General features: G+C 38.8%; 9 protein-coding genes and 1 pseudogene across 11 annotated transcripts in view; 4 read left to right on the top strand and 6 right to left on the bottom strand.

Annotated features, from left to right (window-relative positions):
• The window catches only part of LOC306773963 (voltage-dependent L-type calcium channel subunit beta-4-like), a gene marked incomplete at both ends in the record, with an annotated part of 20,705 nt that extends 3,544 nt beyond the window's left edge, over positions 1-17,161 (top strand). The window contains 13 exons of one of the 2 annotated variants that reach the window (XM_079263915.1): positions 4,375-4,419; positions 6,422-6,592; positions 6,749-6,871; positions 7,039-7,166; positions 11,547-11,623; positions 12,090-12,109; positions 13,510-13,590; positions 14,734-14,792; positions 15,054-15,163; positions 15,305-15,456; positions 16,339-16,434; positions 16,575-16,760; positions 16,901-17,161. In XM_079263915.1, coding sequence (XP_079120041.1) covers positions 4,375-4,419; positions 6,422-6,592; positions 6,749-6,871; positions 7,039-7,166; positions 11,547-11,623; positions 12,090-12,109; positions 13,510-13,590; positions 14,734-14,792; positions 15,054-15,163; positions 15,305-15,456; positions 16,339-16,434; positions 16,575-16,760; positions 16,901-17,161 — 1,509 coding nt within the window. Of the gene's footprint in view, positions 1-4,374; positions 4,420-6,421; positions 6,593-6,748; positions 6,872-7,038; positions 7,167-11,546; positions 11,624-12,089; positions 12,110-13,509; positions 13,591-14,733; positions 14,793-15,053; positions 15,164-15,304; positions 15,457-16,338; positions 16,435-16,574; positions 16,761-16,900 lie in introns of those variants that run through there. The other variant, XM_079263914.1, reaches the window with a different exon arrangement.
• Positions 17,162-28,429: 11,268 nt separating this feature from the next.
• Positions 28,430-37,924, bottom strand: LOC306773706 (ETS translocation variant 5-like). The gene is made up of 13 exons (XM_079263599.1): positions 37,821-37,924; positions 36,067-36,132; positions 35,878-35,962; positions 35,665-35,712; positions 35,482-35,532; positions 31,684-31,792; positions 31,325-31,585; positions 30,970-31,247; positions 30,806-30,868; positions 30,420-30,488; positions 30,183-30,334; positions 29,958-30,059; positions 28,430-29,868 (listed from the first exon to the last, which is right to left on the bottom strand). The coding sequence occupies exons 2-13, from the start codon at positions 36,112-36,114 to the stop codon at positions 29,635-29,637; spliced, it is 1,500 nt and encodes a 499-aa protein (XP_079119725.1). The 5' UTR covers positions 36,115-36,132; positions 37,821-37,924; the 3' UTR covers positions 28,430-29,634.
• A 4,387-nt stretch (positions 37,925-42,311) lies between these two features.
• Positions 42,312-43,997, bottom strand: LOC306774138 (gamma-crystallin M2-like; the record flags this gene model as incomplete). The annotated part of the gene is made up of 3 exons (XM_079264120.1): positions 42,312-42,584; positions 42,706-42,948; positions 43,980-43,997. 3 exons carry the CDS (start codon positions 43,995-43,997, stop codon positions 42,312-42,314), a joined length of 534 nt encoding a protein of 177 aa, XP_079120246.1.
• Positions 43,998-44,524: 527 nt separating this feature from the next.
• Positions 44,525-46,735, bottom strand: LOC306774137 (gamma-crystallin S-1-like; the record flags this gene model as incomplete). The annotated part of the gene is made up of 4 exons (XM_079264119.1): positions 44,525-44,794; positions 45,089-45,331; positions 45,400-45,424; positions 46,668-46,735. The coding sequence occupies 4 exons, from the start codon at positions 46,733-46,735 to the stop codon at positions 44,525-44,527; spliced, it is 606 nt and encodes a 201-aa protein (XP_079120245.1).
• Positions 46,736-47,299: 564 nt separating this feature from the next.
• Positions 47,300-48,295, bottom strand: LOC306774135 (gamma-crystallin M2-like; the record flags this gene model as incomplete). Its single annotated transcript, XM_079264117.1, has 3 exons — positions 47,300-47,575; positions 47,962-48,204; positions 48,287-48,295. 3 exons carry the CDS (start codon positions 48,293-48,295, stop codon positions 47,300-47,302), a joined length of 528 nt encoding a protein of 175 aa, XP_079120243.1.
• A 1,376-nt stretch (positions 48,296-49,671) lies between these two features.
• LOC306773733 (gamma-crystallin M3-like) lies at positions 49,672-50,871 on the bottom strand (the record flags this gene model as incomplete). Its single annotated transcript, XM_079263631.1, is given in 5 exon segments — positions 49,672-49,950; positions 50,459-50,707; positions 50,794-50,820; positions 50,824-50,826; positions 50,830-50,871. Coding segments are annotated over 5 exon segments (600 nt in total).
• A 581-nt stretch (positions 50,872-51,452) lies between these two features.
• LOC306773734 (gamma-crystallin M3-like) lies at positions 51,453-52,267 on the top strand (the record flags this gene model as incomplete). Its single annotated transcript, XM_079263632.1, has 3 exons — positions 51,453-51,461; positions 51,584-51,850; positions 51,989-52,267. The coding sequence occupies 3 exons, from the start codon at positions 51,453-51,455 to the stop codon at positions 52,265-52,267; spliced, it is 555 nt and encodes a 184-aa protein (XP_079119758.1).
• Positions 52,268-53,842: 1,575 nt separating this feature from the next.
• Positions 53,843-54,731, top strand: LOC306774134 (gamma-crystallin M3-like; the record flags this gene model as incomplete). The annotated part of the gene is made up of 3 exons (XM_079264116.1): positions 53,843-53,854; positions 54,068-54,310; positions 54,459-54,731. 3 exons carry the CDS (start codon positions 53,843-53,845, stop codon positions 54,729-54,731), a joined length of 528 nt encoding a protein of 175 aa, XP_079120242.1.
• A 145-nt stretch (positions 54,732-54,876) lies between these two features.
• LOC306774133 (gamma-crystallin S-1-like) lies at positions 54,877-57,305 on the top strand (annotated as a pseudogene). Its single transcript has 4 exons — positions 54,877-54,881; positions 56,483-56,549; positions 56,708-56,950; positions 57,036-57,305. The product of its transcript is annotated as a gamma-crystallin S-1-like (transcript).
• A 299-nt stretch (positions 57,306-57,604) lies between these two features.
• On the bottom strand, positions 57,605-58,728 carry LOC306774132 (gamma-crystallin M2-like; the record flags this gene model as incomplete). Its single annotated transcript, XM_079264115.1, has 3 exons — positions 57,605-57,880; positions 58,392-58,667; positions 58,720-58,728. The coding sequence occupies 3 exons, from the start codon at positions 58,726-58,728 to the stop codon at positions 57,605-57,607; spliced, it is 561 nt and encodes a 186-aa protein (XP_079120241.1).
• Positions 58,729-59,900: the final 1,172 nt, after the last annotated feature.

Genomic DNA, 59,900 nt, shown 5'->3' with positions numbered 1-59,900 from the left:
CGTTGAGGTGGTTAAAAAGCTCCTTGGTGGCAAGGCCCCGGCAGTGGATGAGATCCGCCCGGAGTTTCTTAAAGCTCTGGACGCTGTGGGGCTGTCCTGGCTGACACGCCTCTGCAGCATCGCGTGAACATCGGGAACAATGCCTCTGGACTGGCAGACTGGGGTGGTGGTCTCCCTTTTAAAGAATGTGGACCTGAGGGTGTGTTCCAATTACAGGGGAATCACACTCCTCAGCCTCCCTGGTAAGGTCTATTCAGGGGTACTGGAGAGGAGGGTCCACCGGATAGTCGGATCTCGGATTGAGGAGGAGCAGTGTGGTTTTCGTCCTGGTCGCGGAACAGTGGACCAGCTCTATACCCTCTTTGGGGTCCTGGAGGGGGCATGGCAGTTTGCCCAACCAGTCTACATGTGCTTTGTGGATCTAGAGAATTCGACTGTGTTCCCCGGGGATTCCTGTGGGGGTGTACTCCGAGAGTATGGGGTACCCGACCCCCTTTTACAAGCTGTCCGGTCCCTGTGCGACAAGTGTCAGAGCTTGGTCCGCATTGCCGGCAGTAATTTGGATTCGTTTCCGGTGAGGGTTGAACTCTCCCAAGGCTGCCCTTTATCACCGTTCATAACTTATATGGACAGAATTTCTCGGTGCAGTCGAAGCGTTGAGGGGATCCGACTTGGTGGCCTCAGGATTGGGTCTCTAGTTTTTGCAGATGACGTGGTCCTGTTTGGCTTCATCTGGTCGTGATCTCCAGTTGTCACTTGAGCGATTCGCGGCCGAGTGTGAAGCGGCTGGGATGAGAATCAGCACCTCCAAATCTGAGACCATGGTCCTCGATAGGATGGATTGCCCTCTCCGGGTCGGGAGTGAGGTTCTGCCTCAAGTGGAGGAGTTTAAATATCTCGGGGTCTTGTTCACAAGTGAGGGAAGGATGGAGCGTGTGATCGACACACGGATCAGTGCAGCGTCTGCAGTGATGCGGACTCTGCGCTGGTCTGTTGTGGTGAAGAAGAAGCTGAGCCAGAAGGTGAAGCTCTCGATTTACCAGTTGATCTACGTTCCTACCCTCACCTATGGTCGTGACCGAAAGAACGAGATCTTGTATACAGGCAGCTGAAATGAATTTCCTCCGCAGGGTGGCCGGGCTCTCCCTAAGAGATAGGATGAGGAGCTAGGTCATCCGTAAAGGGCTCAGAGTAGAGCCGTTGCTCCTCAGCATCGAGAGGAACCAGTTGAGGTGGTTATGGCATCTGGTCAGGATGCCTCCTGGACACCTCCCTGGTGAGGTGTTCTGGGAGGAGACTCCGGGGGAGATCCAGGACATGCTGGAGGGATTATATCTCTTGGCTGGCCTGTGAACGCCTCGGGATCCCCCCCGCAGAGTTGGCAAATGTGGCTGGGGAGAGGGAAGTCTGGGTTTTCTTGCTTAGGCTGCTTCCCCCACGACCCGACCCCGGATAAGAGGTAGAAGATAGATGGATGGCATGTCGTGAAATTTCCACCTTCTTTCTCAAAACTCTAAACACAAATCCACAACTTCCAACTGTAATAACAAAATCCCAAACTTTGTAATCAAAATCAAACCATCGCCTTTAATAGCAAACAATATGTTTAGATCAACACACACAGACCCAAAATTAATTGTGGGTAATATGCTCAATATCAAGCAGCAACCTCCAGCACTTAAAAGTGAAACCTATGCAGAAGTGCCAAAAGTTGCAGTTCCCCCCTCAACCACTAGGGGCTTTAAAACAGAGTAAATCTCCATAGACTCCCATGTTAAAAAGGCCAACTTCACAGCAGAAATAAACATGTTTACAGTCTGGTACAAAAATCGGTTTCCGGTTTAATATGTCAGGTTTACCTTCATGAACTCCTCTGTTTAGAAGTAACTAAATATAAAAAATTCAGCATAATTAGGGGCGTGTCCTTTTGATTGACAGTTGACCTGATATCCCACTGCATGAAAGCAGAGTGTAGCACAACTGCGATTAGCCAGTTAACAGTATGATTTAGCTTTAGCTCACCCATCTCTACATGCTCCTGTTAGCTCCAGGTTAGCTTTTACCTACAGGCAGGTTGGAGTTTAATAGATGTCAATCATCCACAACACTTTTACAGCCCCACTCTCAGCTCTACCTCTTTGCCCTTTTTTGTATTTTCTGGGAGTGACGGCGCATGTGACGCTGCCAAGATTGCAACAGTAGGAACTGCCCAATGAGCTTCAATTCAGCTCTTCAGATACCTTCAAGTGATGTCACTGAGACTCTGTCCATCTTTTATACACAGTCCATGGCTTAGATGTGGACTTAGCTGAAGTGTGGACTGAGGGTGCAAAGGGGGCAGTGCCAACATCCACCACACACTTGAACCCTTTACCATGAAAATGTGTTCCAGGAGCACAAGGGTGATAGTGTTAGTATTGGGACAGGGCCGGTGCGTCAAGGTTACTTGCACAATATGTCATTTCTTTGACATATGAAAATGCTACAATGGTCTAAACAACACTGGTTCAAATGAACGTGGTTAAATGCATGACAAATTGATAGGTAAGCAGATATTAGAGCCTATCAGCTCTCTGGTGATCGGAACAAGAGTCATTTAACACAAGTAGCCATTGTTAGCTGTTTGCTAATATAGTCCAGCTGAAAAGTCAAGCATGTTTGCAGCTGCAGTCTGATGAGTGGGGATAGATTGAGACAGTTTAATAGTCACAGTTCAATTCAAGGACTAAATTAGAGTTACAGCAATGTTATTATAAGTTTGTGGCTCTCAGACTTTTTGAGCCCACCCCTGACAGCGCGATTGAGTGATGAATTGTGTGAATACTGGTTCATCCAGTAGGAAAAATTGGTTTTTGATGGATTATGTTGCTGGAACCCCAAATCAGTTTTTTTGCAGAGATAATGCCAAATTAGTATTTTTGTAATAGCACCAATTATAATGTTGTTTCTGGACACCTAATGATAAAAATAGTAAATGTAATGCTTGAAAAACATCTGAATCTTCATAAATAATGAAAAAAAAAAAAGGTTCATCACTGCGACAAAGCACCTGCATGACCAAAATCAGCTTCTGTCGCCGAGATAGTGCCCTATTCAAATAGCTAAAATTGCATACGTAATGTATTCCATTCAAAATTAACCTGTTAATTTCAGATTTATTTGTTTGTATTAAAGTAACTTATAATGACAGTTGTAATAAAAATCCCAAATTAATTTCATAAAGGTGTGCTCTTATTTATTAATTGATTTTTGAGCATCAGCACCCTCAGTTTAGAAAATGTTCTTTTAAGTAATAAAGAAACAATCAAGGTATCAGCAACCAGTACCAGATATTACACTTGGCCATTTTTTATATGTCTGGTATGTATTGATACTTGGGTACCAATTCGTTTTCAGCATATTAGCATTTCCAAAACCCCTAAACACTTTAACATGAAAAGATTATGAGGCTTTCTCACCGTAGGTGTTCTGCATATATGCATGAAAAATCCACATTTTAGGGTTTGTTTTCTTATCCTTGTGTCTTCCCTTCAGAAATTTTCAAAAACATTACTGAACCTTAATATCAAATATTAAAAAGTGTCCAAATATGAATCAAACCCTGTTTTGTGATCTTCGCAAACCTTTATGTTCTTTTAGTTTTATCGTTAATAGGAAATGAAATACTCTATTAATCATATTCACACATTCAATATGCCACTCGTATTAGTAGATCTAAATGTAATTTATTTTTCCCCTCCATGGGGAATAAATAAGCAGATTGAGGTTGAAAGGTAATGGAGATATGGAGGATGCTGCTCCCCTCTTTTACACCTTCATCTCCCCCTCCCCTCCTCTGATTTCTTCTACTTCACTGCACTGGGGGAGAGAAAAAAAAGCCCAGAGCGTTCATCCAGGCTGAGTGGACAGCCAGGCAGCCAATCAGCTGTCTGTACACTGGCTCTGTCATCAGGCTTGGATATTGAGGAAGGATCCGCTGCTCTTCTTCTGCTGCTGCCCCTGCTGCTCTCGCTGTGTCTGTGTGGGGTTTGTGCGTGTGGAAGCTGAATAAAAATGAAATGCCAGGATTGGGCTACCTCCAGGGAGAGCATCTCCATCCTATAATGTGAGGCAGCCAGCAGCACTCCGGGATCCGGGAGAAGCTGCATCCATCCAGCAACGCGCCTCCGGAGGACCAGGCGTGATCCAGCGGGACAGAGATAAATATTTTTTTAATTTTATTTTCTGCTGTGGAGAGAAAGGGTTGTCGTCATCCCCCCATCTGTCCTTTTTTTTTTTTTTTTTTTCCTCTGGTGCCCCCTCCTTTTTCCTCCGCCTCCACTCTTTTTACCCCCCTCATTCTTCTAGAGGCGCTCGTTGGAATATCAAACCTCCATGTATGACAATTTGTACCTGCATGGATTTGAAGACTCGGAGGCGGTGAGTGTGTGTGTGTGTGTGTGTGTGTGTGTGAGAACCTGCTTTTGTCCTCTTGCTATGTATTTATTGATAGAAGTAGCTCACGGCACACGCACACCAGACACACACACACACACACACATACGTAAGAGGCCTTTGATGGGTAAGCCAGTGGTACAGCGTAGCGTGATCCAGGGCTATGCTTGACTGGAAGGGGGTTGGGTGGGTTTGTAAAGCTGGGGAGGGGGGTGCACATTAGGCGGATGGCTTCCGATGTGTGACATTCACATGATTCTGAGTCATTTTTACCTCTGTTTGCATGTGTGATGTAAATGTGGCTGCGATCTGCCTGTAAGGCTGAAAGAACGGACGTCAGGAGCCCACCAGAGCCAGGAGGAGCCATTTAGTGTTGGTTGCACTCTGCACTTCAAAGAGATGAACCACGCTTTGATTCACGAAGGAAATTTAAAGATGAATAATAACCAACATCTCCCTGAAAGGTGTTGCTGAAACGACAAAGCGTGTGTCACATTTTCTTTTTTAGCACTTATCACTTTCTTGAAAATATCCAGCTGAGTATTTCTCATCCGGCCCTGCGACTGCGTGGTGTGCAGACTCTGACGAGGCTCGGAGAAACATGCAACGTGATGTCATGAAGTGGATTCTGATGCTGATGAGTCACATGCTGAAGCTACTCCATTGGATAATACTTCATGCTACAGATGCTACAATGTACCCTCAAATCGTCCAAACAGATTTATTTATGACTTCTAAATGTTGGGAATATGGTATTGTGGGAATATACATTTACACACATGATGCCTCTATTAAAGATGCAAAAAAAAGGCTGTATATTTATGACTGTCTGGAAAGTTGTTGAACCCATAAAAGACTGTTTATATAAGACAGCAAAAATGGAGGTAGAAGAAACCTCTCACTTATCTTTTTAGACCCTCCCATCTGGTTTCTTAAAAAAAGAAATTAAAAGAAGTCTCAAAGCTCAAGCTGAGATCTCCTCCAGAGCCACTTATTGATCACATTATAGTTTAATCCCACTTGTGACCAGTAAAGATAAGTCAAATCTGCAAGTCTTAATGATTTCAACACAAGTGGAAAATCTTGAACAGCCAGCAGAAACGTGTTCTTGGAAATCCTGCATATGCCCAGCAAGTCTGTGAGATGGGATGCACAGTCCAGATGAGCAGTGTGCTGAAGTCAGGCTTTGCTGCTGCTTGCTTGCTGTAAAAGACACGGAAAAGTGCTTAGCTGTGATGACTAACTTGATTGATCATCTCGTAACTAATGGCCCTTCTTAATTGAATCATCATTAGTGGCTGATTGTTTAGATTAAAACAGCAGAGGGAAGCACTTGATGCAGGCGTGTCCCAGCAAAAAAAAAAAAAGAAGTTGTGTTAAAGAGTTTCAGGAAAAGCAGCTCCAGACCAGTTTACCAGTATTCATATGGGATGATTACTTTAAATAAGTCAAAGAAGTCTGAAACTAAAGAAATAAACAAGCAGAAATCTGCCTTCTTTTTCCAGGAGCTGCCGCTGTCGTCTTCACTGTCCACAATATGTAATGAATAAGTGGATGGTCAGGCGAAATGCTGACAGCAGAGGGCTGAAAAGTCCTTTTTGTCTGGGATACTCCTGGCAGTCGGCTCTTTTCTCCATCACTTATTCACCTGTTCTGCATTCAGAGTGCCAAGCGACCGCTCCGGACTTGGCTCTCTGCAAATTGATGTAAACCCCAAAACTTGAGTAAATGATCCCATAAGGGATTTATAACCTTGTTATGTTACAGTATGCCCTTGTTTTCTGTTTTTAAATGGCTCATGTAAAACCATGTGACCGTGTAAAGCTCGGGGCCTTTGTCAGAAAGACAGCTTAGGTTATTCAGCTGCTTCTGTCCTCAGTTTTAGCAGCAACACTGACGGGTTTGTAGTTTAGACGTCGTTCACTTCGATGTTCACGTCTCCAACCTGGACTGTTTCAGTAACCCATGGTGATATTTTCGTTCTCAGGGCTCAGCTGATTCTTATACTAGCAGACCATCAGATTCAGATGTATCTCTGGAGGAGGAGCGGGAGGTGCAGGCCCAGGTCCAGAGCCAGAGCCCAAGCCAGAGCCAGGGACCGGGACAGAGCCGTCAGGAGAGGGAGCAACAGGCTGCCGTTCAACTGGAAAGAGCCAAGGTAACGAACCAACCACAGAGACATTAAAATGCTCAAATACTGCATGGTATGTTAATACTACACATTATGTTTAGAAGTTTTTGTCAAAAAGAACATAAAAACAGATGGTATTATATTGGTATTAGATAGAAGATACACTGAGTTTTTGCCCTCCAGACGAAACCGGTGGCCTTTGCTGTAAGGACCAATGTCAGCTATTGTGGTGCACTGGATGAGGACGTTCCAGTTCCAGCTACGGCCATCTCCTTTGATGCCAAGGACTTTCTCCACATAAAGGAGGTACATGTGTACTTTAACATGAAATATGATCAAATTATCCTACGTACACTGCATTTATTTCAGTATTTTTAGTGTTGGGAACAGGATTTTAAGTGTTAATACAAAACAGTCTCAGTATTTTGGTTGTTTTTTTTTCTTTTTTTTTTTTTTTTTATGTGCATGTTAAGAAATTCAACAATGACTGGTGGATCGGTCGCCTGGTGAAAGAGGGATGTGAGATCGGGTTCATCCCCAGTCCTCTGAAGCTTGAGAACATCCGGCTCCAACAGGAGCAAAAGAGAGGACGAGTCCAAGGGTAAGGAGCAAAAATGCTTTTTTTAAATTTTTTTATTTTTTTAGATAGTTTATTTACAAACTATATTTTAAAAGGTCACACAGCAATGTTTACTGGAAAAAAAGCACTCTGATTTCCATCCTTTCCTCAGATTTAGTTTGGCAGCTTTTTTGGAAAACAAAAAAACAGAATCAACAAAGCCAGAGAAACTTTGCTCAAACTGTGGGCGGTGTGTGAATTCTGTTATCCAGAAAATAATCATATTTACCAAACTCATGGTTTAATGAGGCATTTATTAGACACTTTATAGTTGCCATCCTTTATTGTGATCAAGGTTTTAAAAATGTTATTTGATTAGTTAATTTATTATGTTAAATATAAATAGTTCAATGAAAAGGACTCTTTTAATTTTGAGATGAATGATTAAACAGTCTTGTCGATTAAATTATTGACTTAAAAAAAAAAAAAAAAAATTTCACTTAAAATTTCCAAACAAAATGGAGATTTAAACTTTTTGGCTTTTATAGTTTGATTAAACAAAAAAAACATTTAGGATTTTTGGTATTCCATCAAATGAAACAAAAAATGGGAAAATGTTCTTGAATTCAAATGAAAAAATATCTATTTATTTCTTTAGGTGTGTGTATGTGTGTTTGGTCTTATTTAGTCGAAAGCAGGTTTTGTTAAATAACAATAATTTGAACCAAAGTTTAATTGATTGATGGTTTTATTAAGTAAAAGAGGGAGGTAGGAAAGCTTTTAAAACTTCCATCTGTCCTGAGCAGAACAATTAGAAAAAAATAAATCCAATAATTCCTCCTTAAATTGGTTATAATTCCTTTTACTATCATGTGTATTTCCATCATTTCTTTTGAAGCTTGCTTTGACCCAGGTGTTCCAGTGACTAATACCTATTTACTTTCTTCCTTTACTCACACTGACTGCAGCCAACGCTTTCAGTAGCTGTAATTAGCACACCTATCGGCCTGACTAGTTTTCTTTTGTGAATAATGGCTCTTGAATGTTCTGTCGTCTGGAGTTTATACTATTAATGTTCTCGCACCTCCTCAAGCCTTGCTGTGGAGGTTAATACTAATGTTACCAGACTGCTTCAGTGCCTCTGTGGCTTTTAGTCACCAAGCTTCACAGACAAGAAGAGACACGCTAAGACATGCAAACCTCATTAACCAGGAGACAAATTTCTTGTAATTTCTTTAAGTAGTCTTCAGGAATTGCTCTCCAGGCTTCTTTAAGGACATTTCAAGGCTTTTCTTCGGATGTTGTCTTCCAAAATGACCCCACACTGCTAGCCCTGTCGCAATAAGCAATAGGTCAATTGATCACATGATAAGAAAAAATGCGTTTGCAGGACGTAATAATTTTCATTTGTCTTTCTTTTCTCATGCCACATTTCTTTTAAGACAATATTAACTAAACATGACCATACAGAAAGCTTCCATCTGCACGTAAAACACAATCATCAACTGCAGTTTTTTCCAGCTGGGAAAAAGAGACCTTAACAAACAGGCTAGCTCCATCTTCCTGACAGTCCACGATCACTGCAGTGTTTAACCAACAGATAAATACAAACGGGACAATGCGACATGGTGTGCACTCAGACTGCATGGTTGGTAAAGCCATGCTGCCCTTTAATATCGCTAAAAGGCAACATTTTGAAAAATGCTGCAAACATTTCATAGCAAATATGAATTGCTTGGATGAACATTCATGTTACAAACGGCAGTTCCACAACTTTACATGAAAAATGACATTTTACGATTCCACCTCTGGTAAAGTCCAAACATGTCCCCTTATATGAGCTTCACCATAGACTAACTGTGTTACATGGTGTTTAGTAGGGCTGTGACAATATGCTTTTGTCCTGATTCGATTTGATTCCGATTTTTTGGATGCCGATTTGATTTAAATTGCGATTCTCACAATTCTTTGATATTTCTGATTTTTGTAGATTAAAAACATGTACAAAATGTACGAAACTTTTTTGCTCGTTATTTTTCTTGATTTCAATTCGGAAAAAGCCACCCAGTAGCCAGACCATCATACTGCTGCTATAATGCCCAAGAAGACAAGTAAAAAGACCAATAAAAACAATAAAAATGGCAAAAATTTTATCATGGAATATCTTTATTTATTTATTTAAAAAAAAAATTTTATTTAAAAAAAAAAAAAAAAAATCTATTTTAAAATTGTGAAGCAAAAAAATCCCAATACTCAATTTTTCAATTTGATTTTCCCACCCTTAGTGTTTAGAGACCATATGGTCCAGACAACCACACCAAACCCCAGGAGAAATCCTGATCTGTTTCAGCAGACTGGGGTCTGGATGAGTCTAGTCCGCACATCGAGTTAAATGTTCTGTAGAAATTAAAGTACTTTGAACTTCAAAGGGGTGTACTTGCATTATTATGGCATTATTGTTATTTTAGTTTAAAATGGTCTCAAAATGACAACAATAATCACTTGGCGCAATATTATCATCTATCGCAATAATTTCTAAGACAATTAATCACATGGCAAAAGTTGTTACCGTGACAGGCCTACACACTGCTTCAGTAATGTTGAGGTCTGCTCTCTGGGGAGAATGCATCACTGTCAGTCCTGTTGCTACTGATTCTCAGTCCAGTTCTTGTGTCATTTGGCATAGCTCAGCCTTTTCTCCTCGTCCCCCTTCCTTGAGAACAACTTATGACAGCCGTCATTCTACGGAGGCCATTTCTAATGAGGCTTCAGCAAGCAAGCCTGCCCTGCGTCAGTGTTTTTATTTTATTTTTTCTTTCTTTTGTGTTTTCTGAGCCAGTAGCTGTCTAATGCTGGTAATCTGTTGTAGTTTCTTATACTGCACACTTCCCCTTTTGCCCTCCAATTTCAGGTTTCCACATTATGCTGAAATGTGTCACGTTTTCTGATAACACCAAGGGGAATTTGTCTTGATAGTCCAACAAATATTCATATATGTCAAGCTGTTGTTTTACTTGTGTTTCATAAATGCAGCTAAATATATTTTAAAAAGTCTGTAAACATATATTTTCTTTTAGAAATGAGTTATTATTAAGTTTTCTGTAGGTCAGTGTTAAGTGGCTTAACAAAAAAATGTTTCTTTTGAAAATGCAGATACAAAGACTGGACTGACAATTAGCAAAAAAAAAAAAAAAAAAAAAAGCTGACAATGTCCAAAGAGAAACTTTTAAAGACCTTCAGAAAATCTGGTAAACAATACCTCAGGGCCATTTTATATTATTAAAAAAGTGTGACTGCTTAAATATATAAAATTCAAGAAATGAGGGATGGGTTTATACGTTTATATAATATTGTTATTTATGTTGTCAAAGTAATTTACTGACATTCTGTCACCAACATCAGTACTATTTGGTTTTTTTTCTCGTCCTTAAGTCACAGTTCTTGTCCTTTTTCTTGTCCTTAAGTTCACGGTTGATTTCTTCAGTTTTGAGTTAACTTGGACTAAACAACAATCTTCCTCCATTGAACAAACTTTAAATAATCACAATGAAACAATCTAATTTTCTGTGTTTTTTACATCTAGATTTGTTTTGTCAGAACTGATTACACTCAGATACCTTTTAAAATTTCATCCTGATTAAAAGCACAGGTATTATCTACATATATACAACAACCTTTATCCTTATAATGTTGAATCCTTTGTATCTTCAGCATGAGAGATGCTACCTTGGCTGTATTTCACCTCAGGTGTATAAATAGTTAAAACCTATAACTAATTTCTCAAAGACATAGCATCTGTCATCATGTCATATTAAAAAATATGTAGATATAAATGAGATGCGGTGTTAAATATTGTTCAAATATCATTTTAAAGTGTCTATCAAATATTAGCTCCATATATTTTGGTTCTAATCAGTTTCTGGTCTGACTCATCACCAGCAGTTTATTCCCGCCAGGTTCCTGCTAAATACATCTATTTAGATATAAGTTTTAAGTATATATGAGTGGTGTTGTTAAATGATAGTTACGTATATGATATGATGAGAAAGATATACAGTTGCTTCTGCCTCCAGCAGACTGAGATCATTATCTACCTGCTGATGACTCATTGGATCATATCTCTAATCAACTTTAGCAGTGTTGATTAAGCTCCAGGTTTTTTGTTAATACTTTTTAAAAATCTGTATTCTGGAGTAGTCTTCGTAAATGTTCTTAGATGGTGTTCTTGGACTTAAAAAAATTGCTGCTTTGTTATCGTGAAACCATTACTAGCTTAAAAAAAACAATAGAACTTTTAAATATTGTCAGCTTTGATCTGCACTTACTGCTCATTTTAGGGTTCAAGAATTTCTTTTTTCTGCATTAATGCCACTTTGTTTTCTGTCTGTTTTTCTTCTGTATATCCCCTCTTGTCTTTTCCAGTAAGTCTGGAGGCAACTCCTCTTCCAGTGTAGAGGATGAGGTATCTGCCTCTATCCGACCACTCATATCCTCAGCAGGTGAGGACTTTGGACAGGGGGAGAGGGCTGTTAGCGGCCTGCCTGCACAGCTTAGAGCCACACTTCCTGAACCGCAACAGCATAGATAATATAAGACTCTTAAAGCTTTCCCATGTCTCCGCATAAAGCATAAGTTCACTGCATAGAGTTGCTGGTACATTATCGCATGATCCTCCTCTTCCTCCAGTTGAGGACTGCAGGCGCTCTGAAACTGGGGCTAACTACAGTGTGAAGCCAACGTGAAGGCTATGACCCCCCCCCCCTCACTGAACTGCACTCATGTGACTTTGTGAATATGACTTTAGGACAATAGGATTCCTTTTTTTATATCCTTGTTAGGTTTCATTTGTTATGAATCATGATGAAAAGTAAAATAAATGAGGCATGTTTCTGAAATATTGTAGCAACGTCTCTCATAGCTGCAGCTACTGACGGCTCCTTCACTGTCTTCTCTCCCCTCCTACAGGAAAGCAGAAACAGAAAGTGGTAAGTTGGTGACAGTATAACCCACTCATCTACCATCCATTCGACTTGTTGGTACCATCACAAAATAACAGGAACTAGTAGGAATGACAGGAAGTTACAGCCTCATGATGCAATATACTTCAGCCTGGCTGTGTACTAACACACTAACACATTAAAATCCTGACATAACAAAGTACATGATGACATGGATTATCTTGGTTAAATTATTTGGAAAGGTAGATTTTAGTTAAGAGTTAGATGTATTTTTTTTACAGGTAATAAGCTAATGTTACAGTGGAGCTATAAAAAAAAAAAGACAATGGAGCTGTCTCTAATTATTAAACTTACAGGTGGAAGTTTGTTAACAAACAATTTATATTTAAAATCTGAAATAAAAAAGTAAAAAAATGTCTAATCTTAATGTGCATGTTTAGAAGTCTTACAAATATCAACATATTTAGCCTCTTATTAACTGATGGTTATTTTATATCTTTATAAATGAATGGTAAACTTAAACCAAATCTGATATTTAGTGTCATAACTTAAAGTACTTAGTACTTTGCTGACTCATCATTATGTTGAGTAAACTGCTTCTGAGACGGCTATCTCCATGGCAACTAGAAAAAAATTCCATTCATAAAGCACAAGTTAAATAAAGCAACATTTTCCATATAGATTATATGTAATTACACTTACAGTAAATACTAGAAACGTACAATCAGATTTGCTCCACATTTCCAAACTTATTAATAATAAAAAAAACAAAAAAAACAAAAAAAAAAAACACTATGATTTTCTACTCTGTAATGCTTATATTTAATAGTTAATCACTCAGTTAAACTCGCATTTCTTTTTGCTGCTGCTATGGCAACCTTTCTAATGTGTTAGTATCATCTTTTCCCATAAGTTTTTGGCATTTTTTATGTTAACTATGTGCATATTTACAAAAAAAGGAAAACGAGAGTATTATTTTATTATTAATATATTTCTAGGATTATTTTTACATTTCTACATTTCTACATTTCTACATTACTACATTATACCTAATTTTCCGCTTCAGTCTTGTTACTGTGTTCTGTTGCAGCTTTTTATTAGACTGTTCTACAATTTGTACAGTAATAAACCATTTCCATCTATATGTGTAGCAAATGATAACTCTTGATTGTTGGTCAGAATATAATAACCATGTAATAGCCTATTAATTATTCATTAAGAAATAAAAATGTTATATACAGGATGTTATTTTAACAAATCAACTTATCATTTGCTACATGCCTTAACATGGCAAAATGCTTCTCATTTAATACATTATTGAGTCAGTATGACACGACTGCAGCTTTGTTGTTTGTTCTGTGAAGCTATTTTGAGTCTGTGTCCATATTTGTGATGAGTCTGCTGCTGCTGCTGCTTTGTGTTAACAGACTGAGCACATCCCTCCATACGATGTGGTTCCCTCCATGAGGCCCGTGGTGCTGGTGGGACCCTCGCTCAAGGGTTATGAGGTGAGCTTGGTGCTCATATGAGGATGGTCTACGTCTGTCTCCAGTTGGAGAAAAAGACAGAAATAGCTCTGTGGTGGCTTTTAAAATCAAACATGAAATATTACATGAATGCAAAAAAAAAAGACAAGACTCCGGAAAGCAGATCAACCTTGGTGTCCTTATGTCCCCAAATACAGCTTGCTGTTTGTATGGTTCATTGTGAGTTTCATTGCTCACAGAACATCCCAGTTGTAGGCAGACTGAGAGGTCAGATGAAAACATGTAAAGTAACTAGCAGTTTGTTTGTTTGTCCTGTGATGATCATCCTTCTTATAACACCCTTGCTGCCTCCTTTATGATGTTCCGTACACAAAGACTGCACAGAATATAATAAACAAAAGCTTTGACAGCTTTTGTTTCTCAAAAAGAACTAAAACAACAATCTTTACAATAAATATAAATGAAAACAACTTAAGGCTGCTGAACCTGAATGAGGTGTCAAAGCTTTAAATGTTTTGCTACTATTAGTAAAAAATTAATTTAATAAAAGTTATCAATACATGACCTTAAAGTATGTGCAAAAAGCTGCAAAATGCATCCATATTTTCACATTACACAATATCCAAGTTTTAAAATGATGCATCAGCCATCTGTTTATCCCAGCATGCACTGGGAGGTAGGACAGGAAAACTCTTTGGACTGGTCACGTTAATCGTCCGTTGCACACCTACGGTATAATGCTTACATATTCCACATACTTATAGGTTAACCTGCGTTTCAGAGGGAGGCAGAGGGTAGAAACTGTAACTACAGCTTAAAGTATAAAGTTAATTTTTATTAGTTATAAGAAAGACAAATAAGTGTGTAAGAAAATGTAAACAGATGTAGTTACTATGGGATTACTATGAGACTCATACCTCCTTTCTAATCTTAAGGGTGTTACTTGCAGGTTTTGTCTGTAAAATGTTTAAAAAAAAAAAAAAAAAAAACTACCAGGATTTTCAAGCCCATTGTTCTCATTGCTTCAATATTTTGTGTAGGATTTTAATCCTTTTATTGTTTTGACAGAAGACCGTGGGAAAATACTTTCCTTTGTGACTGGTGACAAAAAATGTTTTTCACAACAACTTTTCCTTCTGCATACATGTTGTCCTTTTCACGTAGGTAACAGACATGATGCAGAAAGCACTATTTGACTTCCTCAAGCACAGATTTGATGGCAGGTAAGAAAAGGAGACGAGTTGAGTGTTTAAATGAATCTCCTGACTAGTTTTTAGCATGAGCAAAACAGACATAGATTATGTAAAGAAATTATTTTGGATCCATATCAGAATCAAAAGCTGCTCATCATTTCCCATCTCCAGTTAAAACCTTGATGTAAATATTTAACCAACAAGCAAACTGAACAAAGCAGATAGTCTTGATGGAGGTGATAGAACTTCTCGAAGCAAACATTTCAGCAACATGTCTCTTCTTTTTTTCAGGATAACTATAACACGAGTCACAGCAGATATATCATTGGCCAAGAGGTCCGTCCTCAACAACCCCAGTAAGCGGGCCATTATAGAAAGATCCAACACTCGCTCCAGTTTAGGTAAGAAAATCCCACAATTGCCACAAAAAGGAGGATGTTTCTTATATGTGAGCTGAAGCTGATTTAACCATCATCAGGAATTATGATATGATGATGCTTAAGAGCGTTGCTCTTTGTTGCAATTGTATCTTGTCACCACAGCTGAGGTACAAAGTGAGATTGAAAGGATCTTTGAGCTGGCTCGCTCGCTACAGCTGGTGGTACTGGACGCCGACACCATCAACCATCCAGCCCAGCTCCTGAAGACCTCGCTAGCCCCTATCATTGTCCACGTTAAAGTCTCCTCGCCAAAGGTATCGCGTGCTTGGAGAGCATTTCTCTGCAGCAGGATGAGTTTAAATCTGTTATATGGGTTTCATTGACAAAGCCTGGATAAAGCATCATGTAATATGATTTCCACAGCTATTTTCCAAAAGAAACGGCAACAGCACCTAAGTATTTTAAAGGTAACAGGTTGATATTTTGCCCTTGTTACTCCAGTAGCACATCACAGCCTCAAAGCTAGCATGAAGTGCTGGACTTGCAAGGATTTCTGGTTTAGCATCTTGAGTCAATGCAGGCTTCAAATCTGCACCATTAGCCTGCACTTGATCACATTTGCATGACAAAGCGGTCTGTTGCACAGAGGGTAGATTAATCTGACGTGTTTGCACAGTATTTCAGGTTTTTCTTCTTCAATAGAAGCAGTTCACTCCTTCACAAAATGGTTACATGCTAGCCAGGTGGCACACATTTTTACACCACACTGTCCCAATAGCATGCCAACTGTACAAGTAAAACAAAAAGCAGTCATGAATCGATTTTTTTTTTTTTCCAGATTATAGAGATTGTTAAAATTTCCAAATACCATAAAAAATGTTCCGACAGGATGGACACTATTACTGGTTGGATCAGCGAGACCAGACTGCAACAAAATAATACTTGATTGTTTGTTTTGATGTAAAAGTGTCTCTTTTCTCCCAAAAAAACACCATGATATTATGACGGACATGATTCATTCTGACAGATTTTTGACACAGTTCACACAGATTCCTGCAGAGTAACTTATATCATGTGTCTCATACTACTATAAACCACAGTTTCTGCACTTTTGCACACGTGTTGTGTTGATATGAGCCCAGTGCTCCTATAGGTTTGTGTTGAAAGGTTGTGTATTGTCTCATCCTGTCATCCAGGTCCTGCAGAGGTTAGTTAAGTCGAGAGGAAAGTCCCAGAGCAAACACCTGAATGTCCAACTTGTGGCAGCGGATAAATTAGCCCAGTGTCCACCAGTAAGTGGAGTACAGACTTTTTAACTGCTAATTATTCTTTTTTTTTTATGTCCAGAAATGTTTGCACTCAGAAATGAAAGCGGAAAATGTTTTTGTCAAAAACAGACTTAAATTTTCCCCTTGTTTGTCGCTGCAAACAGGAAATGTTTGACATCATCTTGGACGAGAACCAACTGGAAGATGCATGTGAACACCTCGCTGAATACCTCGAGGCCTATTGGAAAGCAACCCATACCTCGATGGCGACGCCTCTAAACCCTCTGCTGGGACGTAATCTGGGCCCCACCACGCTCACCCCGTACCCCACCAGCATCTCTGGTCTGCAGGTATGTGTCCACTGACCCCAGGCTGCTTTATAGGAAAGGATAGGTAGATTCACATGATATTGTCTTAATGGGATTAATTTGCAGTCCTCTCGTGCTGCTGCTCCTTCCTCACGTCCTCCATGTCCTCCTGTCATTAGCAGAGCCAAAGAATGCGACAGAGCAACCACACAGGAGACCATTCAACCCCTAACGAGCGACGCAACCTGATGACATCAGATGAAAATTACCACAACGATCGGGCACATAAGGGACACAACCGCATGTCTTCAGGCTCGCAGCACAGCCGGGAGCAGCAGGACCCCTACCAGGACTACCAGGACCCCTATCAGGATGCATACAAGCCACACCGTAATCGTACTTCACCGGGCAGCTACAGCCACGACTCCCGGCACCGGCTCTGAGCCCGTTCACCATCAGGAGCCCTAATGACCCAGATTCCACTGAAAATAAACGCTGCAACCGAGCCAAGATGGTCCCAAATTGTATCTTCTTTTCTTTTAGTCTACCTGACTATTTTTCTCTTTGAAGTCAAACAGAATAATCTTCAGGTATTTCTTGTTTTTTAGGTAAGATGTCAGGGCAACTCCTGTCAGTCAGCAGCATGAGGAATCAAGAGGTTCAGGATGCCAACATTAACTAATACTGTAAAATTAGTTCCTTTAAAGTTTCTGGGACCTTCTGGGATTGTACTAACACAACACTCAGCAGATGTGCAGCACAAATTGTGCTTGTTGCTTCTGTCAACAGAAAAATGTTTCAGTGGGTGATGATGTACGAGCTTCTGCGTGCCTGGAGTGCCGCGCCAGGTCAGAAGGAAGTACGCTGTACACAGACTGCTGAAGGCTGCTGCCTCGTCTCCGGGCCGTGTATAAATCCTCTCACCATTTAGCTTATTGCATGCTGATAGATGATCATGCTCCGCATCCACTTAAGTGATATTTTGTACTTAGCATTCTGGAGTGTCTGTGGTGAGGTGTAGACGAAGAGGTCCAATTTTTCTAAATGGCCCAGTTGTGGATCAGCGGTTGGTGGTTGGGTTTATGGGTCGGTTTTCAGATAGCTTTGAAAACTGGTGCTTCACATTGCCAAACTATTTTGAAAGTCACTTTGAGCAAGGCCAGCTTTTCTGTAGCATAGCTTTAGCATCTCATTCGGATGAAGAGCCTCACGTTTATAGATGCTGGAATCAGATCAGAGCTATTCTTGTTGGGAGGGCAATACTGCTAGTGAGTCCGTCTGATTACAATAGCGAAATATTACATGAGATGCATTTGATGTTGCTGATTTTAGGGCTGGTTTTAAAGCCAGCCAGTCAGGGGGGGATGTTCTGATGTTTTTGCCACATCTAGGGTAAAAAAAAAACAAAAAAAAAAACAGATTGGCAGCTGTTGTTTTGTTTGTTTGTTTGATAGATATAAAAGAGCATCTCCAAGTTATTTTGTATTTATTTGCGTTAAACTCAAAACTCATGTAGAGGTTTCTCAGAGATATAGATGTTGATTGGCAGAATATCATGCCTTTGGTTGACCATTGACAAACTTTGAGGTTGTTTTAGAAGATTTAAAACGGTAAAAACGCGACAGTTCATTCTGTGTAGCTGGCATGCTGTCCTGACTGCAGAGCATGCTCCCTCCAAACATAAAGTAGAACCCCGCTGTACTCGACTTGATGTTTGTAGAAATGTGGGGCTCCTCTTAAAAAAAAAAAAAAAAAAAAAAAAGGAAAACAAACAACAAAAAAAAGATGTTTAAAAGAGAAAAGGATAAAAAAAAAAAAAAAAAATCTCCCAAACTGCAGATGAATGATATTTCCACATCTCAGAGGTTTGAGGGTTTTTTCCCCAGGAATCGATCTGTGTTCGATCAGATGACACTGCATGATACGAGAGTTGAGCCACCGTACATCTGAGTTTCTATGAGTTCATAATTCTTTAGTAAGTGCACTGAAACATCGGATACAGGCCGAGTTTACCAAACCTTGTGGTGCTTTGTATGAAAATAGAAAGCTGCTGCAGCTGATGATGATGTTTGAAGTCTTGTTATGATTTACTGTACATATCTAACTGTTTTAAGGTCATTTGTCACCCAGTTATTATGATGTAATTGTTGCATTTTCTTAACAGGATTTGTCTGTTTTTTAATTCAGGCACGTTTTGCTGAGTTTATCTGAAATTAGTCGTCGCTGTCTGCGCCACAGAAACATTTCGCTGAAAGTCACTGAGAAGGGTTGATGGATAAACCTGAAGCCTCGCAAGACATCTTGGCAAGAGGCGGGATGAGGCGAAGCTTTATTGGCAATGCAAATAGCCGTGAAAGGGACCAAATACTGAGATCAATCCTGAAAAGCACTGAGAACTGATTCAGATTTGCATTGATTCTTCTGTTAAAATCAACCCTAATTAACTAATTGCATTTACTGAGTAAGAATTTTAAATTTTGCCAATGAAATTGTACATTGAATTTGTTTAAATGTTTGGAAATTACACTTGAATCGGCATCTGGTTACGTTTGGTCCTTCTCACTGCAGACTTCAAATTAAGTCTTTTTTTCAAGGGAAATAAGTGATGTCGCGAGTCTGCTGTATAAAACAGGACGTCTTTCAGCATTTTAAGACAAATGTGTCCCTTTTAATCAGATCCATACAAAGTGTTTTTTGGACTAATATGGTTTAAATTAGAAACTTCTTCAGCTGGAGTTGCTGCTTTCAGGGAGAAATTGAATTTTATCCACAAACCAGACAACATAATGCGAGCGGCAGCCGTGTTTGCTCCCATCAGTTCGTACATAAACTGTGCAAAGGTTAAAAAACAAATTCAAATGGGAAATAACCTAAATCTGACCAGAGAAACACTCTTTCTTAGACGATGTGCACTATCAAGTCAGGAACTTTAAGTTTTAATGTTGTGCCACGTGGAGTTCCCGGTTTGTCCAGCTGTGATGTCGCATCGCAGCTGCATGTAGCGACCTTTAGATGGCAACTTCCTGTATCAGCTCCTGTTTTCTAAAGCTGAGCTCACCATGACTTTATTGTTGAAGTAATGCTTCAAACAAGTAGAGCTAACAGAAAAACTCATCTTAGCTGTCTAATTTAAACTGAATTAAGTATAATAAAGCAGTAACTCACTAATTAAAGACAATATTTTGACCCCAAATACATGTTTTATTAGAGTGTTTTTAGCTTGAAAATGCTCATAAAAGTACTGAATTAATGTTGAATTAATGTCGACTTTTAATGTTGATTGAATCTGCTTTTGTTGGTCGGAAGTAGCTTTGTGAAAAGCAGGTCATCTTAGTGTAGTTTTAAAAAAAAAAACTCCTGGTTTAATCTTCACAAAGTTGACATAAATTCTGTCCTATATAAGGGATATTTGACTGTCTCTGAGAATTTTTCAGCCTGACACAGTTTTAAGACGCTGTGCTCATTTGCAAGCCCTAGTTAGATAAACTTTCATCAGACGTTCAGATGGCTGAACGCCCCGCTCCTCCATCTCCTTCCCTTGCATCTTGAAGCTTGACCTGACATTAAAAATGCGTAGTATTTCCCTGATTTATAGCAGCTCTCAACACAAATACTAACTAGTCAACGGATCACTTTTATAGATCTGGATAAAATCCTTTTTTTTTCATTGCACAAAAAGTGATTTTGAGCAAATGTTCCTACAATGTGAAGCTGGTAAAAGGGCACAGATTACTGACAGAATAAGTCGACTACTTTCCCCTTTTTGTCCTTTTTTATGTTTTTGTTTTTACACTGTCGGAAACTCCAAATGAAAACAACTCTACGGTTGATAGCAGCTTATGTCTCATCGTGCCCCCATAGCATCAAAATCCCATTGGTTGATCAGACAGGGAGCCATTTACCACTCGAAAATCCAAACCAACCAATGTTGAGCCAGGCTGCTTGAGACAATCAGAAGGGATTTCCAGGCCGTCATATCTGCAGATGTTCACTCAGAACAAAACGACACCAGAAAAACAATGTCCGGGCTTCACTTTACTTCATCTGTTTTGCTTCTATCTGTGGCCAAATTTTTTGTCTAACAAAGAGAATTAAGTTCATTTTTAATATATTTTGTTTATTTATTTTACAGATTAAATCTCGAGGTGATCACAAATTGCTGAACATGGAAGGAAAATTTTCTTTTGGTAAAATGTCAAACAGTGTTTGAAAAAAAAGAAATAAATGAACAAAAGATGCAAAAGAGCAAACATTTATTCCAGTAGAAAAGTAATAGATGAATATTTGCTGGTGATTATTTTTATAACTAATAAATGTACATAATGTCTCTGAGAGATGCTGTTTGCTGTATACATGTGCTGAGGTGAAACCAAGACCCATTTGGGACAACGTCAAGGTTCAGAACACAAACGTTTCAGTAATGTGCAATACAAAAGCGGCATGCTGTTTTAAAATGAGGAACTTCATGTACTGTACTATGCAACCGCAAACTGTGTACATCGCTTCATGCTATGGCTTCTCCAAACGCCCTTTTCCAAGCAGCTTCATCTGAACTTCTAAGGGATTGTTTTGTTGATCTTTCTTTTCTGTGGAAGATGAAAACTTATGCGGCTAATGCGGTATTGCATGCAAGACCTACCATTTTAATTTATTTAAAAACAAAACAAAACAAAAAAAGACTGAAAGAGAAAAAATACATGGAATTGGAGGTGATTGTGTTTCAGGCAAAGCTACAAGTGACTTAAAACGTTTCTTTTCCAAATAAACGAGTCGTTCTGAAGTTGTCTGCAGTGTTTTGTTTTACTCTGATGACCTTAGATTTTATAAAGATTTCATGACATTTTGTTGCAGTGATTCTCCTTTTGTACTGTTGAGTACAAAAGGAGACGTTAGACCATCCTGTAAAGAGCGCTCTCCCACTTCTTCTGTTTTACTGTCATTTTCACCAGCTTACATTTTGTGATGTTTAGTTAAAAATAGTCCAATCCAGAAGAGAAGAGAGGAAATAAGGAGAAAGAAGATGGCCCTAACAAAGAGTTCTGGAGGGTTAGAAATGGACTAAAACATGAGGAGTGTCAGGTATCCGGTATCAGGTTTTTGTTGTTTCCCTCTACCAACACAACAGATTCAAATCAAATGGATCCAGCAGCTTCTTCTCAACCTGTTCATGAATTTCAGTCAGGTGTGTTGGAGCATGGAGGCAACATAAATCTGCAGGACACCGGCCGTCGAGGACTGGAGTTTGACTCCTGTGACTCATGCTATACTGGGACATATTAAAACACAAGCTATGACACAATATTACGTTATGACATTATGAGACATGCTAAAATATGTCATGACTCATGCTGTACTATGACATTTTATGTCAATTATACCATAAAATAGTATAATATATACTATACTACGACATATAATGATGATAATAATAATAATAATACATTTTATTTGTTGGGCCCCTTTCTAGACACTTAAGTTCGTCTTACATCACACATGATAAAATTGCATTAAAACAAGCTGAAAACAAACATTAAAACAGACATTAATAGACAGTGCAATTCTGGGTGAAGTGAGTAGGCTTGTCTGAACGGATGAGTTATGAGTCTGGATTTGAAGTCTGTGAGTGAGTCGATGTTGCGGAGGTCAGGGGGGAGAGAGTTCCAGAGCTGGAGAGCAGAGCGGCTGAATGCCCTGCTCCCCATAGGGACGAGTCGGGCAGGAGGGACAGAGAGCTGGAGAGAGGAGGAAGAGCGGAGGGAGCGGGCAGGTGAGCTGATTTGAATGAGGTCAGTCAGGTATGGAGGGGCAAGGTTGTGGATGGCTTTGAATGTGAGGGAGAGGATTTTGTCGAGGATGTGGTGTGAGATGGGGAGCCAGTGGAGCTGTTGGAGGACCGGTGTGATGTGGTTTATGGAAGGTGTGTGTGTGATGCTGCAGGCAGCAGAGTTTTGGACCCGTTGTAGTTTATGGAGAGTTTTGTGACGGAGACCAAACAGAAGGAAGTTGCAGTAGTCAAGGCGAGAGGTAACCAGGCTATGGACAAGAACAGAATTGGACTGAGAGAGGGACGGAGGCGGTGGATGTTGTGGAGGTGAAAATAGGCAGAGCGGATGATGTTGCAGTTAAGGAGAGAGAACTGTTGAAGATGACACCCAGACTCTTTACCTGAGGGGAGGGGGAGATGGAGGCACCATCGATGGAAATGGAAAATGGTTTGATTTTGTTGAGGGTGGATTTGATGCCAATGAGTAAGGGTTCAGTTTTATTGCTGTTTAATTTTAGGAAGTTTGAGGTGAACCAGGTTTTTATTTCTGAGAGACAGTCAGTAAGGGGAGATGGTGGAAGTGTAGAGTTAGGTTTGCTAGAAATGTAGAGGTGGGTGTCATCCGCATAGCAGCGGAGGTGGATCGGATGTTTTCTGAAAATGTGACTGAGACAGAGTTGATAGATAATGAACAACAGGGGGCCAAGGACAGAACCCTGAGGAACACCAGAGGTGAAAGGGTTAGGGGTCTGAGGTGAAGGACTTGGATGAACTGAGTACGACCTGAGAGATATGAGTGGAACCAGGTCAGGGGTGTACCAGTGATACCAATTGAAACAAGACGGTCAAGGAGGCTGGAGTGTGAAATGGTGTCGAAGGCTGAACTGAGATCAAGCAGAAGGAGGATAGGGAACCGGAGTCAGCAGAAAGAAGGAGGTCATTGGTGATTTTCAGAAGGGCACTTTCTGTGCTATGGAGAGAGCGGAAGCCAGTTAGAACATTTTCGTAGAGGTTGCTGGAAGAAAGGTGAGTGTGGAGTTGAGAAGCAACAGATTTTTCATGAAGTTTTGAAATAAAAAGAAGATTAGAGATGGGGTGGAAATTATTGAGGTCAGCAGATTCACAATCAGGTTTTTTCAAGACAGGAGTGATAGCAGCAATATTGAGAGAAGATGGTACAGTTCCAGATGTAGGGACACATGAATTATGGTAGTGATGAGGGTGGACAGTGCAGGAAGAGAAGCTTTGACCAGGACAGTGGTCAGGACATTATGACACATAGAATTCTGTGACATCTTTATAACACATATTATAATATGATCTGTCATGACACATACTTTACTATGACATTTTATCATATTCTTTACTATAGTACATTAAGACACATGCTATACTATGACATATTATGACGCATACTATACTATAACACATTATGGCAATTACTATGCTATGACATTATAATACATGTTATACTATGACCTGTTATACTATTACACATTATGACACTAGCCATACTATGGCCTTTTCATGACACATACTATGACATGTTATGACAACCACTATACCCTGACATATAATACAGACTATACTGACATTATAATACATACTATGCTATGACATATGATGCAAATGCTAAACTATTACATGTTATGACACATGCTTTACTATTACACATTATGACACTAGCCATACTATGGCCTTTTCATGACACATACTATACTATAACATGTTATGACAACCACTATACCCTGACATATAATACAGACTATACTGACATTATAATACATACTATACTATGACATATGACGCATATGCTAAACTATTACATGTTATGACACTTACTATACTACGACATATTAGGACACATACTATACTATGACATACTATAAAATGATCTGTCATGACACATACTTTACATAAAATGTCATAGCTGCATTAAGATACATGCTATACTATGACATATTATGACACATTTTACCCTATGACACAATATGACACATACCAGTCCTCAAGTACGAGACTTTCACACCTGTGGTCTAGGAATTCGGTATACACCTAGTTTCACCTGCTTGCTTGTTAATGCAAATAATCAGTCATGTAGCACCAGCTCAGTGCATTTAGGATAAAGCCTTTCTCGTCATTTAGCAAAGGGACGATCCCAGGAAGGAAAAAAAACTAAAAAGTTGTATTGCCTTTAGCACTACTTGGCAACACCTGTGTCCAACTGGAGTCGCAGCAGTCTCACCAGCACTTATCTCTCCCGTCTCCTGCTGTTTGATTTCTTGCTTGTGTTGTTCTCACTATCAGTTGTAAGTCACTTTGGAGAAAAACCTTTGCTAAATGAAGTAGTAGTAGTGTAGTAGTAGTAGTAGTAGTAGTAGTAGTAGTAGTAGTAGTAGTAGTAGGCTTGTCAACATGGTCAAGATCACATGTGACTGAACATGGCATGGTTGTTGGCGCCAGGCTGGTCTGTTGATCTGGGATTTTTCCACACATATCTGTATGTAAAGTTTAGAGAATGGTCTGAAAATAAGAGAAAAAAAAAAATCGAGTGAGCAGCAACAGTGTCTGGATGAAAACGACTTCTTGATGTCAGAGGAGACTGGGCAGACCGGTTGGAAACAATAAAAAGGCAACAGTAACTCAAACAACTACTAATTACCACCATGATGTGCAGAATACCATCTCTGAACTCGCATCACGCCCAACCCTGAAGCAGACTGGCTACAGCAGCAGTAGACCATGCCAGGTAACAGAGGATAAAATGAACACAGACTCAACAAAACTGGAAAATAGAAGATGGAAAAAAAAGTCATCTGGTCTGATAAGTCTCTATTTCAGCTCCACATTAACATGGCAAGCTCAGAATTTGGTGTAAATAAAATGGAAATGAATCAATCCTGCTTCATATCAATGGTTCAGGTAGGTGGGGTCGGTGTGATACGAATATGTGGGATATTTACTTGCACATTTTGGCCCCTTAGTACCAACCGAGCTAAGTGGAACCACCACAGCCTACCTGCGTATTGCTGCTGACCATGTCCACGTCTTTGTGAGCACAGTGTGGGATACTTCCAGCAGGATAATGCACCACGTCACAAAGCTCAATTCATCTTCAACTGTTTTCTTCAACATGACATTGAGTTCACTGTATTTAAATGGCCTCCATAGTCAGCAGATTTACATCCAGTAGAGCATCTTTAGGATGTGGCGGTATGGGAGATTCTCATCATGGATATGCAGCCAACAAATCTGCAGCAACTATGTAATGCCATCCTGACATTAGGGAGCAAAATCTCAGAGAAATCATTCAAACACCTTTTTTAATCTGTTCCACTAAAATGAATGTAACAAGGGTGTTAAATAAACCAACTTACTAACAAACCATTTACACCTCTTCAAATTTGACCTTTTTCATCAAACATATGTAAACTGATATTTTTCCCATTCTCCAAGGTCTGAACAAACTAAATATATCAGTTATTTTGGTCCTGGACCTTGGCTATCCCTGCCTCATGAGCCATGTAGTTTTATTGTAGACGTTTTTAAAAAACAATGCAAAATTCAGGATATTATGTCCTTGTTTTCATTGTAGCTTCCCAGAGGCTTTCATGCTGAAAGTTGTACCAAATGAAAGCTATTCTACACCAGCCACTGTGTAACCATCACATCTGACACAGCTATCCATGACCTCCAGCTTATGAACCTCCTATTGAGGACCTCCTGTCCTCAACACAGCTACAGACCTGGTAGGCCCAGAGTCTCACTTTCTGTTTGATGCTCTTGGAGTGAAATGTGACTGGCTCACTACTCTTGCTGACATCTAAATAAAATTTGTTCAAATTTACACAGTTGTTAATGTGTTTATAACCATATGCAAGACCATTATTAGCTTTCATTTGGTACAACTTTCAGTGTTACAGCATCAGCCTCTGGGAAGCTATAATATAAACAAGGCCATGGTGATGGCCTGGGTGGTCTTGGTTGGGGGTAGCCCTTTGTGTAGAGGCTCCCTGAGAATACCGTTTCCTTATCTGGTGCACATCTGGTGCAAATGCACCTGGCCATTCATTCATCTTCTTTTAACTGTTACAGGGCAAATAGGGCATGGGTGAGGGTGGTTGTGGGTGGGTGAAAGGGGATGTGTATGTGTGTTAGTGTTTTATCTATTTTGATGTAAATTGTTTTATAATGTAAAGCACTTTGTATTGTTTTTAAGCACGAAAAGTGCTATACAAATAAAGTTTGATTTGATTTGATAATATCCTAAATTTTGCATTGTTTTTGAAAAATGTCTACAATAAAACTACATGGCTCATGAGGCAGGCATAGCCAAGGTCCAGGATCAAAGTAACTGATATATTTAGTTTATTTAGACCTTGGAGAATGGGAATAATATCAGTTTGTATATGTTTGATGAAAAAGGTCAAATTTGAAGAGGTCTAATATATCATATATTAAGATATTGTATGCATGACACTAAACCTACTTTTAGTCTCTGAGCAACCAGTTTTTCTGTTTTTGCCAGTAAAAAATTGTCTGAAAGGAACATCCTCAGAGGTATGCTGAATGAAATCTATCAGTTTTGCATTGTACCTGTAAAATCTTCAACAGCTGTCAGTGACTGATGGAAAACACAGACTGAGCAGCAGTGCCCTCTGCTGTAAAACCTCACAACACGAGACAAACCTCACCAGGAAGCACAAACTGTGGCGCTGAAACTGTAAGGTATTAACTTTTAATCAGTACCAGTGTTCATTTAAGCTGCTTTGGTTTATTCATGTCCCAGGAAAGTGTGGCTTGAGGATCACAACAGAAGAAGAAAAGCATTTCCTCTGCACTTAATGATTAAATTGAACTGATCCCTATCAACTGATATATGAATGAAAGGTGAGTTTAACGCCAGCCCTGCAGAGCAGCAGGAAAAATCTGCTTCAGTATCTCGTCGATCAGCTCAGACTGTAGGAAGACTGCATGGAGGTTTTGGATTTGTGGTTTAAAACATAAATGAATGAATAGCTCAGGCCGTTATGATGCTGCATTGTAGTCTGGAGGAAAAGAGATACCAAATTGCTTTTTGTGTGTTTTCTTTCTTTACCTTCCTATAGATGCAAATGAGCTAATCTGTTGCTGTAAATGTTCATTAATATGCACTTTCTCTCTCAAATAAGATCATAAGATTACAAAAAAAAAAAGACTAAAACTGCTATAGAAAAATAGAAAAAAAATTGTTTTAATAAGAAATACAGTTGTGCTCATATGTATTCATCCCCTTTAATTAAAGAAAAGGCTGAATTTACAACAGTCACTCAAATAACTGGAGACTTAAAAAAGGAACAATAACTAAAAATGTGCAAAAATATAATTTAGTAATATAAGACACTGTTTTTTCATTTAACTGAGTTGAAGAAAGAAAAAAACAAACAAAGAAATTGGCCCTGGACAAATTAGAGCACTTTTCTGTTGAACAGTGGGACAAAATACCTGTCAACAGGGGCAGAAGTCTGACTGAGAGGAACAGAAAACACCTGACTGGAGCGGAAACATTAAAGGATTGTTCAACTAAATATTAATTTATGAGTGATGTGATATGTAATAAATTGTCTTGTTTGCTTTTTTAAAAAAAAAATATTTCTATTGAACCAGAATTAGAAAATGTAATGATTTTCATAAAATTTTTATTTATTATTACTTTAATCAACTTCAGCTTTTTTTACAGGCAGCTGTTTTTTTTTCCTTCTTTAATGAAAGGGTATGAATAAATATGAGCACAACTGTATATATGTAAAGATCAAATATCAGGAATATTTCAGGAAGATATACCTCCACTGATAAACTAAGTAAAAACCTCAAAGATAAAACTGTCTTTTTTTGTAGTGATGCGCAATGAGGCAAAAGAAATGAGTAAAATAGTTTATTGTATCAGTATTGATCAACAGAAGGCACACATACAGTATATCTGAGGGTAGAAGTCACACCAGGGTCAGTATCTCTTACAACCAAGTGATCAAATAGTAAAATATACCATTACATCAGCGTCATGCATCCTTGGAGAACTGATGCAACACATGAGCAAGCCTTTAGCAAAAATATATATCCATATATAATTATACATTTTTCTACACATTGAAGCAGACCAACTATACAAAACGCAGAAAACTATATCAGTAAATTAACTGGTTAACCATTTGGAAGATAGTCTATGCTTGTAAGCATCTGAGTGGCAGTATTGCAGAATCAAAAATAGAAGCAGTACCTTTGTCATAAACCGTTATAGGAAAAACGTACAAGTCCATGTTCTGCCAAAAATATTAGCTTTGTACCAAAAAAAAAGAAATAAGTACACAAAAGACATTTCTTTAAAGATATTTTTGGATTATAAGAGCTGGAAAATACAAGGAAGTCCCTTTGAAACAGTCCAGGTTTTATCCAAAAACTACAATAATGAGTAAAAAGAGCGCCATGGCTTTGAGACACTTTTTGGTTGCAAAACAGATCCCAGAGTTGACGAATGTGAGAACTTACAGCAACAGCCATGCTACAAAATACCAGCAAAACCATAAAAACCAGCACGACCAGTGTCTAAAAAACTTCCTCTTCCCAGTTAGAAGTTAGACAGATCAACTGGCCACAGTCAATATTTTTATATATATTTATGCATTTTTGCAATTTTAAAAGAAGAAGCTGAACTATTTTAATAAAGGAGAGAAAAAAATATTTTTTTTCTCTCCTGCATAAATGTCTTTTATCATTTTAATATATTTTATTTTCATACATTACACGAAATCTCATAATTATAAGTGTTTCTATTATTTCTTATACAATTACATTGTTTTAAAAGATTAATACTAAATATTCTCTACATTCCAGCAATGCCTTTTCCACAAATACAGACTATATTATCTCTTGTATTTGTACACAAGTACACTTTAAAAAAATATTCAGCTTTTTCTTCTAAAACTGCAGCTTGTTGATGAATATTTAAAGTTTATCTTGAAAACCTGTTTGTTGGACCATAAAACCATCAGTTTGGGACAAAGAATTGCATTTTCTCAGAGGGTAAAAGTTGAACAGTCTTAAAGAGTCGCTGAGTTTCAGCCTCTGCTGTTATTTTAGCGTGCGCCGCTCCCTCCAGCTGCCAGGCTGCGGGGTCTAGTATGGGTAGCTGTCAGGAAAAGCCAGTCCCTGCATGCGCTGCTCTGCTCCTTCAACCAGATAAGGACCCTCCTCTTCGTAGCTGGGCAGCTGGAGGCCGTCCTCCTCGCTGGCGAAGTGGATGGCGTCCAGATCGGCCTTCAGGCTCGGCCTCTGGTTCTCTGGGAAAGCCATGGAGAAAAGCGCGTCGGGGTTGCAGACAAATTTGTAGACATACCGTTCCCCAGCCACCTGCGGAGTTCAGACAAGTCGTAGCAGATCATCGTAAAGAAGATAGAGTCCAGGAAGTACTTTCCAAGCAATCTGAAACTCTGCTTTACCTTTTGCATGATGCCCTTTTCATAGTAGTACCGCAGAGAGCGGCTCAGCTTGTCGTAGTTCATGGCTGGCCGGTTCTTCTGGATCCCCCACAGCCGAGCCACCTGGACACAGCACACCTCCCATCACACATCCTGCCTGCGCGTCACTTAATAAACATTTTAAACTACCTCTCAGCCCTGTGACGGTTTTTTTTTTTTTTTTTTTTTCTTTAAAAAGAGGCCCACCTCTTCTGGATCGATCAGTTTGAACTCCATGTTGCGTCCGGTCCATACGATGAGGTGTCCGTTCGCCGGGTTGTCCAGCAGCGTGAGCAGGAACTGCCAGAGCTGCAAGGAGCCGCGGCGCTGGTAGGGCAAGCCCTCCTGCTTCACTTTACCTGCTCACAGAGACACACGGTCACGTTTGGGTCTACAGCTCGCTGAGTGTCATCAGGTGGACAGAGATGGATGTCAGCGTCTTACCGTCCATTCGCTCTGGTACAACACAGGTGTCATCAAAGTACAGAGCAGGGTCTCTGTCCACAGCAAATCCTACCGGACAAAAATGAAAACAGACTAGTTGCAGTTAATCAGATACCAGCAAATGTTTCTTTTATTTTATCATAATTTTCTTTCTTTTTTTAAATTTAATTTGACCTTATTTTCTAATAGTATTTTATTTTATTTATTCAATTTATTTCTTTACTTTATATTTTAATCTTTGTTTAATTTTATTCTTTTTTTCCTTATTTTCCTTAAATTTATTTTTTTAAATTGTATTTATTATTATATGAATTTATTAGATTCATTACTAAATTGATCGTATTATTCACTCATTTAATAAGAAATCTGTTTTTAAATGAACTCACCATGACTGTGTTTTGGAAATAAGGCGGCATTCTTTCCAAATGATGACTGGCATGTTTGAACCTCTACAAGAAACACGACAAATGTTACTCCTCCTTCACAGTTTTTCTTCCTCCTTTCAGCTCAACTACAACTTGATCACAACTCAGAAGTACAGTTTACACACCTGGGTCAAAGCCGAAGTCCCTTGGCTCTTGTTTGATCGTGACATGGCTGAAGCTGGAATGCCGCTTAGCCAGACATGGAGCAGCACATGCCGGATCTGGATATCGTGGGTCAACCAACTCCTGTTTGAAACCCCGGGCAGCGTGGGGGACGAGAGGCTCTGAGAGATGGCGCTGGTAGAGCGGCCGGCCGTCGCAGGCTGCAGGATGGTATGATGCGTTTGGGGTTTTCTCTGGAGGCAGAAATGTGAGGCAGGGATCCGACAGCTGCCGCTGGAACCTGCAGTGTGGAGACAAAGGAGACCGCTCTGAAGACTGATTATTCTTTCCATATCCAAGTCTTTAACCAGAACTCACCTTTGTTCTGAGCTGAAAGATGCTCCAGAGCAGCCGACGGGGGGATGCGGCAGAGCAAAGCGGTTTTGGTCCGCCTGTGGGAGGTTGTGGCGATGGGCGGGGCTTAGGCCTGGAGCTTGGCTTGGGGAGCAGTTATTGGTCAGCTGGGGAGGGGACGGCTGCACCTGCCTCTGTAAGGATGGCGGCCCAGCAGGGTGGACGGAGCCACGCTGTGCTGCAGGTGTGGAGGCCGGAGGTGGACCAGGCTTGTTGTCACAGGCACTGAGGAGGCAAGATAACACAGAGAAGTGGCGATTTACTGATCTTCCATCGCTAACATTAGCCCGATCATGTCGCTTTGTTTAAAATTTACTCGATACCTGTAGCTGTAAAGGCACAGATCAGTCTGAGGCGTTCTGCAGGGAGACAGGTCTTCGGACGGACTGGGTTCCCGCTTCACTTTGCTGACAGGCGCTCCAGGAAACATCACTGCAGAACACAGAAATATTAAACACTGTTAAAAAGAACTATCTTTAAATGACTGTGAATATAAATGAAAGTCACTTGGCATGTAAACGTGGTCTTTTATTTTTAACCCAAACAGCCACTAAACTCCCTTTTCCTTCAAAAGAAGCAAAGTTTATTTAATACAAGAAACGTATCCAATCATGCAAAGTGACCAAAATTAGCAGAGCTGAAACAGCCGTCACATAAAAATGGATGGAGCCAACACATAGATGCCAAAAATGTAAAACTAGACATGTTTTCTTTAGCAATGTTCGGCCAGGGCCGGATTAAAAGTGCACAGGCCCCTGGGCTCAGAGTGTCCCAGGGCCCCCTTCACCCCCGCAACATTGTGAAAATTGTGAATGATACACAGTGAAACAACATTTCTAACATCTCTTAGCCACTAAAGCAATACACTGGAAACTGTCATGTAATTATCTGGCTTTTATGTACATTTTGTTATACGTCCAAACTGCTGGTGTTTTCCTTACGTGGGCCCCTGGGCCTGTGCCCATAATGCCCATTGGATAACCCGGCCTTGGTTCTGGCCATCATTCTGACAACAATTACATAATTAGATAAATAAAATCCCTCAAAATCACGAACTTCAGTCCAATCAGGCTTCTCCAGCTTAACCTTCATGTCTACAAACGGTCACTTCTGACTCGGAGAAAACAGCAGAATACCAAACATTCGGCTTTAAAACCTTCAAGTACTTTATTATGTATACTGCAATCTGTCAATTACATAAAAATGTGATTTCACAACATAAAATATATGAGTTAAACTAGCTGCAGAGTTTCCTGTTATTCTGCCTAAACAGAATTGCATGAACAGACATAATTTTACATCTTAATTTCTATGTGTTTTCAGTTGCCTAGACTAATTACTGTCAACTAAAACTAAAAAAGTTAGCTTTATAATATTGAATTTCCCTTTGGGGATTAATATGCTAAATATGCTATTCATATGCTAAAGTTTGAGGATATTTCGCATAGAATACGTCAATAAGACCAAACACATGACGAAGCAGAAGCTTCTATTCAGTCACATCCTGCATCGTGACCTGTCTCAGACTTTCCTTCAATGCAGGCACTCTTTACACAACTTTGCTGTTATTTGGTCCTCGTTGCAATTGTGTAAAAAAATAAGAAAAAACAAAAATGAATCTGATCTTACACGCCACCTTTCCAGGAAAGAACGCTCGATGAGCTGCAGTGCTGACAACAAACCACTAATGTTTCCATTTTCACCAGCTTTATTGTCTGGACCCAGAGCAGTTGTGTCTTATAACAGCAATAAATACACGCGCTACGTGTTTGGCTGCAGGACTGCATGTACCATTTAGTTCACAGCTCATCTCTGGCATGTTTTTTTATTTATTTATTTTTTTTAAACGCACGGGCCATGGAAGTTGTTTTATAGCTCCCATTTCCTCTCCATGTGACGACTATCACTGCTTTGGTAAAGCTCCAGTATGTGTAGGTTTGAGGCTCGTATGATGCAACAGCAGTCAGTGTGATCACTGTAAACACATCTGTAAGTTATACTGGTGTGATACTGGTAAGCAGCTTCTGACAGGTCATCTGGTTTTATCCATCCAGCAGAGTGGACTCACTTGGCATTACGGTTATACTTTGTTATGTATGGGACGTGTTTACATGTGTGTATACATGTACCACACTGTTTGTATACTTATTCAGGGCCAACCCTGAGTCATGGCCGTTCCAGTGGTGACGCACCCTATGGTTATGGGTGGGCTGGCTCCTGGTGTGAAAGGATCCCCAGGATATCGTTTCCTCACAGTCTGCCAAGCCAGATGTTATCTCTTTTATCTTTATTCTATTACTTTTATTATTGTTAAAGAGACAGAAGATTACTTTAGAAGCTTTATCAGGGATTGTGGGTGTGTCAGTATGTGTGTGTGAATGATGGTGTGTCTGTTTGTTTTACTTGTTGTTTTAAAATATGTAAAGCACTTTGAGCTACTTTTGTATGAAAGGTGCTATAAAAATAAACTTTGATTTGATTTTGATGATTTGATTTATTCTGTGTGACTGAATTGTAAGTAACTGTGTTTCACATTGTATTTTCAGAACTGCATTAACCTTTAAATATGTAGTTTATACAATATATATGGTTTACACTCTACTTCCTGTGTCTGTTCCTTGTTATTAAACATGAATGAAGGTTGTGACCAACCAAGAGACAAGATTAACATTATTCATGCTAATTCTGCACAACTTTCTATTTATTTTATTTGTGTTCAATGTACAATATGTTCCTTATTAACTTATGATTTATAAGAAAAATTAATGATTTACATCAAATTTCTGCAGGATTTTGGTCATTTTGTGCTCTTTTTTTTTAAAAACCCATTTGGTCAATACGTGACAACTTCTTGGTTAATAAAATCTTTGCGATGATTTTTTTTTCTTTATTGCTTTATTTCAAAACAAGATCTCAAATTAAAATCAGGGATCATTTAACACACAAAATTAAAGCTTTCAAAGTTAGTTTTTTAGTGGAGCGATGTAATCCTAAATATCTTATTCATAATAATGTCCAAACTTTTACAGTATTTTACCAGGATATCACAACTGATAAAAGACCATAATAATAATAATAATAATAATAATTCTTAACCATGATGAGTCATAACACAGAATACACACAGTTATCAATGAACCTATTTTATTAATTCAATTCTTTTTTTAATAAATGAACCCTCTTGTGAAATGTATTCTTTCTTCTCGTATGTGTTTGTTTTCCTTTAAGAATAAATTTACTTTCCCCTTATTGGAAAAACTTCGGGTAATTTATCATTTGTAACTATGTAAATGATTTGAACCATTTTAGGAGGTTGGGGTTGACTGTGGGGATCGTTTTCCTATTATATGTATATGGTAAACTGTTTGGTCTGGACTCCCGTTTATAAGCTAAAGATAGTTTCTAGGGAGTCCAGTTTTTACAAGTATACAATGCATTCATTGGTGTGTCACTGGATTTTAATGTGATTTGTAAAAATGAATAAAAACAAAACGAAAGGAAACGAAACCATTACAAATGTGATCTGGTCTTGAAATTTAATTATTCTTAGTTTCAGGAACAGTGAGTTTATTGTTTTTCTGGGTGGATTTAGTAATCACTCGTGGCTTTTTGTTGAAGGAGAAAAACTATTTGTTGTTGTTTTTCAAAGGTATTTGCCCGAACCTTGGCATAAGCGATGTTTTATATCTTTGGAAATGATAGACGTTTGTTCTTCATCTTTGTGATCATGTTATGAATTATTTTTAAAATGCATTTGTATTAAATTTATATCTCCTTTTAGATGCATTTATGTCTCTTTGTCTCCCCAATTATCTCTTTATTGAGTTTTTTCTTTTCCTTTTTCTTTTTACACCTTTTGGCTCATTTTATTTATAACTAGCTTTTTTTTTTAGAAAAAAAAAAAAAAAAGAAAATGAGCCAAATTGGTCTTTAAGCTTAAACCATTTGCAGCGTGGTTATCGACGTGTGACAGCTCCCATGTTTGCTGTGATGACAGAATATTTTTATCGCAATAAATAAAAAAATAAATAAGCAATGTGCAAAATTCTATAAAATGTTTCCATCTTATTTTAGCACTCTGGATGCAATCTATAAATACAAGAGGAAAAGCAGTCACTCACAGTTATTGGACTGGAAATCTGGGACAAACTGCTCGTCATCAGGAACCTGAGCTGTCAGGAGAGAAGACAGGATGTTAAACCTTTTCTTGTCATATACATGCAACCTTAAAATGTTTGGTCATGTATGTAAATTACAGCTTAGTGGTTCATGACAGACTTTTTAATGATGCTTGCACGTCTCACCTTCTGCAATCCAGATTTCCTGAAGCTGGCTCAGATCTTGAAAAAGCTCTGCAAGAGAATTATGACTTCTGTCATGCAAAGGTTTGGTTTTGCAAACAGTAACCATAAGTTTTCTCCCCCATCTTTCATCATTCTATGTCCTTGTGCTAATTGTAATCAGGAAACACTTTAATACACTGAGACATTACGAAACATTGAGCTTATATAATGTACCTTCTGTGTCCTGATCCAGCTCTGTGTCCACAAACTTCCTCCGTCTGTCGCCGAGACATCTCTCTGTCACCTCTGTGCGACATTTCTAACATAAAACGTCATCTCAGTTTGATTGTAACAAATCAATTTCTCAGTCTGTGTATAAAGAAAAAAAAAGAATGAAATAAAAGCAGAACATGTCAAACTTACCCTCTCAGGCACCACAAAGGGAACCTGCTGGTCATAAAACCCGTCCATGCTGCAACACTCTTCACCCTACAGAAACAGAACACAGTGGGAGAGATTATTAGGGAAATGTCCCTTGATGCATGTGTGTTTTTCTAACCTCTATGACCTCACAGGAGGTTTTACAATAGCTGTAACAGCCCTGATGACAATGAAAGTGTTTTGCCACCTGCGGCAGGTGACATGAATTATGAGCAGCAGGAGGAATTGCTGTGTAGAGACGCCTGAGTGGATGATAAACGGAAAGCAATAAAACATGACGTCTTTTCCTTTGGCTGCACTGATTTGCTCTCCATCAGTGGGCCCAAGATAAGACATAAAACCACTGATGAGTGGATTCGTAAAAATGTAAAACAATTCATTTGAAGCATTTAAGTCAAATCACTTGTACTTTGCATTTGTTGTTTATTTATCAGCTGAATATGACTCCCAATAATTTTGCAGGATGATAGTCAGAATTAAGATGTTTTAATCGTTATTTTCATCATTAGTTTAAATAATGTGAAGCTGTCTAATATATATATGTATGTATGTGTATATATATATATATATATATATACATATATACATATATACACATATATATATATATATATATACATACATATATATATATATATATATATATATGTATACATATATGTATATATATATATATGTATATATATATGTATATATATATATATATATATGTATACATATATGTATATATATATATATGTATATATATATGTATATATATATATATATATGTATATATATATATATATATATATATGTATATATATATATATATATATGTATATATGTATATATGTATATATATGTATATATGTATATATATATATATATATATATATATATATATGTATATATATATATATATATATGTATATATGTATGTATATATATATATATATATATATATATATATATATATATATATATATATATATATATATATGTGTGTGTGTGTGTGTGTGTATGTATGTATTTACATATACATATACATATATATATATATATATATATATATATATATATATATATATATATATATTTAAATTCAGGTGACATTTATGCTAAATTTACACTAAAGTGTATTTTTTCTTTAGCTCTGTTAGGTGCCTAAATGCTCTCAGCTATTTAGTTTGAGAAGTACAACGTTATTAACAACTAAGAAGTTATTTACATTTGATACATTACCCGAAACAACGCCAGTGACTTTTAAAACCAGCGCAAATGGTTTTTGTACCTTTCCAACTGGTTAATTAAAAGCCGAACATTAAAATTTGAGTTTTTAAAATGGAGTTTGGCAGAAAATTGCTGCTTGTGAAACCTCCTTGTTTTTCTCAATGGAGTGAAACTTGATCCTCGCAAGGGGAGAAGGAGGGGGAGGAGGGGGGAGGGGGGAGGGCTCAGCTCACCATTGAGAAATTTGCCACAGAGAAACATTCACCAAGTTAACAGTGTTAAAAAAAAAAAAAAAAAAAAAAAAAAAAAAAAAAAAAGCTGTTGCAAACGGAAACGTCGCCCTGCAGGGCTGAAAGTTGCGCAGAAATGGTCGCGGTGTTTGATTATCAGAAAATGGCGTTCGCCTCCGAGCCCCTTTCTGTTCCCCCTTCGCAGCCAGAAGCAAACCACGACGCAAGGTTCGCATCTTTGTTAGCAAAACAGGCGTCTTATTTGAAAATACAGCATAAGACTGCAGAACTTACCCTGTAAAGCGAACTTCCTTGACAGAGTGAGTAAAACAAGTCGACGCAGAGTTCCTCCCCTACATCCCCTGCAGCTCCTCGAATAAACACACGGCTGTAGATTTTTTTTTTGTCAATGAAGCGCTCGCTGATAGCTGGAGCTAAACCGAACAGTGTGCTGCCTTCTCATTGGCTAGAAGAGAAAGCCAGTCAAAGTAACAACCAATTGTTTTTGAGCCTGCGCTGACGTCCGTCCCTTCTGTTTTTTTATGAATGGCTGCGTTTCATTCATGGATCTGTGACTCTCTTAAAGGTCCAGAACCACCACGCAGATAAAATAAAATTATATTATATAAAATTAACCTTGTTATTCTAAATCTTAATGAACAATGAGAATAATAATGTTGTTTAGCAATGAAAAAAGGAATATTTAGGATAATTTCATTTTAAATGACACCATTATTAGTAATGATCGACATTATGGACTATAAAGAAAATAATCTTATAGCCATTTGTATTTGTATACATATATACACAAATATGTTTAAACATGACAAAATGTAACGGCAGTAAGTAACGAATAAACACATTTAAATATTATTGGGCAAATATTTTGTTGACCAATTAATTATCATTAATGGCATTTTCTTAGAAATATATAATTTCAACAAGCTTTTTTTTTCTCACAGGAATGAAAATGGCTTTTCCCACATGATCATATAGATGGTTGGGATGGGATATATCTTTGAGTTGTTTTTTGATTACTTGACTAAAAATTACTAAAATATCATTTAAAAAAAACCCCCAAATCTATTTATACTCTATTCTAGAATTTATTTTCCATTTATCATATATCAGAGAACATTCAGTTGGATTTTAAGATAAAATCAATCAATCATTGAAACTTTTGAAGGTTCTATGGGTCCAGATAAAAGTTTCTCCTCTTTAACAATACTGCTTCAATACCAGCAGCAGCAGAGAGGTCACTCAGGGATAATTTGATAAAATTCCTACAGCATTTCCTCTACAACTGATGGCTCCGGATAATGAACGTCATACAAAAACTACAGAAATCACGGAATGCAGTAATTAAGTCTTTAATCCAAATATGCTGATAAGAAGATTAAAAGTCAGCAGCAGCTCAGATACAATTCAATTTAATGTTCCTTTCTGACTAATGCATTGTCATCATCACAACTTTCCATTATTAATCAAGGAATGGGAATGTCTAGTAACCTGTTTTGCTCCTGGATTGAGAAGATCCTCAACCAAATAAATACAGATTTAATCATGTAATCACTTTCCTGTTTATATATGTACAGCACACACACAGAGAGACAAACACACATGCTTACACATATACAGTGTAAAGTCGTGGAAAACATGACTAGACCACCCTTATTTACTAAGTGTATATTCATTTCTAGTGCCTGGTTCAAATAAAGGCACACTTGTTTGGAAAACAGGGGTGGTCTAATCATTTTTCCTGCACATGTAAAGATAAACTCATGATTCATTTAAAGCTTCAGGGCTTTTTACATTTCCAGGATAGTTAAAGAGAAAAGCAATGGTGAATGTGCAAAATACCCAGAATGGAAACAAATAAAAGCAATTTCTCAGTTCATGTTCATATTGTAGCATTGAAAATGCATAGTTTTTCAGGGTCTCTGAATTCTCCTATGTTGTAATTTCACATGAAATAACTCTGAGAGGTGGACTTTCTTTCTTCAAGGTTGCACTGATTGTTTGTGCTCGTCTGGGAAACTGCTTGATCAGCGCCGGGAGATGCCAGAACGGATCTGCAAGTGATAAAAGTTCCAGTTCAAACATGAGCTTAGCTCAGCAGCTCTGTTACTGATTTGCAACACCTCCTGTTTACCCTAACGCCACACGTCTTCTTCTGTGCACAATATACCACATTGTGGATTTTTATTCTTCCGCTTTGGCAGATCAACAAGCATGATATAAAAGAACATATCCTGTAACAGGAAATTACAACTGCAGTCTTACAGCTTCTTGTCTGTGTGTTGAAAGTTTATTTTCCTGCTCCTTAATATAAGTCTGCAAGCATCTTCTCTATTTTTTTTCTTATCTGAGACAAATAGGAGGGAGAAGGTTGAAATACTAACATCATAAATTAGTTTGCAGAATTGACTTTCAGTGTTCAGTAAGTGTCTTGTAATCCACGTAATGAGGGCATCAGGATGCAAACTAAGTAAACATTATCACAACTTTATCACAGCAAATGAGCTCTGCTTTGTAACAATGATAGCAAACTATCAAAAGTTGCAAAGAAACTTACATGATTTGACTCAGAAAGCCAAACTATTGATCTTCATAAATTAGTAATAATTCTATCAATGGCACATTTAATCAATTAAATATATTCATTTCTTTATATTTACATACAATATAGAAATGTTTTATTTATTTATATTTCTTACAGTTATTTTTACTTCATTCTCAATTATTCAGTCATTTATTACAACAAACAGTTCAATTTCCTGTCATATGTAATTCACCTCTTTGACCACTAGATGACGCTCAAATCTACATCTCTAATGATTCTGACACCCACAGCATGTCTGCCAGAACTTCTTCATTTCACTGACTCCAACTAAAGATATCTAATATTTTTATTCTCTAAAATGATATTTTAGATGTATATAGCTTCCAACTTTGAATAAACTAGGTCTGACTAATAAATCATTTAAGCCAAAAAGATCTGTTTGTTATAAATCTTTAAAATATCCTTTTTAATGCTCACTTACAGGTTTTCAAGGTTATTAAGTGAGTCCACAAGAATACATTTGCAAGCTTTTACTTTTACCTCTTTTCTCGCAGATATTCTTAAATTTTTGTTGACTCTAAGTCAGGAAAGCTCAGTTTGAGCCCTGCTCCCTTTAAGGACGGTCTACCAGAATCAGGTGTCTGATAAATTAATTTAAAACAGCAGTATGAAAAGTAGCTGCTTGTTCTTTGTTTGAGATTTGCCAAACTAGCTTTGTCTGTAACTTAAATGGATAAGTTACAGCAAACAATTTCAGATAATCCTTCACTTCACAGTCAGTTGCTGTATCTCTATCTGTTCCCTTCACATGAGTCCCACCTATAATCTCTATATTGTCTGTAAATTATGATGATGGTGTGCAGTGGTCAATGAGAATGCAGTCATAAGTTTAGCCTCTGCGCCCAGCACTGTGGGGAGCTGGTGCTGATAGATTTGGATGTGTCTGGGCCAACTTTCACCCTCTGACTATGACCTGACAGATCCACGTCCAGCAGGTTGTAAGTGGGAGACCCAAATCCACCATTTTGTCCACCAGTTTGTGGTAAAGGACGGTGGTAAATACAGAGCTATAGTCCACATAAGCAGCCACATATCTACCCTGCTGCTCCAGATGAGACAGCACGGCATGGAGGGCTGTTGCTACGGGGATGTGGCATTGGACGGTAGTCATGTGCTGTCCTGCAGGTATTCAGTGTATCACTGCTTAAATGGATCCAAAATGACTTATTCATTTGAGTCAGGCATGTTGGAACAGGGAAACATCGAGAACCTGCAGGATTGTGGCCGTCAAGGACCAGAGCTGGGAACCCCTGGTGTAGAATAAGATCTTTGGATATTAGATATAAAAAAGTGGTTAAACAATAACATGAAGAAAGGAACATGTGTCTGTCAGAAATCACGCTGTGGGAAAAGACTACTTCTGAATACTTCTACTGAATGACTGCAGTAATATGACAAGACATGACAAGATAGCAACATGAGCACCCCCAGCTGCATGTGTCCCGTTTCCTCCGCTGCCTCCAGAGGGATCATATGTAGCTGTGTTAAATTCAGCCCAACTGCATTTAGCGTATTAAGTAAAAAAAAAAAAAAAAAAAAAATCATTTTTATTCACAGTATTTGAAGCACGTTAAGTTATTTTCTGCTGCAGATGTTTCCTTAATGCTCTGAAGTAAGTCGCTCATATTTAAACGAGACACATTTGGTGGAGCACGAGATGCTTTTGTGAAAAATTCACTCATGCAAAGTATTTCTGCACCTTAGTTACAGTTTCACCATGGTTCCTCTTTTACTGTTTGTTAGTTTGTCGAGTGGGAAGATGATAATGAAAGCATTTTCACGAAGCACCTGTGTTGCTTAATGTGAAATGTGATCCTTGGTGTCTAACATATCTCATACTGTCATTGTTGGTACTTTGATTAACTGAGCTCAGTCTCTAAACAATCTACCATTTGATCATAAATTGTGACTCCTGGTTCAGATAAAAAGAGTTTAATTCATAAAGGAAATACTTTATAAAATATGATTCTATATCTAATCTGCTGATTAACCAGGAATTTGATCCTCTTGTTCTTTTTATTCCGCTTCATAATAAAAATGAAGTAAAACACACACATTCAGCAGCAGTTTATCTACGCTTGAGGGTTTATTTGTAGGAGATTTCACTTGGAAAGATAAGAAACAGGGAAGGGACAGAGTTTAAAGAGTCATTTGAGTTGTGATTAAAAGTCCACAACACATCGAATGGAGCCAACAGCTGAGTGCAGAGCCCCCCACTCAGAGTGCCGCCTGTATTCTCCCTTTTCCAGCAGGTACTGACGCCCCCTGTAATTTGGATTCTCAAAGAAGACCCAGATGCCATCCTGGACATGCGCTGATTGGACATCCCGGTAGCGCCAGCGGTCCTGCAGGTTGGGCAGGTCTTCACTTAACTCCATCATCTGGCCGCTGAAATCTGGACGTTCGTAGATGCGGATCCTGTGCCTGCTGGATGGCTTGATCATAAAGAATAAAGATACATATTAATAACAACAAATGAGCCCAAAAAAAAAAACGTAGAAGACAGACAGATAAATGAAGTTAATGCTGAGCTTTTTTATAGGAAGGAGGTCTTACAGGTCTGATAAGACGACAGGAGCGGATGGTGTCACTGAAGCCATTCCAGCTCTGGAACGTTGGATACTCCCCTCTCATGAGGATGTACTGGTAGCCCATATACTGGGGTCTCTCATAGATGACCCAGGTCCCACCCTCCACACGGATGGAGTTACAGTGGCTGAAGTGGGAGCTGAGCTCAGGACAATCACTGCTGCATTCATAATAATGACCCTGGAAGTTCTTGTCCTCATAAAAGAAGATCTACAAGCGAGAAACTTGGTTAACACAATGTTTTAGGCCTCTGAACCAATCAAAAGGCTCAAATGAATACTTCTGAATTACAATAAAGGCAATATTTTAAGATGTGTATTAGTATTTGTGTTGCTGGTGAAGAATGAATGAATATGGCACACAGCATTAATGAAAATAGTTTCCGGCTTGTCTAAAAACAAAGACTTTGCAGATTAATATGAATAATATCGCTTTGGAACGATGCAGCTGTAGCTCTAAACCTCTATCAGAACATATTACAATATGTGAAGCAGAAGATAAATAAATAGGATTTATTACCGGCAGTTCAAGGCAAGGTGTCTAAAATGGCCATATTGACTCAGTTTTGCTCCATCTTTTCTCAAAGCTGCCCAACTGGGAGCCATCAGATTTGACAAGGTTTAACAAAAGCAAGATAGATGTCCAGTTAAACAACTGCTGTAAGATACTCATAGTAAATCCAAATGGTATAACGTTGCAGCTGTGGGATGAAATACAGTCTGTTTTGTCGCCTTCTAGTGGCCAAAAATAAAAATCCTCTGGTTTTAATCACCACCCTCAAACAATTTTAAGGCAAAATTGCTATTTTGAACCTTTTTTTTTTTTTTTTTTTTTTTTTTTTTTAGAAAATAATCTGTGCTTGTGGTATTGGTACATATGGTTGTACCAAAAAGAATAAACAATAAAAACTGTCTTCACACTAATAGTAAATAGAAGAAGACATGCATGTTTTTATATCTGAGAATGTTGCCATGCTTCCTCTTTACAAGTGGAAACAGCTGATTAGAAATGAGCTTATACTAAAAAGGTGCTTCCAGTATTCTAGTTTTTCCACTTCCCATCAACCTTTTGTAATCCAGGGATTTTAAGTGCATAAATACCCACTGAGGAAATCTAGTGAAAATAATTTAATATTTAAGTAAATGTTTTAGAACAGGGACAAACACACTAAAGGTAAACACATCTCAGAGAAAGTGAGCTGAATTCTTAAATACGTCATACGTTAAAGCCACAGTACCAACCTTCCCCTCACGCTCCATAGTCGTCAAATTTTCCTCCTCAGCCAATCAAATCCAAGACTCTGCGCTCACACTGCATCCCTGATGCTCCACTTTTATATAAAGGCAGATGAAATGCATCACCAGCATAATTATTGTCATTCAGATGAGCTCTCTATTAACACATTAGCTGATTCGGCAATTGTTGGATGGCCTTTTTTTTTAGTGTTAATATAGAAATTTGGACTAAATGTTGCATAAATATGGACCCTTTTCAGTGAGGATGCATTAAATGATCATGCATCTTTTTAAATTTGATTATTTTTCTAGCTATAAAGGAATACGTTTATGTTGATTTTGTTTGTACATCGTGCATCAGATTGTTCTTTAATGTGGATGTGAAATCAGCTGTTTTGCCCTTCTGTTTATATCTGTCATACTTATAATACATGATTAGTGAAAAGTGTAATTAATGTGTTATAAGTAAGAAACAACATAGTTTTAGCAACCAAAGTTCATGCATTTATTTTTTAAATTGCATATTATAAATGTAATACTTTTAGTTTTCACTAATTCTTAACTCGACGGATAGATCCAACACTGGGCTGCATGCCCCCCCATGCAGAATGCCGTCTGTATTCACCCTTCTCCAGCAGGAACTGACGCCCTCTGTAGTTGGGGTGCTCGTAGAAGATCCAGGCCCCTTCAAACACTTTGCAAGAGTGGACATCGCGGCTCTGCCAATGCTCCAGGAAGGTGGGCATGTTTTCTGCCAGCTCCATCGACTCACCCTCAAAGTTTGGCTTTTCCCAAACCTTCATCCTCCATGAATTGCCCACCTGGAAGTAAGAAATGAAAGATTAAAAAAGAAAATCTGTGGCGCTTGAAGGCTAAAGGAGGGAAAGTCCACATTCCTTTCAGATGCAAGTCTCTTTTTATAGCTCACATTTGTCTGACTTACATGCAAATGAGTAAAGTCGTGTAAAAATCCTAAAAACTAAGCTTTGAAACTGACGTGCAATCTGTTATGATATTCATGTTGGGTTGCTGTAAACTAACTTTGAGTTTTAGAAACATTCATGAACATATGATTTATAAAATACATAGAAAAACACTGTCTACTTTTAACTTACATGCCTAATAATGCGACAGGACCTGACAGCTTCGTTGATGCCCAACCAATACTGGTAGTCCGGATACTGTCCTGGGCTTAGCACATACTGGTAACCCATGTAGTTTGGTCTCTCATACACCACCCAGAATCCCCCCTCCACCTTGATGGAGTTGCAATGGGCGATGTATGTGTGCAGCTCGCTGGAGTCACTATCACACTCGTGGAATCGACCCTGGAAGTTTCTATCCTCGTAGAAGATGATCTGGAAAAAGACACGGTTTGATAAGTTGTGAACATGAGTACAACGTGTCCATGTGAAACTTACCGTACCTTCTCCATAGTTAAGATCAATAGTCTTGAGGTGTTAAATTTGAGATTAAAGCAGTCACTTCTGATATTCTCTTTATACACATCTAGAACAATAAAACTCAGCACATGGTTTGCTTTGTGTGAAATGGATTATTCAAAGAGCAATTCAAATATTTATCCAGGCTGATCACATTGTTCGGAAGCAGTGACTCCTGTTGAATGCAAAGTGCAAAGTGCCAAAAAAAGCCGCTGGATGCAGCAGAGCGCGCTGACAAAAACAAGGGTACTGCAGGACATTTGGGTTGAAATGAAGCACTCATAGCTGAGTCAGTGACACAGCAGGAAGGTAGGAAGGCACTAGAGGCTTCATGGATAATATGCAACAAGTTGACATCAAAGATACAACTGAAACAGCAATTAGTTTTTTGATTGATTATTTACTTCTATAGAAACATGAAACTTAAAGTTCCTCTACATTAAAAATGGTAACATAAAATGGATCAGTTTCATGGAAGCCCATGTCGTTTTGGAGCATTTGTAAAAGAAATGATTGCTGGATTGGACAAGTTTTCTGTCCGTTCAGTCTTCCTCACGTTTTTTTTTTTTCACATTGAAGTAGCACTATGTGACTTCCTGACCTTACAAACATGTTTTGGACTCAATTTAATGGCACATTAACTTCATAGATTCCGGGAGATGTTATTGCCCAGTTGATTCCTGAGGCTGAATAGCAGCACTTTTCAACATTTCAATATTATTATTTTATTACCATATTACACTCGCAACTGGACATAAACAAAGAGGCTATTTTGAACACGCACTGTGCATGATTGTTAAAAAAAAATGCAAGAGGGAATTAATGGAAAAGAAAGAAAAATATAGAGAGAAAGGGAAAGAGCAAGATATAGGACAAGGGTCGAAACTGGACTGACTTTTACTGGCTGGAGAGAGCTCAGAGTAGAGACAAGATGCATGACAGATGCTGAATCAGTCTTCAGTTCAGGGTGTCTCACTGAGAAAACCTATCAAAGTTCAGCAGTGTGGCTTTAATGCTCCTGAGAGGAGGAATCTAGAGGTGTTAATAGTGAATTGACATGTCTCCAGGCTGTTGTTTTCCAACGGGCAGTATGCAGTATGTTGGTCTTTTATGCCTTATATAGGCAGTTTTTTGGTTTGTTTGTTTGCTAAGGCAACTAACACTGATTTGCCCTTCATTCTTGGCTGAACATGCAGGGAATTATTCTAAAACTTCCTCTGCATTGATCACAAAGATCTACTGGGAAAAATACAAGATGAAATCAGCTGCTATGTTTTTAAAGAAGCCCTCTCCTTGCAATCTGTCACACTGCACTGCCATATTTCTACAGTAGCCCAGACAAACCAAACCCTGTTTTCTTGAGTGTGAAGTATTTTATATATTTTTTTGGCATCTACTATACCTTAGATGTATATGGAAGGAAAATGTGAAGTAAGTTATATAACTAGTTGAAATCTGCAGCTTGTCTGGGAAAAAATGTCAACATACCCGACAGCTTTTGTTAACAGGGCTGTTGTGCAATATGTCTTTGACATTTATACTTGCTTGGTGTTCCTATTTCATTCTTTTTAAGAGAAAAGAAATTTAATTATAAAATTTTTGTGGGAACTTATTATTTTTAGGAGGATTACTCAGCCAGTGAAAACAGTTGTATTGGATCTATTTTAGGGAAATAAATAAAGTCACTTGAAAGGCCTCAGACCATCCAATAAGAAAATTAGATGTCAGATATTTTTACTGCAGTTTTGTCAGCAAACCACAGGTCAACATGGCACATATTCCTAAACTAAAAAGGACAAAAGGCAGTGTTTGCTTCTCATTCTCTTTTATTTTATCTATCATGAAGTGCAGGAATTTAGAGAAGGTCTTGCATCACTTTTTCAATTAAAACTCTGTGATCCTGCGGAAGGAGCCGACACCAGGCGAGGTTGCCCCCCAGTCGTTGTGCTGCCGGTATTCGCCTCGCTCCAGCAGGTACTGGTGCCCCCTGTAGTTGGGGAGGTCATAGAAAACCCAGGCGCCGTCTGTTACCACGCAGGAGTAGGCCTCACGCATCTTGTAGGTGTCATAGACCGAAGGACAGTCGTCAGAGCACTCCACCATTTGCCCTCCAAAGTCCGGCCTCTCATACAGCCTCAGCTTCCAAGCACTGCCGTAAACCTGTAAAGAAAGGCGTCACTTTTCTTGGTTCTCAAAACTTCTATAGAGTACGATTACGGCAAAACTTTTTTTTATGAGACGTTTTAAGTCATGTTTCACAAAAAGCAAAAGAAGAAGCTGAAATGCGCCAAATTGCTCTACAGAAATGTGAAAATATCAGTTTCTGCAGTCAGTTTGCAGCCGTTTTACCATCCTGTTTGGAGATTGTTCTGAAAGTTTCTCTTTTATTCTTTTGTTTTATATAAAACCTGCAAGTTGCTGATCAGAGTTCTGAACCAGCAGTCTGCACACATCCTGATTCTGCATTACTGTCATGCTGAAAAACACATTTCCTGACACCTACAATGAAGAGTTCTTTACATTGTTATTGCATGGGCAACTCTTACGTTCTTCACTGCGCGGCAGGATTTTACGCTGTCACTGAAGGCCATCCACAGCTGGTTGTCAGTGTACTCCCCAGGGCTGAGAACATACTGGAAACCCTTGTAGTTGGGCCTCTCGTAGATCACCCACACGCCACTCTCTACCCGGATGGAGTTGCAGCGGGTGAAGTATGTGTGCAGGTCGGCACAGTCGCTGCTGCAGTTATAGCAGCGGCCCTGGAACTTCTTCTCCTCAAAAAAAGTGATCTGTAAAAAAACATGTTTGATCAGTGCTTAAACTATAGAAGTTATTAAAAATCCATGCAGGTTGTTCCAGGTTTTATCTTACCTTCCCCATTTGGATGCAGTGTAGACCTCATTTTTTCGCTGCAGCCCCATCAAAGTATTTATTGATAAACAAAATGTGCAGAGTGTGGCAAGTCTTTGATACCCAAATGAGGTAGATTTACATATCAGCAAAACGGCTTGGTGCTGTTTGATTTGCCTTTGTTCTGGTCTGATGATGACTCTGGATCAAACACATGCTGGAACAGCGAAGGCAGAGGTTCGGCGTCAGCTCCTGTGACCTGAATGATCATTTCACTGAATTGGTTCAGCTGTGTCTGTGTCAAATCTGCTTAGAGCTCTGCATCTTTATTCTGGTTCAGATGAATAAAAACACAGATGCAAAGTTAAATGTAAAATGATACAAATGCACAAAATAAAAATAAATTTAGCACCCCCCTTTTTGTAAAATATAATTTTAAATGAGTTAAAAGAGACATTAATGCATGCTTTAAATTTTCAAATAAGCTAGGCTAGGCTATGCTAAGCTAAGCTAAGCTAAGCTAAACTAAGCTAAGCTAAGATAAGCCAAGATAAGATAAGATAAGATAAAGTAAGCTAAGATAAGCTAAGCTAAGATAAGATAAGATAAAATAAACTAAGCTAAACTAAGATAAGATAAGGTAAGTTAAGCTAAGCTAAGATAAGACAAGATAAGATAGGATAAGATATTGGTTTGTCTATTTAAGAAAGTAGGGAGTCACATCTTTAACTGCTCAGATGATAAACAGGTAATAAAACATACAGGCACATATATGTTTATCACCTCTTCATTGCTAAAATACTCTGCTGGCATATTCATTCATTGTGCAGTTTCTGGTTCAGGTATTCATTCAAAAGCAGGTATGAGGTACTTATGAATCCTTTGCTCTACTTTAGAGGTAAGTCACACTGAATCCATTAATTTTAGCATTACACTTCTTGCTCTTTTTTTTTTTTTATTACTTTTCAGTTAACATCTATTCTGTGCTTTTTGCCATGAACAGCTGGGCATTTGGAATACAAAATGAAATTAAATGAATGAAAAACACTTTATTAATCCAAAGGGAAATTCAATTGTTTTTGGAATATGTTGCAAGCCGGATGTGTAACGGTCCAGTCAAACTCAAAAAGTTTTGCCTCACCTTTACTACAGCCCGTAAGTGCTATGTTGGATCAGCTGCTTTAACTGGATGTGTGTTTCTAGATGCTTGTGTTAAACTTGTTTGAGTGCAAGAAGTCAGCAGCTAAAGTTTTTTTTTTATTATTTCCTTTCAAATACTTAGCATTAGATCTTCTGCCAATGCTGCAGCATGGAAGAAACAGTTTACAAAATACTAAAAAGCAGGTATTACAATGGTTGAATTTTAGTTTGCTTTATTTTTCAACATGGTACATTCAGACTTTGAGTTAACAGGTGTCCATGATGCGCCTGATAGAGCTGAACCTCATTACGTTGCCCATAGCTATCTCTCTAAGGTTCCTGTGCTCTCCAGGCCTCAGGTACAGCATCCTGCCTCTGTAGCCGGGCTGCTCGAACATCAGCCAGTGGCCTTCCATGACATTGCAGGACTGGCAGTCAGACATGTGGAGGCGGTCCATCATGTTGTCGCAGTCGTCCATCAGCTCGTGCATCTGCCCTCCGAAGTTCTCCCTCTCATAGATCCTCAGCCGGAAGGGTCCACGGTGCTGCAGAGAGGGAAATACTGGAGTCATGGATGAAAAATAAATATTAAACATAAATATTTACACTTTGGGTGCATTGAAGGTGTCACTTTCCATACCAACAGTGACCTGATTAGTGGAATAACAACAGCTCCTCACTGTTGGGTAAAAATGATTAGAATCGACTAAAATGAGTTGATAATATTTCCATTTTACGCCTATTTATTTGATGCATCTGTCTTCCTTGTATTATTACTTTTAACGTAATAGTTAAAAAGTTTTTCCCTAAGCCCAGCATCAGTGCATTTTTGACTCATATAGGTGTAAAGATAACAAGTTTAATTCCATTGTCTTACAGTCTTCCCCTGCAAATGCAGGACTCTTCAGTTCTGTTAGCTCTGCAAACTAGTTTTATTCAAATTTGCAGTGAAATCTGGAAAATGGATCATTTTCTCATTTGCAAAAAGGGTTCTAAATGTGTTTTGGGTTTAAATTAAATATCTAAAATGATGTTTTAAGTTATTCCACCTACCATGGGGATCATACGACATGATCTGATGCAGTCGCTGGTGCTCATCCCCATCAAACGTTGGTTGTCTGGATATTCGCCCCTCCTCACCAGTATCTGGTGGCCCATGAAGTTGGGCTTCTCGTAGACCATGAAGAGGCCGCTCTCCACCCTGCAGGAGTTACACCTGCTCAGGTAGGAAGTGACCTCCGGGCAGTCGCTGCTGGTTTCATAGGAGCGACCCTGGAAGTTCCTTTCCTCATAGAATATGATCTGCAAACCCCCACCAAGAGAAACTGCAACTTAAAACATTTCACAGCTATTTTGGTGTTTGCAGTGTTTTGATGGGTTTTACTTACCCTTCCCACGGTCATGATATTTGTGAGCTAATCTCAGATGTACAGCATCAACATCGACCCTTTTCCCTTTTTATACATTGCACAGCCGTAGTATTTCCACATGGCTTGTGCTGAAACCTTTGAGTCATCACTCTATATTGTGGCACAGAGCAGCACTATAGGATGGCAGATTTTACTGTACGTCAGAATCTGCAATACAGTTGCTACTCTGAATTGAATATTAGGTTTTATTCTCGCTTCCTGCATTGTCAACTCTTTAATTCATGTCTTTCTGCACAAATCGAGTGTGCATACAGACAAGAGTGAGCATTCGCAGTGTTATGATGAAGAACATTCAGCAAACTGGAAGAAACTCTTCGGATTACACAAAGAAACGAAACTTCTGCCTTGAGTCAAATGAAAGAGAAATAATTGTAAAAAAAAAAACAAGTCATTGGAAAATCTTGCTTCTGCTACGACCTGGCACGACCTCCCTGAACTACATTCAACATACAATGATAACCATTCAGGTGTACTGTAAAAAAAAAAATCAGTGCAGACACGTGAACCTCATGATGAGTCATGATGTTTCAAACAAAGGCGTGTAAGGTGGTCTGCGACTGATGCTCTATATAAACATGGTACTGGCTGGCATCATTTGGAGAAACCACAACGCCACCATGGGCAGGGTATGGTATATAACTTATATTTCTATAAACTGTTGCAAACTATTCCCATCCAGCCAAATGGTAAAACCTTCTGTGCCAAAGTAGCAGTAACTCTCTATTTTCTCATTTTTTTCTCGCTGCAGATCATTTTCTATGAGGAGAGGAACTTCCAGGGTCGCTCCTATGAGTGCAGCAGCGACTGCTCTGACATCCACATGCACCTGAACCGCTGCAACTCCTGCAGGGTAGACAACGGCTGCTTTGTGGTGTATGACCGCTCCAACTTCACGGGGAACCAGGTCTTCCTGAGGAGAGGGGAGTACCCTGATTTTCAGCGTATGGGAAGCACGATGGGTATGATGGGCATGGCGATGATGGACACCGTCCGGTCCTGCCGCATGATCCCCATGGTGAGACATTTTAGTGGTTGTTTGCTTTCTTGTTTTGTATTTTCAGCCATCTTGCAGGTACCATAAGACACCCTTGTTTAAATGGCCTAAGCACCAGTGCTCCAAAAGTCAGTGATGTGTCTTTTCTTCCTCCAGCAGCACAGGGGACAGTTCAGGATGAGGATCTACGAAAGAGAGAACTTTGGAGGGCAGATGCATGAGCTGATGGATGACTGCGAGTCTCTGCAGGATCGATTCTACATGTCTGACTGCCAATCCTGCAACGTGATGGACGGCCACTGGCTGATGTTCGAGCAGCCCAGCTACAGAGGCAGGATGCTGTACCTGAGGCCTGGAGAGCACAGGAACCTCCGAGAGATGGGAATGAGCAACATGATGAGAATAAGCTCCATCAGACGCATCGTGGATGTGTGTTGAATGCCAAGTTTTTTTCAGAAAAAACTGTAGAACAAAAATAAACATATTTTGAAGGATCTATTTTGCTTGCTTTATTTAGCTGGAGAATTGTCTGTGTTAATGCCAGGTTTCAATATTAGAACCTTGAGTACGCATGAAGCGTGAAGAAAAACAATACTAGAAGAGACTGGATTTGTGAAGAAACTATTATTCATAATTAGTTTCAGGCTATAAATCTTGAATATGTAGAATATTAAAGTGATATACAGTGATCATACTGCAGTGGAGCAGAATGCATAAAAATAATCATTCAATGAGAAAAAGATGCATAAAACTTTAGGTGCTTTTGGTCTTGATCTCTGTCCAGCATGCTGTGTGTTTGGCTGTTTGGGAGAATCCATCTGAGTGAATTGTTTGTTTTTGATAAATGTGATATTTTTATGTTAACTCTAAACAGCTCACATTTAAAATGCTTTATCAATGTGGTTTGTCATCTGTAAAACCATTAAAGAAAGTAGTAAAAGACTAAAGTGCCATTTTCCAACCCCTCTAACCCCCATATTTTTCTATTAAATGTTATGCAACAAAAGAAGATATTTTTCTGTGTGGTATAAAAATAAATCAGAACATTTTTTATTAATACAGCTCAAAATAACAAACATGAAAAATTTTTTTTTTAAATTAAAAAAAAAAAGAAAAAGTGAAATTTTATATTTTGAGTGGTTGTGATTCTTCTGCTTCTTATATAAAGAAAAAGAGTTGTTGATGATGATGAACATCCCACCACAACTTTCAGTTGGAGAGGGAAAACTAACATCGCAGTGTGATTTGAGGATAGTGTAAACAGAAAAGCCTCATCTTATAGTTTACTTGTGACATTGTAAGTTGTCCAGTTTATCCTCTGATGAGCAAACAATAAAACATCGAACCCTTTTGACACACCTATAAGACGATGTTGCTGATAATATGAGTACCGGTAGGTTGTTGTTGTTCAGACAAGTGGTTCCCGAACCTTTTGAGCCACAAACCCTCAAGATCACATATATTGGCGTTGTTGACTTCAGCTATTTAAGTAAAAGGCTTGAAAACTGCCAGAAGTGTTTTTTTGGTGGATTATGTTCACATTTACAGCTGTGATCTAAAATCTGCTCCTCTTGCAGAGATCGTGTCAAATTCAGATTTTTATTAAAACATGAATACACACATTGTTCATGCATTTGTTAAAAATTCATTTCATAATTTAATCTCTTTTTATCAATTAATCAAGTCCAAAATTTATTTGATAAATATAAGCTATTCCTTTTTTTTTTTCAACTATGATTTACTAACCCCTGACATTGTCTTGGGAACCCCAGTTTGGAATTTGGACAATTAAAATGATAAATGTGCTATAAATCATTTGCTTTGTCATGAAATCTGCCGGTCCATAGTTTCATCTGGATGCCTGCAGTGTTCACAGTTTTGATGTACAGTAATGGATAGTAGGGACTTCCATGATGCGCTGATTCAGGTGTTTTATACAATTGAGAGGCAGATTCTTTTTATGTCACATGATGCATAAAAGGCAGCACGCCAGTGAGGAGAACAACAGAAATCATGAGTGGAAAGGTAATGCGATGCACAGATCTATGCTGCAGCCAATGCACTGATCCACACACAGAACATCAGGATCACTTCTGATTTTATTCTGGAAATGTTGCAGTGCATGATGCCTGTGCAACAATTGCGCAAAGATTTGTGTAGTTTGTCCACAGAACTAGAACTAGTTTTTCATTGAATGTTCTCATGTTGGAACCACACACAATCTCTCTTTCTCTTCAGATCACCTTCTTCGAGGAGAGAAACTTCCAGGGCCGCTCGTATGAGTGCGTCAGTGACTGCTCAGAGATTGCCTCTCACCTGAGCCAATGCAGCTCCTGCAGGGTGGAAAGCGGATCCTTCATGGTGTATGACCAGCCCAACTTCATGGGCCAGCAGTACCTCCTGACCAGGGGAGATTACCCCGAGTATCAGCACACCATTGGCTTCAGTGACTGCATTCAGTCCTGCCGTCTTGTCCCTGTGGTAAATATACTATCAGCTGAGAATGAAAACAGATGGATATGTGAAAGTCTTATGAATTGGATGCTGTTCAACCTCACCTCTTAAGAAAAACGCTCGCATCGAGACACTGATTCTATGATTTCATGTTTCCTGTGTTGCACTTTCACAGCACAAGGGGCCTTTCAAGTTGAGGATCTACGAGAGAGCAAACTTCGAAGGCCAGATGCACGAACTGACCAACGACTGCGACTCCATCCGGGACAGCTGTCACATGTCGGACATGCAGTCCTGTAATGTGATGGACGGTTACTGGCTGATGTTTGAGCAGGCAAACTACGAAGGCCGGATGTTTTATCTGCGCCCTGGAGAGTACAGAAGCCTCAGAGAAGTCTGCAGAGACAACATGAAAGTTAACTCCATCAGGCGCATCACAGAGTCTTAGCTGTTTCACGACTTCTCCTTCAGCCAATGAGTTTTGCAGAAGATTTGTTGTGTTCATATGAACAATCTGTCCAAGTGAAAGGCAAAAAGGAGCTTTTTAAATCCCAAACCTGTGATGTGTGGATTGTTTGAATGTAATTCCAATTATGATGTATGATTTAATGTCAATTTACCTCTTATGCTTTGCAATGCGCACAATAAATTGACTGGCTGCAAACTGGTGTTATTACGTTTTTAATCACATTTTTATGAATGTGAACATAAACACACAGCCTGATCCAAATGTCAGAGTCGATGAGATAAGGCTGCACAGAAAATTTACATACAGATAATAAGACAAAGACAGTCGATAATAATTACAGCCTTGCATAAATAAATGACGTCACACTCGACTAGCCAACGTTTATACGAAGACACTCACTTTAAACAGCTGCTTTCTCAAGTTTACTGGATATTTTCAGTATTATCAAGTCAATACTGATATATTAAACATGTCTAATTCTAATTTAGCTTCTTTTTTGTCAATCGAAAACACAAAAAAAACAACTAATTCTGGAAGACCAGTCCAGTAAAGACACACATGAACATATGATATCTTCATGGAACAGTTTACAGCGATGATTTAGACCCCTTAGTTTAATAAAAATAAATTAAAAAACCAGATATATAAAAAATGTCTAATTCTAATTTAGCTTCTTTTTTGTCAATCAAAAACACACATAAAACAACTAAATCTGGAAGACCAGTCCAGTAAAGACACACACGGCCAAATGATATCTTTATGGAACAGTTTACAGTGGTGATTTAAACCCCTCAGGTTGACTTAAAACACAATAAACATGACCATGATATTGTAACAGCTTTAGCTCTTCCATGTCATACACTAAAGTTTACTACATTGGTACTATTTGTCAGATGGATGCATCTGTGCATGCATGAGAATGAAATGAGACAATTTTACTTCTGCATAAGCTGCAGAGGAGATTCTCATACACGCTGCACAGCTGTGAACACTCTGCAAGTGAAATGCACAGATGTGCAGTTTATACCTGATGAGGCCACTGCTTTGTTTTGCTGCATTAAATCTGTCACATGCAGGCTGCATTTAAATTGACGTTCTGGAGCTTAACCCATAGAGGATGTCACAATGTGGGGATTGCAAATGAACAGGCTGGAGGTGATGTGAAAAAAGTTGTTGACATTCTGACACGAAGAGAGAAAAACATTCTGGGGATTGTTAATGTTATAAAAGGCGGCCATTGCTCTGCAGAGAGGTGGTCGCTCCATGTAGCGCTCACGGGATTTTGGATCATGACATTAGGGTTAAAGAGTCACAGCAGCTTTTACTGCCTTCAATTCCAAAATATACCACATTCATATCAAATGTTAGCTTTTAAAATGTAGTAATGGTAGAATGAATATAGCTTAACTCATATGTGAGCATTTATCTGCATTAAATTTAACGTGTTTCTGGTTCAAAGATAAGCTTGTCTGTAAAATGGTGTTGGGAAAATAAATCATCAGTTCTTGCAGTTGAGTTTTTCTACAGCTTCATGTGTCACTCCTTTTCAGTAAAACCTTTTATTTCCAGTTGTTCATACTTTATGTGTCACCGTAAAACAAACGCAACTGAGCTGCAGCTCAAAGGAAATAGCTGATATGCATTGTACGACACACAAAACAAAACAAAACCAGTTTTCTGTGAGAAAAAGCTGACCAGACCAGTCATTGTTCTGTCTCACAATAACTTAGGTCATCGGTGGGTTATAAAGGCAGCCCCGCTACAGTGTGACAAAAGTTAGCCGGCACAATGGGCAAGGTAAGGCTGCTTGTTTTTGCAAGGTCTTATTTGTGCTTCTGCATACCTGCTTGGATTATTCAGATGGAATCGATGAAACTGAGGCATTTTTCAGGTGGTAAAGTATGCACACTTCTAAATGGATGTTTTAAAGAAACCCTTCACTTCTGTTCCTGCAGATCATATTCTATGAGGACAGGAACTTCCAGGGTCGCTCCTATGAGTGCAGCAGCGAATGCTCTGATCTGCACTCCCACTTCAGCCGCTGCAACTCAATCAGAGTGGACACTGGTGACTGGATGGTCTATGAGAGACCCAACTATATGGGCTACCAGTATTTCCTAAGGAAGGGCGACTACACAGATTACCAGCGTTGGATGGGATTTAATGACTGTGTGCGATCCTGCCGTATGATCCCCATGGTAACCCTCAGTCTGACAGGTTAAACCTTTCAATTTAGCGCTTCTCTTTTCAAAAAGGCTAATAAATCATTTAACTTCTCTGCAGCACCAAGGCTCTCACAAAATGATGATCTACGAGCGCCCAGAGTTTGGGGGTCAGACGATGGAGCTGACTGAGGACTGCGCTTCCCTCTATGAACGCTTCCATTTCAATGATATCAACTCCTGCAACGTTATGGACGGCCATTGGATCTTTTATGAGCATCCCAATTACAGAGGGCGCCAGTACCTGATGCGCCCTGGTGAATACAGGAGGTTTCATGAGTGGGGAAGCCTGAGTGCCAGGGTGGGGTCTATCAAAAGTATCACTTTGTGAAAAAGTCAATGTCTGTGTGCTATCTATGTGATGTGCTATCAATAAAGTTGACAAATCTATCTGAACAACATTGCACTATCAACTGTTTTTCTTTTTGTTTGCGTTAATTCTCCTATTTGTTGAAAGTATTTGCTTCGGGACAAACTTTGATGTACGGGATCAGACTTGTCTTTAGATACAAGAAAAAAAAAGCTGATGGGAAAAAAAAAAACCAATTGGATACAAACACATACAAAGTCATTTATACCCAGGATTATGGAGTTTATTGAGAACAGACAAGAAGAATAAGATTCAGAAAATTAGTTAAAGTCGGTGATTCGCCTAAGCGAGCCAATCCTTGGACTGGCGCCTCCCCAGTCGCTGTATCTGCGGTACTCGCCGGGTCTCAGGTAGTAGGTCCTTCCCCTGTAGTTGGGCTGGTCATACAGCAGCCACTGGCCGTCGACCACGTTGCACGAGTTTATGTCAGACATACGGAGGCGATCCTGGATGTTGGGGCAATCGTCGCTGACTTCCTGCATTTGGCCGCCCATGTCTGGACGCTCATACAACCTGATTTTGTACGAACCACGGTGCTGCAGAGAGAATATTTGAGTTAGTTTTTGTCACTTTTAAACTTATTGAAGTTGTGTTTTTCTGACCACAAGCAAACAAACCAGTCTACTGTAATCTGAATATAAACCAATATTGAGACTGAAGCTTTTACATAAAAATTTTCATCAAAAAAATATTTCTTTTATGCTACGAGCAGTTTAATCAACAGTCCTTACTTGTCAAACATAAAATCATTTAGGTGATCCTGCTAACAGATCTACCAGAAGGTGTTTTTACTTTTTAGTACCATAACTGTGACCGAAGCTTGTTTATTATTGTAGGATCAGATTTTTATTACAGACCAGTGATGTAAAACCTCTGGCGTTTTGAAGAAAAATACCTCCTTACATAGACTTCTCTTCCTCAACTGCTTCCTTTAGTTAGTTTGAATTGTTTTGCAGCTTTTGTGCAGCAAAACAAGCCACTATGGGTAAATATTCTCAGAATTTCAGGCTGAAAAACAGCTTTTTAAAAACATAATCTGAGGCTTACTGTGGGAATCATGCGGCAGGAGCGAATGCAGTCATTGATGCCAATCATGCGCTGGTTGTCGGAGTATTCCCCCCTTCGCAGGAAGTACTGGTGGCCCAGATAGTGAGGTCTCTCATACACCATGAAACAGCCGCTCTCCACTCGGATGGAGTTGCAGCGGTTGAAGTAGGGGTGCAGGTCGGCGCAGTCACTCATGCACTCATGGTGCCGACCCTGGAAATTTCTATCCTCGTAGAATATGATCTGCAAATGGGATATGGTAAATTCTTCGCCTCCCTGCATGTTAAAACATATATGTAAAGAAAATTTAACGCATAATAAAACTTACCTTTCCCATTGTGATATTTGTGCGGGTAGACTGACACTCAACAGACGCGCACTACACCGCTGTCCTTTTATATTAAGTAGCTGTGTGATGGCACAGCATAAAGCATTGTCATCCAAATAGGTTTTATACCACGATTCCGGTTATGTATAGCGACGCACCGCCGTGTGATGATGACTTTTTGTTGTCCAGTTTTCACAAGTTCATCACTATTGATTAAAACACAACAGTAGTGCTGGTGGTCCAGAGGTCATCGCTCACAATATCAACAAAACAAAAGCGGTGATTTGCGTTCGTGTTATATTTGTAATGGTAACTCCACTTTTATCAAATTAATTCATTTATTTTTATTCACCTACACCTGAGGCTGAGAATGCATGAATTATAAACTGAGAAATGGATTGCCTTCTTGGTTCCTGTGCTGGCTGTGACTGATAGTTTCAACCACTATGATCCGGACTGATGTGTTACAACAAATCTTAATGATCAAACAGATTTATTACCAATTACAAATCACTAAATAAGGCATTGGAAATAGGAAGTAGATAAATTGGCTCAACTGAGAAGATAAACTATGTCTAAATGCAGTCATTTGTCCCTTAAAATAACCTAAAGTATGTTTTTACGTTAGTGTATATAAAACAAGCACCTCCTTTCATCATTTCATGTGGAGGGCCATGCTACTCTACCAGTGCACATCTGCATACATCATACTACTGCTTATGTTAGACCCTAAACTTCATTAATTTTGCACTTTCCTGCTCAGTTTCACATTTTTGCACAAGATGCCATTTACAGCCACCTCAAGAATGTAAAACTGTTGCTTATGAGCACCTTCCTCCCTCAACATCAACCTGACAATCGCTGCAAGAACAATGCATCACTTAGCATGATCTGCATTTATTCACAACTGATCCTAGAGACACTTAAACAGTGCTTTCACTGTGAAAAGGGGCCACTGAGTAAGACGTGTTGGGATTGGTTCTTGGCCTTAAATTGGATTATTAGATGAAAAAAAAAAAAATCAATATTTCTGGATTAAAAATGAATAATGTCTGAATCAAGCAGATTATATGCTACATATTAGAAAGTGTTCTACATAGCAGTTTTTTTGTTTTTGTTGTTTTATTATGGAAAAGATTTTCCATAATGTGATGCTATTTGCAATCTGCAGTGTTTTTGAA

This window comes from Telmatherina bonti, assembly GCF_933228915.1.
Source record: "Telmatherina bonti genome assembly, chromosome: 24".
Taxonomy (NCBI): domain Eukaryota; kingdom Metazoa; phylum Chordata; class Actinopteri; order Atheriniformes; family Telmatherinidae; genus Telmatherina; species Telmatherina bonti.
This window is presented reverse-complemented; position numbering and strand designations above follow the sequence as displayed.

Coding starts and splice junctions, on each gene's coding strand:
- LOC306773706 (XM_079263599.1), bottom strand. CDS start 36,114: ATGGACGGGTTTTATGACCAGCAGGTTCCCTTTGTGGTGCCTGAGAGG. Junction 30,489..30,805: donor ATTTCCAAAACACAGTCATG/GTGAGTTCATTT, acceptor TTTGTCCGGTAG/GATTTGCTGTGGACAGAGAC. Junction 30,335..30,419: donor TGTACCAGAGCGAATGGACG/GTAAGACGCTGA, acceptor CTCTGTGAGCAG/GTAAAGTGAAGCAGGAGGGC.